The 72,089-nt window shown below is 44.0% G+C and overlaps 1 long non-coding RNA gene across 1 annotated transcript; it reads right to left on the bottom strand.

Moving 5' to 3' along the window:
• Positions 1 to 37,775: 37,775 nt before the first annotated feature.
• Positions 37,776 to 70,585, bottom strand: LOC113916240. Its single transcript, XR_003517887.1, has 3 exons — positions 70,293 to 70,585; positions 38,503 to 38,582; positions 37,776 to 37,901 (listed from the first exon to the last, which is right to left on the bottom strand). It is a non-coding gene; the product is annotated as an uncharacterized LOC113916240 (long non-coding RNA).
• Between the last annotated feature and the right edge of the window lie 1,504 nt (positions 70,586 to 72,089).

Below are 72,089 nucleotides of genomic sequence, written 5' to 3'. Positions count from 1 at the left end.
TTTTCCCCCATGGAGGCTTTCTTTCCAAAAGAGTGCAGTTATAATCCCACCTTCCGCCTCCCCACATGTCATTTCTGTGAAAACATACTAGTTTATGTGTGCATGATGGAGGGAAATCACTTTCAGAAAGACATCCGACCCGAAGCTTTGAATCATGTTATTTTTATACACCAACAAAGAACAAATGCATTTCTCAATTATGAAACCCATCTGTGAGGTGCCTTTCAAAGCATGCAGTGGGGCAGCCAGACATTTGATCAGATTCTTAAATCGTCTTGAAACAGTAGTTGGTCCCTGCCCCACTGCATGCTTGCTTGTGCAATATGATAGCATTGTATGTTTCGCTTTTTAAGTTTAACACGTTTTCCATTTATTCCAACTGGCACCAAAGTGAGTCTGAAACATGGAGGGTGGCCATAAGCAGGGATAACAGCCCTTGGGAAGAATCGTTACCAATGAGCTTTAACATTCTGGCTGCTGAGCTGGAATCGGTTTTCCCTGGCTGAAAAAATACACCCCTCCCTCCTGGGAACCATTCGCTGGATGCACCGTTAGCACTGCGTGGAGTCAGTCCTGTTCTCGAAACTCCGTAGCCAGGATGTCAAAAAGCCCAGAAGGGACTTTAGAAGCCCGTCTGTTATGGGCTGAACTGTATCCCTCCAAAAGATGTCCAAGTCCCCATCCCCAGTACCTGTGAATGTGGCCTTATTGAGAAATGGAGTCTTTCCAGAGGACCAAGTTAAGATGGGGTTAGTCCCTACAAGCCAAGGGACGCCAAAGATTGCCAGCAACCACCAGAAGCGAGGGGAGGCATGGAGCAGATTCTCCCTCACAGCCCTTGTAGGGAACCAACTCTCCAACGCTGTGATCCTGGACGTCCAGCCTCCAGGAGTGTGAGATAGTGAATTTCTGTCGGGTAAGCCCCTAGTCTGTGGCACTTTGTTACAGTAGCCCAAGGAAATTAATATACCACCCACTCCACCCAAGTCTACAGGTGAGCCTCTGAGTCCCAAGAGAACCATCTAACTAGGTAGTTAGGGGACACCTGAGTCTTCTGAGAACCTGCCTTATAGCCCAGCATCTCTGCATCACTGTACTAATCTTACTGCCAAAGGAAATCATTATAGATCTTTCTCGAGAAATCACTAGAGCATCACTCTCTAGTAGAGGTTTGTTTTTAAAGATTTATTTATTTATTTATTTATTTATTTATTTATTTGAGAAAGAGATAGAGAGCGAGCAGGGAAGAGGGAGAGTGAAACCCAAGACGATGCAGAGCCTGACAGGGGGCTCAATCCCAGGACCCTGAGATCATGACCGGAGCCGAAACTGAGTCAGCCACCTAACCAACTGCGCCATCCAGGTGCCCCTAGAGGCTTGTTTTTAAATCAAAATCTCCCTGTCAATCACCCAGGGGCTGAGAATATGAGGGTGCCCAAGATTCAGCCCCTTGCCCCAGGGCTCCCTGTGGCAAAGTTCATGTAGCTAGGACATCAGGAAGTTTTGCTGAGCCACTTTGAGCAGAAGAAAGGGAGGAACCCATGTTGGTTCATGAAGGGCTGAGAGGAAAGAGAAAAGGTTGACTTTCCAGCTTCTCCCTCCAGCCCCTGGGATACACCATCAGACAGAACACCTTGGGGTCACCTGGTGGCATCCTCCTCTCTTGAGCGCCCTCTGGTGTTCTCAAGGAATGACAACAGTAGTTCATTCCACAGCCAGAAAGGTGTCCGAAGTAACTAGCCCTTTCTTCATTTAGAAAAAGCAGGAGGAGATCTTTGGGATAAATCACTTGCTGTGTGTAGTATGTAAGAAGCATCCAAGGACAGCAGAAGTAGCAATTCTGAGCTCAGAGTTTAGATTACCTCCTCACTGCTCCCAGTGCTCCTTGCGGGAGTGGGTGAGAGGGGCTGACCTGTGTCTTGTGAGACGTTGAGCAGCATCCTTAGCCTCCAGCCACTCGATGCCGATGCCAGTGGCACTTCCTTCCCGACTGTGACAGTCAAAGATGTTTCCAGATATCATCACACATCCCTTAGGGGGTAAAGTTCCCCTAGACTGAGCTCATGCTCCTTAAGCTAAAAACAAACAAACAAGAAGTATCTTTCACTCCGTGAAAATGGAGCCACCATTCATAAAGCTCTCTGATTTCTGGATGTCATACATAACCTATTTTTATATTTTTGGTTAATCTGATGCTAACTTACTGTGATACCACTGGTCCAATGAACAGAACTTAATATTTCAATCTATGGTGGAATATAAATGTCCCAGATATATGGCAAACACATGTATACATATATTTAATATATGTATTAAATATATACATGTTAAATATATACATATATGTATATATAAATATACATATTAAATATATTTTATGTATATTTTAATTATTTAATATACATATATTTAATACTACAAAATCACTATTTATATTCAAAAATTATTTGCAGGACCTTTACTTTGTTCCAGAATACTCTTTCCTGTTTTCTTATTAAATTCTCAAAGTAGGCCTGTAGGCTGGGTTATTTTGCTCCATATTTCAAGTTTAGAGGGACTAAATCACCTGATTGAAGTCACAGATGGGAAGACCTCGTTGGTGACGGAGTCTGTTTCCACCATTCAAAGCCATGTTTGTGACCCTTCACCAGCTGCCACCCTGAGTTGACAAACAGCCCCGTGGCCCGTTGTCTTCCTCTGCAACACTGGGACTGTCTGGGATGACCATGAAGATTGTTATGATCAATAAGCAGTGGTATTGCAGCCCAAGTGTCCATTGATAGACAAATGGATAAAGAAGTGGTATGTATATCGAATGGAATATTATGCAGCCATAAAAAAGAAGGAAAGCTTGATATTTGTAGTGACATGGATGGAGCTAAAGAGTATAATGTTAAGTGAAATAAGTCTGTCAGAGAAAGACAAATACCATATGATGTCACTCATATGTGGAATTCAAGAAACAAAACAAATGAGCAAAGGGGGGAAAAAGGAGAGGGAGAGACAAACCAAGAGATAGACTCGTAAGTCTAGAGAACAAACCGATGGTCACCAGAGAGGAGGTGGGTGGAAGAGGGGTGAAATAAGTGACGGGGATTAAGGGGCGTACTTCTCTTGATGAGCACTGAGTAACGTATAGAATTCTGATGAATCACCATATTGTGCACCTGAAACTAATATGACACTAATTCCAGTATGTTAACTACACTGGAATTAAAATAAAATTTATAAAAAGAGTAATTAATGGCATTGGTAGGTAGAAGCAGCCAATCTTATTTGAGGGCTTCCTCTGTACCAGGCACGGTGTTAAGCCCCATCTCATGTCCTTTCAACAGTGTCCTGAGGCAGAAATCATTATCAATGTTCACAGCTTAGGAGACGCAGGTACAGAAGGCTACCACCCTACCCAGGCCACAGACTGGCTGGTGGGCAGGAAACCAGACCTCCCCACCCCACCCCTGGGCACGGGCCCCCCAGCTCTTCTTCCCGGGGAGGTCAGGGTGCTCTGCCTCCCTGATTTTCCACGAGCAGATGCAGACACCCAGTTCCCTCGCTAATAGAGCCATGCATCATTTGAAGAGCCCCAGTTTCCATATTTGCTTTTGTCCCTCAAAATATCATATAATTCGTCTTTATATAGATTTTTGCATGGTTTCTCTTAAGCCATTAGATGGCATCCTTAGTGTGAAAACCCAGTTTGGGGGCCAAAATAATTTTATTTCCCTGAATGATAAGGGTTGTATTGTAGCAATAATAGTCGAAATCACAGGAGCAGCAACAACAATCCCGGGAAAATTAATAGTCATGATCAGGAAACTCTTACTCATTCCACTGAAAATGCTTGGGATGGAGAGAGAAGTCATGTCACTGCAGTGGCAGGGTGTGCCTATGGCTGCCATAACAAAATGCCACCAAGGGGGGCTTCGAACAACACCCATGGATTCCCTTCGAGCACTAGAGGCCAGGAGTCTGAAATCAAGATGCTGGCAGGGCCATACTCCCTTCCGTGTCTCCACAGGAGAGCCCTTCCCACCTCTCCCAGCTCCTGGAGGCGCCCGCATCCCTTGCTTGTGGCCGCACTGCTCCAATCTCTGCCTCACTCTCCACGTGGCTTCTCCTGTGTCTGCGTGTCTTCTCAGAAGGGCACCACTTGTGGAGGACGAAGGGCCCACCCCACTCCAGAATGAGTTCATCCTAACTACATCAGCAATGACTCTGTTTCCAAATAAGGTCACATTCTGAGGTCTGGGAGGTTAGGACTTCCATGTGTCTTTTTTGGGGGGTGGGAGGACACACAATTCACCCATGGCGGGACATACCGAGGCTCACCCCTAAATCTGATAGATTATGACTGGGGTTTGTGCAGTATTTGGTGGTATTTCAGGATGATGACTAGGAGTTGGGATCCATCTGAAATTGGCATAATCATTCAAGAGGCAAACAAGGAGAAATGAATAGAAATGTTCCTTGCCCCTTGTCCCTCTGGGGAAGCAGGATGAGGAGACAGATCTGGTTGGTGAGAAAACTGGCATAAATGTTACAGGAATGCAGGTGAGGCAGATGAGTCCCACAATACACTTTCTTGTGCCCATGAGTCTGGGAGATACTTTTTAAAAGATTTATTTATTTATTTATTTATTTATTTATTTATTTATTTACTTTGAGAGAGAGAGAGAAAAGCAGGGGAAGAAGCAGAGGGAGAGGGAGAACCAGACTCCCCGCTGAGCAGGGAGCCCAACGTCGGACTCCATCCAAGGACCTTGGGATCCTGACGTGAGCTGAAGGCAGACGCTTAACCAACTGAGCCACCCAGGTGTTCCAGTCTGGGAGATTTGATCAGCTTGGGACTAAGTCCCGGCACATTTTTAATCTTTTTTTTTTTTTTTCTGGGAACTAGATACAAGATAGACATGTTGCGCCTCTCCTGCAATATCTGGTTGCTTCTGTCAGAGATGCTCTCCTGGATTCTCAAGCATCTGAAGAGATACAAAGAGGACCCAGTGACAAATGGTGATTGCAAGATGGAGGAAGGCTCCTCATGGCTGGGCAAGGACCGTTCGCCACACGGCGCCTCTGGCAGTCTCCTGCAGCTGCCCCCACCATCATCACTCCACCATTTTTTACCACTTCATGGCAAAACTTTTCGCCCACCTTATCTCAGTGGTGTGGCAGCCAGCCTCCAAGATGGCCCCCAGCAATTCTCACCTCTAGTACTCACAGTCTTTATGGTGCCCTCCCATAGAATTCCCACTGACCTGTGTAACAGCAGGCATTTCGGGAATGATGGTGTGTGATTTCTGAGGCTAGGTCATACAAGTTCTGGCCTTATTCCCTCTTGGGTCACCACCTCTGGGAGCAGCCAGCCACCATGCTGTGAGGGTGCTCAATCAGCCATGGACAGCCCAGGAGGGAGAAATTGAGGCCTCCCACGAACAACCAGGACCAACTTACCAGGCGTGCGAGGGAGCCACCTTGGAAGCAGATCCCACCCCGGTCAAGCCTTGGGATGGTGGCCGCTTCCCTTGACATCTTGACTGCAACCATGTGGAAGACCCTGAGCCAGACAGAACAACCCAGCCCAGCTGCTCCTGAATTCCTGACCCACTGGAACTGTGAGATAAAAAAAAAAAATTTTGTGTTGTTTTAAGCTGCCAAGCTTCAGGGAGTTCTGTTACACGGCAATGGGTAGGTAATAGGATGGGTCTTCCACACAACACTGTAAGGCAGGCAGGACAGAGTTGACAAGGAAGGAAATATCCCTCATGGCTGTAATTGGAACCTGATGTATCCCTTTCCACCTAAGGACTTCAACGGAGCAGAATCTCTTCATCACCAGGCTGTGAAGCTTAGTTTGCCAGTGCCTGAAGCAACAAGCCAGTTCTCTAAATTCTAGCATGTAACTGGCCAACTGCAACCTCTCAACTAAAGAAGCTTGAGCTTGAGCCCGTCTAGGAAGCTATGACCCTATAACCCATTAATGTATTTAGAGGCACATTGTGAGGTTCATGACAAATGCGTGTTAATGTCTCCACTGAAGTTCTTCAAGGAAGGACAACAGTCAACTGCAGCAGGAGACTTTTCAGGGAAGACTCATTTACTGCCTGGCAGGTGGGCAGCATGGATCCCATCACGGGGTGGGGTGGATCTGCCTCTGGGATGAGGTGGATTCAAAGCTGGCAGGGAGCTTTGGTTAAAGGCCGACGGACGCTGTCTTGAGGTCTCGATGTCCCTCCACACACTATAGATCATACCAGCCATGTGGGGGACAGAAATAAAGGCTTACCTGTGAATTTGTCTTTTAAATAAATGGTCCTTCACATGTGAAAATATATCCCCCATCAGTGAGCTCTGCTTTGAGTGCTTTATCTACTGACTTGGTTTCAAAATTGACTAGGCATTAGAATCATTCTGGGAATCTGTCAAAAATGCAGCTCTCGAAGACCACCTCAAGGAGCTCTTAGGTAGGTCCCAACAGATGGTTCTTGTTTTTCTAAACTGCTCCCATGATTTTCATTTGCAAACACATTTGGGAACCAACCTGGGCCCAAGATGGGCTACTTGAGCTATCTACCATTGGGCATCTTATCTAACCTGGCTAAGCCTTGGTTTCCCGTCTGTAAAGCAGGGGTTGTATTCATTTGCGAAGGCTGCCATAATAAAATATCACAAATGGGTGGTTCAAACAACGTAAATTTCTTTGTCCTGGAGGACAGAAGTTCAAGATCAAGGGGTTGGCAGGGTTGGTTTCTGCTGAGGCCTCGCTCCTTGGCTTGTGGACGGCCGCCTTCTCCCCGTGTCCTCGCCTGGTCTTCCCTCTGTGCATGTCTATGTCCTAATCGCCTCTTCTTGTAAGGACACTAGTCATATTGGACTGGCGCCCACCTCAATGACCGCATTGTAACTTAATTACCCCTTTAAAGACCCTGTCTCCAAATAGAGTCACATCCTGAGGTAGTGGGGGCTCGGACTTCAACATAGGAATTTTGGAAGGGACACAGTTCAGCCCTTGTAATGTGCTCATTGTGAGGATTACATAAGATAAGGCACTTGAAGCCTTGGGGTGCGAGTGTGGGTTTGTATGCAAATCAGAAGACGCAAACTCTTATTTCCCGTCCCCTCCAATTTTGGTGGCACTATGTGGGAAAATTGCCTTTTAAGACGCGAGTGACACGCAGGAAAACCGGACTTGTCTTTTAGGCGATAATCCCCTTAAAACATCTGGTTTGCCCCACCCCCACCCCGAGAGCTGGTGCAAATCCACCCGCCATGAAACGGTGGCCCTGAAATCCGAGCAGCTGCAGTGGTAGAGCCTGGTTCCTGGAATCTGAGCTTAACACTTAAGACTTTCTTTTCAAAAGAGCTGGAGGCTCAAACACTTGTTGCCCTTAATCCTTTTTTCAGAGGAAGGGGGAGGCACTTTAACGCGGCCACAAAGTCCCCACTGTAGGTTTGCAGAGGGCTCTGGTAGATTTTCACACTCGTCCTCACCTGCCTCCCTGCCTGGCCGGGGACCCGAGGCAAGGCCAGCAACCCCACACATAGGACCCCCTGATGTGGCAAAGAAGAGAGACTGGGACTCTATAGAACCTGCGGGAGCGCCCTGCCGTGGGCCCAATTCCTGCCCCTTGGGTGCCGCCCACTCTGAGAGGCCACTGCACGGTGAAGTCACCACCCTACACTGTGAGGGAACCTAGAGTTCCCATCGCCCACTGTTGCAAATGTTGGGCGAAGGGTGGGTCCATTTAGCTCCTCATTACTGATCAGAGTGTTAAGGCGGATGGAACGGGGGTTCTTGGAGCCCCCAAAGCAGGCAGATGTGAAGCACACAACCACAAAACTCAACCATCTCCAGGGTGGCCCCATCACCCGGGGTGGAAAGAAGAGCACCCTCTTGTCCACACCCTGTGCTTTGGGGCCTGAAATCTCCTTTCATAGGATGGATAGATGGGGCAGAAACTGGACATGAGTTTGGAGAGGTGGGCAAGAAACACTCCATCTCTGGGTCTCCAGTCCTTCATCTGGTTGGAGTTAATACTCACTCTTTTCCAGCTCTCATGTGTTATGGTTCCACAATTCCATCTACACCCAGACTAACGAGATTTGACCCTCTGGTTCAGCCCAGTTAGCAGTCAAGCACTGGGTCTGGAAGGTAACATTTGTTTTTGAAAGGAGAGAGACAAGAGAGAGAAATCAAATTGCTGTCCCAGGAAACCAAGCTTGAAGAACCATAACTCTGTTCAGAATTGTGAATATCCATGAGTTGTCTCAAATAATCACTCAGGGGAATAGCCCAGGACCAATCCTTGGGACCCATTCTACGCTATTTGACTCAATAGATTTCAGGTAAGGTCTGAGCATCTGTATTTTTCACACACCAAGTAATTTGAAAGCTCACCAAAGTGTGAAAGCTGTTGTTTTACACCATCTGCCGCTGTCCTGACCTCCTGGGTCTTGCCTTGTTCTAGACCTTGAGCACCCTGATCTGAAAAAGTCATCACCACCTTTACAAAGTGAACCAGACTAGCCTTTGTCTAGATCCTTCCATTAACAGAGCCTCACAAAGGTATAGATTAAGATGATGGCCTAGGGACGCACAGAATCTATATTTCCATAAATGCTCTGAATTCCAGCAGGATGAGCAGCAGGACTTGCTGTGACATGGCTCTTGGGCCTGTTTCTACTTGCGCTGACTCCAGCCTCTACCGTGGCCAAGACTCTCTGTGCCCCTCTGCCAGGCATGGAGTCCACACTCGCTGCCTCCTTTGGGGGGGGTTGATTAAATCAGAGTCTCCACATTTCCTCTTGCAATTAAATTCCTGGCAAAGTGAACCATTTACAATCATTTCTGGGTGAAATTAGTTGTTCTCTGTTTCTAAAATAAGGATTTTAGGAAAACGCCCTCTAAGAAAGGATATACACTAGAAAATATGTGATTTTTTTTTTCTTTCTATTTTCCCAAGAGCCCAGATAGATTAATTAACCATGTATCATCAGCTCTTTATAGAGCACCTAGTCTGTGCCTTACTCTATGCAGAGTGCTTGGGCACAGTGATAATCAAGGCCAGCATGCCCCTGCCCGCCTGGAGCCTACAGATGCTGCTTCAGAACCCAGACTGGAGGGACCAAGACATGGAATGAACCGACCCAGGCACATTTGGTGCAGGACAGCACAGACAGAAGTCCCTGAGCTGGGTCCTTCTGAGAATCTACCTTCCGAGCTGAGGACACTGGGAAGTAGCATTGCCAGATAAATGCAGGAAGCATGGTTAAATGTGAATTTCTAACAGTGAACAATTTTTTAGTTAGTATGCCCCCAATACTGCCCTGAGAACTGGGTATGATTATTATTATCCCTATTTTATGAATGAGGAAACCAAGGCACAGAGAGGTTAAGTGACTTGCCTAAGGTTACACAGCGGGGATGGAATTTAAACTCAGATTGTTCAGCACCAGGATTGTTCCCTTATCCCCTGCACTCTAGTAACCTCACGGAGTGGAGGTGGGTGTGATGCCCTCCAGCACCAATCTGTTGATCCAGAATCAGGGGTCTCCAGAAGAACTTGGTATGTTCCCAAGGCCACCTTTACCACAAGTCCCTAAAAGGAAGGACCAGGTTTGTTTTTTGCCATTGTATTCCAGCACCCACGATAGAGTCTGACTCATAGAAGTCACTCAGTAAATATTTGTTAAATAACGGAGTGAAGGAATAATAAAAGTATTATGTCTTCTTTGCAGAAAACTTGGGAAATAGCAAAAAGTATTTTTTTAAAGATTTATTTATTTGAGTGAGAGAGAGTGAGCTGGGGGAGGGGCAAAGGGAAAGGGAAAGGAGCTGAGCACAGAGCATGATGTGGGGTTTGATCCCAGGACCCCGAGATCGTAACCTGAGCTGAAGTCAAGAGTCGGACGTTTAACCAACTGAGCCACCCAGGCGCTCCCTGAAAAAGTATTTTTAAAAAAACCAACTTTAATCCCAACACCTAGAGAGGCCACTGATGATATCTTCCAGACTCAAACATTTTGAGTAGACAAGAGCCCTTGTTGTCAAAGTCTGGCACTTTCCCTCAGCCTCTCCTCCTCTCCCTCTGGAGTGTCTTCGCTGGTTCTCAGAAAAGGATGTCACACTCATTCACACTGAGGTATAATTGCATAATAACAGCTGAAACTATTACCTTAACTAGGCAATTTGTATTTTTAAGACTTAAAACTTTCAGATGAAAGGATAAAGCAGCCGGCATTTCTCCCTCCCCCTTGTCCTCTACCTTCCAGTCCCAGAGCCCGCTACCCTGGCAGTTATTAGATCCAAGATCTGCACCCAGCACTGTCACCAGTCAGCCATGTTGTGACCTTGGGTAAGTCCTTAACTCCTCTAGCACTTCTCTGAAAGTTTAAGAAGGCTGAGCTGGGAAACAATAAACCACCAATGTCCAACACTCCTCCATTACAATTCATATAAATCATACATATATGTAATATTTATTTACTGTAAAAATTTCAAAGAAACTAAAAGTAGAGGAAATGACACAAATTACCTCTGTTTACTCATCACCCCCAGCTACAAAAAGCATCAATTCCTGGACTTTGGTTTCATTTATACCACCACCTATTTCTCTTCAGGCACCAGGTTAATTTGAAGCAAATTCCAAACATCATACAGTTCCATATGTAAATACTTAGTGTAAACCTGTAAAAGATAAAGACTTTTTTTTAAAGTAATCTCTATGTCCCACATGGGGCTTGAACTCACGACCCGGAGACCAAGAGTCGCATGCTCCACCAATCAGCCGGTCAGGTGCCCTGAAGATAAGGACTCTTTATGTAAAGATGATTATCATGCCTGAAAAACATGAAGAACAAATTCAATTTCATCAAAATGTAACCAGTCAGTGGAACGGAATGTGTATTTGTAGAGGTGTCTTCGGGATTTCCTTTTATTTTGTGGGATTCCAGGAACCAAATCTACAAGTTCCAACTGAGCTTTTCCTCTACCGTCTGGGGCTAGATGCACAATCTGGTCTGGTCTCTTGTCTTTAGATGGCGCTTAGGAAAAAAAACAATTCGGAGCAGGAGGGTGCTCAGCCCATTGCTAGGAAGGGCTCTGGACACCTTGCAAGAAGAGGGTGAGACGAACATCGAAGATATCTTTGGAAAGCTGGTCCTTGTTCAGAAAGACTTCCTGGAGAAGGTAAGGCATAATCTGGGGCTTGAATTTAGGAGGATGCGTGAACTCCTGTAGGGAAAAGCAAAGGGAAATACTCAACTCATTTGATTTCCCAAGCCAATTTCTGTGAGACTTGGAGACCTGCATCAGCTAGAGGTAGGATTCATCTCTCAATCTTCTACTTGTCACACTTGTACTGAAATCTGCATGCTGCTCTGAGATGTCGTGTGCATTGGTTGGGGGAGAAGGCATAGAAGAAGGAGACACAAAGTTGGAGAGGCTCCTTGAGAAGCAAGCACTCAATACGTGTTGAATAAACACTGGCAGAGGGCAGGGCCATGAAGCTAGTGTTATGTGATGAATCTGAACAATTTTCATGTGGTTAACGAAGGAAAGCATGCCCTTTTGAGGACAGATCGAGGATGAAGGCAAACAGTAGCATTGAGGGTGGCCCAATCTTCGGATAGGCTCTTTGCTAAGCAGTAACCTGCTGGTCCCTGCAGGTTTTCAAGCGAGTCTCATTCTCCTTTGCCCACTCTGTAACTCTGGGCCATTTATCTCTTCCTTTTATTTCAAAATAGTTTTAGTTTAGTTTTTTAAATCAAAATTATAAATCCACAGAATTTAGAGAGTCAGATAGGTTTGCAAACCTCACAATGAACAGCAATTCCTCAACTCCCCACTCCCCTCTGCCATTTCCTAATCCCAAGGCAATCACTTGCATTTTAACAGATTCTCTTGCTATTTACATCTATGTGTCTGTAGGAACATGGTCTTATTGCTATTTCTTTTTAAAAAAGATTTTATTTATTTATTTGAGAGAGAGAGAGAGCATGAGCAGGGGGGAGCAGCAGAGGGAGAGGAAGACGCAGACTCCCCACTGAGCGCAAAGCCTGATGCAGGGCTCAATCCCAGGACCCTGAGATCATGACCTAAGCCAAAATTGGAGGCTTAATTGACTGAGCCACCCAGGTGCTGCTTATTGCTATTTCCTGATGTTTGGTTTTTGGTGTGACTATTGACTTCCTCTACAGAAGAAAGGATTTTACCCTTTCATATAACACACAACATGTACACACACGCTCACATGCACACGTGCGTACACACATAACATGCACACCCGGATGTGTTTCCTCCATTCTCCCTCTACGGTTTCATTGAAATTTTGGAGATTAAGTGGAATGGAAAGTATGGGCTTCCAGTTATGGCATGAATAAGTCACAGGAATAAAAGATACTGCATAGGGAGTATAGTCAATGATATTGTAATAGCTCAGGGCACAGCACAATGGATAGAGGTGTTGAATCGTTATGTTGTGCACCTGAAACTAATGTAACATTGTGTGTCAACTATACTAAAAAAAAAAGGAATTTTAGAGATTAATATTAAAGTTGTTACATTATTATAATTCCATAAATGCTGTGAATAGCTGACTCCTGAATGCTGTGTTTATTTTTCCACCCCTGAACAACTTACGCTCTTGCTAAAGTTAACAATTGCTTCATTTTTTTGTTCGGTTTGTTTTAATAATTTATCCCTCAACTCTGCCGTCTTATCAATGTGTTCACACAGTAATGTCATCTTTCTGAAGAAGTGTTTCCAGAACCTTCTGATTGGTTGCCCTCTATGTCTCCTATGCAGCTGTTGTATTAGAGGTAACTTCGCCTCTCTTTTGTCCTGGAACCCCTCCTTCCCAGACCTTGCATCTTCCTCTTTTGAAAAATTCTACTCCTTTTTTGATTAAAAAAAAAAAGCTCCTTACAAAATAGCTCTTTATTAAAAAAGTCTCCTTATAAGGCCCTTGCATATCTGAAAACATACGTATCAGACCCTCACATTTCATTAATAGTTTTGTTAGGTGTAGAATGCTACTTTTGGGAATGTTTTTTCTTTAGGATTTTGAAACATTTCCCAATTGTCCTCTCATATTGTTGTTAAAAAGTCCAATGCTGGGGCGCCTAGGTGGCACAGGGGGTTGGGCATCTGACTCTTGGTTTTGGCTCAGGTCATGATCTCATGGGTCTTGGAATCGAGTCCCGTGTTGGGCTCTGTGCTCAGTGGGAAATCTGCTTGGGATTCTGTCCCTCTCCCTCATCCTCTGCCCCTCCCCCCACTCTCTAGGATGAATAAATAAATCTTTTTTTTTTAAAGATTTTTTATTTATTTATTCATGAAAGACAGACAGAGAGAGAGAGAGAGAGGCAGAGGGAGAAGCAGGCTCCCAAGGAGCAGGGAGCCTGACGCGGGACTCGATCCCAGGACCCTGGGATCGTGACCTGAGCCGAAGGCAGACGCTTAACCATCTGAGCCACCCAGGCGCCTTGAATAAATAAATCTTAAAGAAAAGTCCAATGCCATTCTGATTCTTGATCCTTTGCATAAAGATTTTTTTCTTTTTTTCTCCTTGGAAACACTTAATATCTTCTCTTTACCCCCAGTGTGATGAAATTGCACAATGATGTGTCTTGGCAAATCAATTTTCATCCATGGTGCCAGATATAATTGTGAAATTCAGGAACTTAATATCTGGGAAGTTTTCATGCATTATTTATTTGGGAGATTTCCTCCCATTGTTCTGAATCTGCTTTCCATATTTGGACATCAATGTTCTGGTGTGGTCCTATCATTTCATCACTTCTCTCTTATTTTCTCTTTGTGTTTTTGCTATACATTCTCAGTGATATCCTTAACTTTTTTTATTTCTGCTCTTCCCAAGCACTTTAGTCTGTTCTCTGAAATTTTTTTAAGATTTATTTATTTATTTTAAAGATTTTATCTATCGATCGATCTATCTATCTACAGAGAGCATGAGTGGGGGGAGGGGCAGATGGAGAGGGAGAGAGATCCCCGTTGAGCCAGATTCAGGCTCAATCTCACAACCCTGAGTTCATGACCTGAGCCAAAGTCAAGAGTCAGATGCTTAACTAACTGAGCCATGCAGGCACCCCTGAGAGAGAGAGAGCGCACATGCCGGGGAAAGCTGCAGAGTGAGAGAGAGAATCCCAAGCAGACTCCCCGCTGAATGCAGAGCCTGACACAAGGCTTGATCCCAGGACCCCAAAATCATGACCTGAGCTGAAATCAAGAGTCAGACGTTCAACCGACTGAGCCACCCAGGCACTCGTGAATGTTTTTTTTTTTTTTTAAATCAGAATCCTATTCATTTTTTCCAGTTTTATTGAGATAAAATCCACATACATTACTGTATAAGTTTAAGGTGTACAACATAATAGAATCCTATTCTTATTTCATAGATGCACTATTTTCTCCTTACTCTCTGAGAATATTGATAATCATTCTTAAATATTTTCTTCTCCGTATATAACTTCTGTAGCTTCTGTTGCTTCCAGGTTACCTCCCTCTCCTCTCTGGTTCTGCCTTTTCTGTTAGAGGCTGTTGTCAAATATCAACTGGCCCTTAAAATGACTCTTCATATTCACAAGTGGGTCACTAAGAGCCGAATAGTAAGCTCCATGCACATGCGTAGGGCTTGGCAACTATGGGCTTCGGTTCAGTGATCTTCCTGGGCCATTTTCCTGGTTAACTTTGCATCTCAGTATCTTGAAGTCTTTTCTCTTGCACTGCTGGATGAGCTGCGTTGAAGCCTCTCACAGTCTCTCATGTGGAAGCTATAGTCCTTGCTGCCATTATTCTGGAAACGAGATCAGGAAAATAGCTGGCGATCTCAACATTCAGAATGTGAACATTTGTCTGACCTGACTTTACAGAACCGAAGACTGGAGATCGAGCTACTTCTTAAAAGGACTTTTAATCAGTCATTCTGCTAGTAGACCCACGTTTATTCCCACTTCCTTCGGTCCCGAATGGCATCAATGCCTGAGCAAGGGGGCTGTTTTTGCTGTCCCCACTGGGGGCTTATGATTCTGCTTTCTCAGCTCTGTCCCATCAGTTACCAAGTGTTCGTTTGCTCTGCAGCTTCCAATCTTTTTGTTACTATCGTCGCTCCTGTTTTCTTCATCTTGTAGGTTTTTGTGTCTTCTCCAAAATACCTCCTCTGCTGCTGTTTTACGAAGGTTTCAGGCGGGACTGGCCACTAACCCCTGGGTTCAACTCACCATCTTTGAATAAAGTTCCCCCCCCTCCCCCACCCCCACTCAGTGTTCTGGGCTTTAGAACTTTTCTCTCCCTGTCCTCATCACAGTAACAGTCAAATACCCAAACCAAAACAACACTGAAGCCCGTTCCAGGGTCCTCTGTCCTTTTATTAACTTTGCTTTAACATCTAGAGAAAAATTCGCTTCTGCATTTCTCCACTTGTTTTAGATCATGACACAGCAATGAGGGAAAGAAGAGACGTAGGACTACGTTGTTCTCCCCACCCCCTGGAAAGCAGCGGTAGATAGGTCCCAGGGCTCCTGAGATGTGGGAGGGATCTCGAGGCACGTACACTGCCCCCTGGTGGGCGAGCTGGTACTGCTTTTAGGGTTCTCCAAGCTTTCCAAGATGGTGATGTCTGAAGGGAAGTCCAGTTACTATTGCCAAAGGTGAGATATGAACTCGGACCGGAGGAGAAGAGGTGGATTTGAACTCAAACCACAGGAGAAGAGGTGGAAAGATGTTCTAAATATAAAGTTCTTTTTCATTTCCTACCAATCAGTACGCCCATGCCAGCACCGTGTGTGGCCTCATAACTATCACCGGGAATTCTGCATTACTGAGGGAACAACTATTTTCCCCAACTTCTAGGATGTCATCACCCTGTGCAGAGGGAAAGTACAGGTTTTAAGAAAGAAGACATGTCATTCCACATGAAAGTCACCGCCAGTCATTTCACCCAAGACCTTCTACAGCTGTGCTCTCCCAATACGGTAGCCTCGAGCCAAGTGTGACTGTTCAAATTTCAGTTGATTTAAATTAAAAATTCAGTTTTTCAGTCACTCTAGCCACATTTCAAGTGCTTAACAGACCCATGTGGCTATCATAACGGACAGCACAGATAGAGAACATTTTTATCACTGCAGAAAGTTTTATTGGTTAGCTCTGGTCTAGAGCTCCTAATAGTGTCAGGAAATTTCTTTGATTCTTACAGACAGAATTAATCACAGCCTCATCTATGTTCCTACAAGTCTTTGTTCCCTCCCCTGCCACCCTCTTTAACCCAGTCTGGCTTGAAAAGCAGTTAGTTAAATAATAGGCCTGTCTCTCCCACTTGACCATAAGCTCATGAGGGCTGGGACCAAGCTTGTGTCATTTGTCATTATTCCCAGCACCTAGGGCAGAGACTAGCAAGCAGAAGTTCCTGAATAAATGTGAGTTGAATGAATGACTGAACTGTAAACTCCCTCAGGGCAGGAATGAAGTGTTCTGATATTTGTATTCCCCATGGTCCCTTGAGCAAAGGGGAAACCTCAGTAAATGTCTGTTGGATGGTTGCATGCTGTCACACCTGCCAGCCTTAGGATGTACCTTAGCATCACTAAGACAAAAAGCCAGATTACTGTGTCCCCCAAGCCCCCAAACTCACCAAGCTCCCCTTCCCCTCTGTCCTTGCACATTATTATCTCCTGTGGCTTTGCTACATCCTACTCCATGTCTCTCTGCTTTGTAGCCCCCACTTTGCCTCCATGAGGCAGGTCTGATCATGCACTGCCCAACCCCATACACACACTCATACACGCACACATGCAAACAAGTATGCACTCTGTGCTTGCCTTCGACATCCTTTCTCCTCCCTCCTCACACCTGGAAGAGTGGTCTCCAGACTGCGGTGTATGCATCACCAGGAGCTGTCCACTATGACCCTCTGGAGTGCAGAGAAAAAAATGTTTGGACTTCTGGTTTTTTTTTTAAATCTCACTATTTAAAATTGCCTTATTCTGCCATATAGTTTAATATGTCAATAACATGTTAGTGTAGCAATATACATTTTTTTAATAAAATAAATACACATATTTGGAGTACGATCTAATTTATTTTTATTGATAGGAGTGTGTGCAAAAAAAGGCAACTGCCCTACCCTACCTTGTGCCCGTACATCTCCCGGTCGTGCACCTTAAGGGCCAGCAGGAGCCCCTCCTCCCTGCACGTTCCAGTCTACTCTGGCTCAGCAGATTTTTGGGGAACTGACATAGAGCCCTTACCAACCCCTGATGTCTTCCGTCTTTGAATTCTTATTGTACTACCCAATAGCACTCTGTACTTGTTCTTGAATTCTTTGGATTATTTTCAGTAACTAGCTTTGTCTTGCTAACCAAATGGCAAATTGCATGAGCATCTTACAATTCCTTTGTATTGGAGACGCTCTTAGATTGGAAGGGTGGAGAGAATACCCAGTCCAGCCCAATCACATGTTATATATAAGGAAACAGAGTCAGGGAGGTAAGTGTCCTGCTCAGGGATACACGGGTGCAGCCTGCCCTGATCATACATTGGGACCATGGATTTGGACAGAGGTAGCTCAACAAATGTGGGAAGAACTATGCGTCCAAGGGTCTCTGCCTCAACCCCATAAAAGTAGCCCAGAACACCATGGTTATGTGTTTCCTACCTGCCTTCAGCTTGCCAGGCTAGTGAGGAATAGCACCTCTGTGAGGCTTAAAGAAACTCTACACACAGAGGAAGAGGAGGTGTCAGCTGCTAACTTGACAAAAGATAAGAGCCAAGGTCGTGACCTTCTAATGGCAAACCAGCCTATTAGTTTAGCATTATGTGTCTCCAACGTCAGAGCCAGGCCTGGTGGAGATCTGATTTTTTATTATTCAGGAAGCCCCTTACTTGAAAATGAGAGAAACCTCTAGCAACTGCTGGAAATCACTTCTTTTAAAATAATAAGAAGAATCTTCACCTAAGAAACTTGGCTCCCTGCTCTTTCACAATTCCACTATGCCCTTAAGCTGGCTGAGCAGCAGAGCAGGCAAATGATTCGAACCTGTGGGCTTTAAAAAAAAAAAGATGCCAATCAAATGTAAATGATGATCCCATTAAATAATGATTTTCATTCAAACTCAACAAAACAAATTTCTCAGACTTTGTGATTAGCTCTGTGTCCAACTTTTGCTTTTAATTTTTTTTAACACTTAATTTGTGATATTCTGTGATCATTTTTAGGTTTGGGGGCTGGATTTTTTTTTTTTTTTTTTTTTTTTTTTGTGAAGTACTGACCAAAAAAATCTTGCTGCATTCAGTCTCCTGAGAATGTTGGGTCGAGTTTTTTGATCCCTGTGGCTCATTGATTTGCGGGCTGATGTAGTGCGAGGGGTCCTTATTAGTGGCGTCTGTCCCTGCTGTAATGTTTTTGTTATTTTTCCTCATTTGTTCACTCTGACATCATGTCATTACAGAATGGTGCTGTTCAGGCCCTGCCTGGGCTGTTCGTTAGCGTGTGTTTAATGAGCAGCTTAATTGAGCTGTCTAGTAGGCCACCTGTCGCCCTCCGGACTTATTAACATACTAATGGCCTGACATTGTATTCTCTGACAGGCAACAGGGCTTACTGATTTGATGTCTGGACATGAGGATTTTATGCAGGAATGAGAGCGGGCATTGGGAAGGAGGTTTCAAAAACGCAAATTAACTCTTTGGTATCTCTGTGTTTATGGCTCTCCTGCAGAAAAAAAAAAAGTTCAACCCATGGCCGGCCAGGAGAGCATGTGCTGGGGAGGAAGGCTTGCCCCCGTTGTGGTTCTCCAAGAGAAAATATGCTCCGCATGAGAAGAGCAGGCTTCGTTTAGGTTACAGTATTATTGTCGGGAACTACTTCAAAGGGGAGATCTGCAACCCCCGGGAAAGTTTGGCGCCTAGACGGTTCTCTGCTGGGGCCGAGCACGTGAAAAGCAGCGATGCTCCGTCTGAGGGGTATGAGTGTGGCCTGTTGCCCCTGCCTTTTAAATCCGGCTGAGGACAGGATCGGGGACACTGGCTCCAGGGGAGGGCCTTGGAGAGACGGCCGGAATTCACATAGACGCGTTGGCCGAGGACAGTTGTTCTGTTTGTGTTTTACTTCGGTGGGGTTGCCTCTTTCCTCCTGGCCTCCCTTGCAGAGGCTGGAGGAAGATCTTCTGTCCTGGGAAGTTTCTGGAGAGTGAGTCCAGAGAGCGGGACAGCACTCCCCCAGGGGCTGGATGTGGCTCTTCCGTCCCCTCATCTTTTCTCCTTAGCCTTCCTCAATGCCTGCGCACAGAACGACCATGCATAGAGGCACAGAGGCATAAAGAACCTCCTTTAAGACTTCAGGAAAGCGTCGTGATTTTCAGGAAAGGGCTGGGCAGAGTGTGCCAAGTCCCCGAAGCAGCTTGGAGGTGGGGTGGACACTCTGGTGGGAGAGCCCCGTCTAGGGGCTGGGCTTGGCCTCTGTGACCCCCCAGGCCGAGCTTCCAGCCAAGTCAACAGAGGAGCTATAGAAGGCTGGCTCTGCAGAGAGTGCCAGAAAGTGTTCTGGGTGTGGCTGTCTGGAAGCAGCATTCCAGGACTTGGCATGTTGAACCTGTGGCCTTCAGACCTTCTTTATGGGAGGTCATGAGTGGTCCCCCCGCTCCTGAGTTCTGAGCACAGGAATGCTGTCTTGCTAGTACCCAGCCCATGCCGGGGGGGGGGGGGGGGGGGGGGGGGGGGGGGGGTTGGGGGGGAAGAAGAGGGAGCAGGGGGAGGAGGAGGGAGGGGAAGAAGAGCAGAAACCCACATACTCTCTATCTGTGATGATGATGTTAGCCTTAATTTTTATTTCTTAAGCCAAGCCTTTTATAAACATGATTTCATTTAAGTTTTCTATCCCAGAGTTTCTCAACTTTAGCACAATTGATGCTTTAAGCCAGATCGTTCTTTGTTGTGGGGGACTGTCCTGTGCATTGCAGAAAGTTGGGGTGCCTCCCTAAACTCCACCCACCAGATGCCAGTAACGAACCCCAGCCTGACTGTGACCATCAAAAATGTCTCTAGACAGGGGCGCCTGGGTGGCTCAGTCGGTTAAGCGTCTGCCTTCAGCTCAGGTCATGATCCCGGGATTCTGGGATCGAGCCCCACATCAGGCTCCTTGCTCAGTGGGGAAACTGCTTCTCCCTCTGCCTGCCGCTCCCCCTGCTTGTGCTCGTGCTCTCTCTCTCTCTCTGATAAATAAATGAAATCTTTTGAAAAAAAATGTCTCTAGACAGAGGATCATAGGGGAAGGGAAGGAAAAATAAAATAAGATAGAAACAGAGAGGGAGGCAAACCATAAGAGACTCTTAATTCTAGGAAACAAACTGAGGGTTGCTTGAGGGGAGGAGGGTGGGGGAATGGGGTAAGTGGGGGATGGGCATTGAGGGCACATGATGGAATGAGCCCTGGGTGTTATGTGCCACTGATGAATCACTAAATTCTACCCCTGAAACTGAAACTAATAATACACTATACATTAACTAAATAAAATTTTAAATTAAAAAAAAATGTCTCTAGACTTTGCCAAATGTCACCAAGGAGGGAAAGTTGCCCCCAATTCAGAAACACTGCTCTAGAGGTAGGTATATTGTCTTCAGTTGGTAGACGGAAGCAAAAACTCAGAGTGTAAAGTAGGGGGTGACTCACTCATAGCTAATACACAAGAGGCAGAGCTGGGTTCAGACCCAAGTCTGTTGGATCTCATATCCCGGATCCCTTCTTGGCACAATCCTCCCTGTGCATGATGGTGGTAGATCTAGTTGTGACCAGAGATGGGTCAGCTGTCTGCATCCAGTGCTGACCATTGCATAGCTAGTACAGATGAGGTATTTTGCTAAGGATTTCATACATTATCTTTTCAAATCTTCTCCATATCCCTTTGAGGTAAGTACTATAATTCTTCTGTTTTAAAAGATGAGGAAACTGAGACTCAGAGGAATTAAAGTAACATATCCAAGGTCAAGGTCACACAGCCAGTAGGGGCGAGAGTCTCATCTAGGTCTCCCTGGCTTCAAAGAACATGTGTTTTATGCTATAGCATCTAGAATCTCAGTCATCTGCACCTAGGGGCCCCATCCTTATGATCCATTCTCCTATCTTGCCAAAAAGAAGGGGCATTTCCTCCCTTTATTTCCCTGACTGACCCGGGTGCTGTACCCGGTACATCCCCCAGAGACACGTGTGATGGTTCATTTTATGTGTTACCTTGACTGGCCCGGGGCAACTAGATATTTGATCAAAATTATTCTTGGTCCGGGGCGCCTGGGTGGTGCAGTTGGTTAGGCGTCCAACTCAATTTCAGCTCAGGTCATGATCTCAGGGTCATGAGATCCAGCCCCACATTGGGCTCATCGTGCCAAGTCAACTTGAGATTCCCTCTGCCCCTCCCCCCACTCGTACACGTACACACTCTCTCTCTCCCTCTCTTTTTCTCAAATAAATAAATCTTTAAAAAATTTTTTTAAATTATTCTTGGCATGTCTGTGAGGGTATTTCTGGATGAGCTTAACATTTGAATCAGTAGACTCAGCAAAGCAGACTGCTGTTTCTAATGTGGGTGAGCTGCATCCAATTAGTTGAGGGTCTGAATAGAACAAAATGCTGAGCCTCCTCCAAGTAAGAGAGAATTCCTCCTGCCTGATGGCCTTTGAACTGGGACATTGGCTTTTTCCAGCCTTTGGACTTGAACTGAAACATCAAATCTCCCCAGGTCTCAAGCCCGCTGGCCTTCAGACTAGAGCTACACCATCAGCTCTACTGGGCCTCCAGCTTACCAGCCCATCCTGCAGATCTTGATAGTTGTCAGCCTCCATAATCACGTGAGTTAATTCCCTATAGTAAATCTCTTCATATACATACACATACTCACATACATATATACATATACATCCTGTTGGTTCTGTGTCTCTGAAGAACTCTGACTAATACAGCATTTTGGTTAGATTTTAGACATGGTAACTTTTTATATCCCATATTTTCAACATTTGTTTCATTTTGTTTTAGGACTGACTTGTAACCAGCATCTAGCTGTTTTTTAAAAATGCAATTTGAGACTAATGATGTCAAACACCTCATAATGTTGTCTCTTCAGACAACTCATCCCTCTGTGCTGAGCTCTGGGTGAATTCCTCCATAATGAGCTTCCAGTTCATCAATTCTCTCTTTAGCCATCCAATCTAGTTTCTCTTACCCTATTAAGCTTTCTAAATTTCAGTGATAAGCTGCTTTATCTCGAGGATTTCTAAATGGTTCTTTTTCATACCCATCTGTTCATTTTCTATTTCTGCCTGGCTCAAGTCCTTAATTTTTTATCTTTTTCATCTTTGTTACCTCTTCCTTTAACTCTTGGAAGATATTCAGCATAGTCATTAAAAAAATCTTTTTCAGATTTCACTATTATTTTTATTTTCTTTAAAGTGATTTCATTTCCTGATTTGATTTTGTTGATTTGGTGTGAGCTTGTCAAGAATTAGTTTATTTTTGTTTTGTTTCATTTTGTTGTCGCTGCGGGGGCTCTATACTCACTGTTCCTTTTCCAGGGTGGGGTGGTGGGTTGTTGTTTTCACCTGCCCACTATGATCGCCTGTTCAGAACCACATCCTCTGGTGAGTTTTCAGAGTGTTCATCCTAAGGAGGTAACTGGGGATATAGTAGTTGCTGTCACTGAGCCATCTGGTAAAATGCCCAGATCCTGGCTGCAAAGCTTTGCTTTTCCTCTTTTTAATAGGTGTGCATCTGCAATCTAGGCAGCGGTGGATAGAAGCATGTTTTATCCTCTCTATAAGGGGGAGCTGCACCCCATCCCTGGCTCCATCCCCTGCTTTGCATGATTGGGAGTTTCAACCAATAAGCTCCCTGCCTCCTCTAACAGCTTCCAGCAAGCTGGTAGCTTCAATCTTGTCTTCTGTTTTGTGTTTCTGGATCCTGGAGATGTTATCTCTTTTGAGCATGGCAATTAAAAAAAAAATCTATCATGACTCTGTGTTGGTGCCAATGGAAGGCTCAAAACAGGAATCTTGATGGAGTTGAACATCCCCTGCTGTATACACATCTTATCACCATTTTACAATATCATATCAAAACTCTCCCTACAGGGAAGAGTTCCCTGCTTGTGATCTTGGCTTACAAAATGCTCAGAAGTGTGGGCTGAGGCAGCCTGCTTGGGTTCAAATCCCAGATCTGCTGCTTGCCAGTTGTGGAAACTATGGCCAAGTTGTCTAAGGCTTTATGCCTTATTTTCCTCATTGTGAGATGTATCAGTAGTATAACATCCTAAGGTTGTTATGAGGATTAAATAAAATAAGCCAAGCAAAGCACTTCCCACGAATTCTGGCACATTGTCAGCCCTCAGTAAATGTCTGCTGTTATTATGGCAGTTATTACTGCTTGATTTGAATAAAATATCCAACTTCAGAGAATTATTTTTCAAAAGGTTCCAGTGGCCTGAATGGCAGAAGAGAGAAATGCCAAGAAATGTTTTAACTGCTAAAATTTTTAAGGCTCTTTCATATCTGTTATCCATAGTCCCACAATAAATCTGTGCTTTGTTTTTCCCATTTTATAATTGAGAAAATTGAACTGCAGGATTAGGGTACAATTTTTTTTTTTTAATTACTGCATGCTTTTGACTAACAGGAAGCACATGAATGAAAAGTCACACTCAGCAGACACTCTCGGGGGCACCAGCAGTACCACCATTTTTTGGAAAGAGATTAGGAAGCAGCCTCAAGGAAACCCTTGGTTTCTCCTAGAAAGTGGTACTCCCCATTTCCCAGATCTGTCAATGTGCTATGCCATTGGTGGTCCCGGATGCCTGAGATTACACCTGGATATGTACTCCATCTTTTATGCTGGGAGACTGAGAGGATGCCTGCTTCCTCCTCCACATCCACTGCATGTCACCTCTACTCAGCTCTGGGCCCCACATCCACATTGGTTACATCCACAGGCTCCCCTGCCCTTGGGTTCCTGGCTGGTTTGGCCAATAGGCAGGGTGACCAGCCTTTGAGAAAGTCAACCTGGGACACAACCATATAAGACTAAACAATAATCACCATCCATAACAACACTACTTATACTCAGATACACGTGTGTTATTCCTTTAACATTAAAACATGAAAAATAGGGGCACCTGGGTGGCTCATCTGGTTGGGCAGCAGACTCTTGATTTCAGCTCAGGTCATGATCTCAGGGTCATAACATCGTGACCTGCATTGGGCTCCATGCTCAGCAGAGTCTGCTTGAGGATTCTCTCTCTCCCTCTCCCTCTGCCTCCTACCCTGCTCATGTTCTCTCTCTCTCAAATAAATAAACAAATCTTTAAAAAAATAAGGAAATATGAAAATAAATAAAATATGAAAAATAAAAAGATACATCACAGGGAATACAATCAACAATATAGTTGTTGTCTTATAGTATAGACTTGTTGAATCACCATGGTGTACCCCTGAAACTAATGTAACATTGTGTGTCAACTGTAGTTCAATTAAAAAAAAGAGAAAAGGGGAAAATTAGGAAAAATAAATACGTGAAATTATATATTATTCTATATTTTTCACTTTCTTGTTACATAAATGCTATTATTTAAACAAAACAGCAGTAGGACTAGGAATTAGTAGTAATTAGTAGCAGGACTAATTAAACAATTAACTTGTGTGAGAAAATATAACAATACTTTGATTCATGTTTCTTTCTGTCCTCTAACACAGCAATTTATTTTAACTCCTTATTGGATATTTAAATTTTGTAAGCTATATCAAGATACACGACTGCAGGACCTTTAGAAGGAAAATATAAACACAGTAGAGCTACTTCAGTATTTATATTTAGTAAAATGTGGCAATGATATGTTTCTTTCTGCCCAGTGATACAGTAGGCATATTTTTACTCTTTCTGTTTTCTCCTCTGCTAATATTTCTCTGAACTTCCTGCAGCTTTTAGGACATCCTTCTTTTTTTTTTGTATGTGGTGACAAAGCCAAACATAGTCAAAAGAAGATTCACTTTTAACTTACAGCTCTTCTCTTAAAAATATATATATTTTATTTATTTATTTGAGACAGAGAGAGAGAGAGAGCACATGTGTGCATGCACACGTGGTAGGGGGGCAGAGGGAGAGGGAGAAGCAGACCCTTCCCTTCCCCGCTGAGCAGAGAGCCTGACTTGGGGCTCGATCCCAGGACCCTGAGACCATGACCTGAACTGAAGGCAGATGCTTAATGGACTGAACCACCCAGGTGCCCCGTTACAGCTCTTCTCTTATGAGGCCCACATCAGTCCAAGGTGATGACATTGAGCTGACTATCTTCTCAACAAAAGCATTTGGAAAGCTTCCTTACTGGCTGTGGAGGTTAGTTTTATATCTTGGCTGGGCAGTGGGGCCCAGTTGTCTGGTCAACCAGCAGTGTAGATGTTGCTCGGAAGCTATGTTCTAGATGTAATTAACACTTATTGTCTGTAGACTTTGAGTGAAGCAGATGACCCTCTATAATGTAGGTGGGCCTCATCCAATCAGTTGAAGACCCTAAGAGCCAAGACTGAGGTTTCCGGAGGAAGAAGGAATCCTCCTCAAGACTGGAGGAGGAAACTCTGCCTGAGTTTTCAGCCTATGGGCCTGCCTCATGAATTGTGGGCTCAAGACTGCAACATCATTCTTATCTGAGTTTCCAGCCTGCCAGCCCACCCTATGAATTTCAGATTTGCCACAATCATGTGAGCCAATTCCTTAAAATCTTGTGTCTGTCTCTCTGTATATCTCTGTCTCTCCTTTGTTTCTATAGAGAGCCCTGATTAATAAACTATTAATGGTAAGTTTGTAGACTTGCAAGAATTTGTTTCCAGCTCTCCAAAACTGCTCATCCACTTAATATCCACAGGCTTGTTTGGGTAGGCCAGTTATTTCTCACTCAGGACCTTTGCAACTATAAACTCATTATGTGGGTGCCCATGTCTGAGATGCCCATTATTTTATGTACTCTGACGCACACTAGACAGCACAAGTTAAACCTCTCTTTCTCAGGGATAATGGTTTTAAAGCACAGAAATAGTTTTAACTTAGGAAATTTTAGGTTAGAGTACAAGTTACAGATATAGAGTATAAGTTACAGATTCAGTAAAAAAAAAAGAGACAAAGAAAGAAAGAAAGAAAGAAAGAAAGAAAGAAAGAAAAAGAAAATCCTGTTGCCTTTTCTAGAGATTTTTATTTTTTAAGAGATTTTTTAAAAAAGATTTTATTTATTTGAAAGAGAGAGAGAGAGAGTGAGCATGAGTAGGGGGCAGAGGAAGAGGGAGAAGCAGACTTGCCGCTGAGCAGGGAGCCCAATGTGGGACTCGATCCCAGGACCCTGGGATCATGACCTGAGCTGAAGGCAGATGCTTAACTGACTGAGCCCCCAGGCACCCCTTTTTCTAGTGATTTTTTTTTAAAGTCTTGAAAAGTCTTATTAAAAAAACCAAGTTTTTTTGGGGTGCCTGGGTGACTCAGTCATTAAGCATCTGTGTTCAGCTCAGGTCCTGATCCCAGGGTCCTGGGATCGAGACCCGCATCAGGCAACTTGCTCAGCAGGAAGCCTGCTTCTCCCTCTCCCACTCCCCCTGCTTGTGTTCCCTCTCTCCCTGTCAAAAAATAAATAAAATCTTAAAAAAAAAACAAGTTTTTTTAAAAATATGAGCTTTGGTCACAACCCCCACATAACCTTGAACAACTCAAGGGTAGTCAGTTCATCCTTTGCTGGGCTCCTCGTGGCCCCTTCAAAGACCATCGGACAGTTTGGGTTGAAGGCCTATTCATTGTTTTGCTCTCAGCCTTTTCTCCATTCTCATCCTTAGTGTCTTTCCAAATTAAAGAAGCACATTCTTCTTGTCCCAAACTTTGAATATAGGATTTTGCAACAGGCCAGCCTCCATCCCATGGTGGGCAATAGTGACAGCCGTGTTGCAGGCACGGGGCCCCTGGGCTCTCTCAAATCAAGGAGGGAAGTCTCAGAAAGTGCTTCTCCATGTTTTGAGGAAAACAGAAGTTGACCGTGAACTTTCATTACAAAAGCATCAATATCCCCAATAGGAAAATCACATCCCTGAAATGCAGGACAATTAGCAGGGAAGATCTTTTCCTTTTCTTTGGTAAGAAGGTTGCAGACCAAAAGGGACTCTTGCTGAAAGGTACATTTGCCCCATCAGCCCAATGTGCCGCTAGATCAACAAAGTCCAGTATTTATTTGGACAAGGGACTAACAATCTATATTTTCTGCAGTTTCATAAAACGCTTTATGGAATTCAAGAAGATGATCTGAACTCCGTTTTGTGAAATTTAAGTACCTAAGAGCCAGGGAGAACATTTTTTGGTTTGCTATGATTTGGCGCATCATTTGGCATACTGTAGAAAGCATGAGTGTTGGTAAGAGATGGGGGGAAAATCAGCTTTACCCTGTAAAAGACCAACATACCTCTTACCAAAATTTTTCCCTTTTGTATGCCTCTATTTTTTTGGCAGGGGGAAGTAGTGTGGCAATGGGCTAATGCCCAAATACCACATCGCTCAACGTTTCTGGCTTACTAGAAGAGTGAGATGGCCTGCTGAAGGCTCAGGGACAGAGCTAGCTGAGAGGTGACACCCTGGAGTTCACAGTACTCTCTGCACCTGTCCCACACACCTTCAAAGGGAGCCACTATATGGGGCCGACTTCCCCTTGGCCAGAAGTCACTGGGCTGGGAAGCGAGGTGGCAGAGATGAGAGTATCCCTCCCACCATTATACAATGTAACCCTCTGAAAGGGTGTTTGCCTCCCATCCCTCTCATCCTGTAATTGGAGGGTTCAGAATTTCTCAGTACCTGTCACGGTCAGTTTGATGTGTCGGCTTGGCCAGGCCCTACCCCCATTATTTAATCAAACAAAACCTAGGTGTTGCTGTGTGTTCTGTGGATGTGATGAACATCTATAGTCAGTGCACTTCAAACAGAAGATGATCCTCAGTAATCTGGGTGGGTCTGATCCAATCAATTGAAAGGTCTTAAGGGCCCAGCTGAGGTTTCCCTGCAGGAGTAGAGACTCCCCTGGAAACGGCAGCTTTAGCTTCTGTCCAAGAGTTCCAGCCTGCCCTTCCTACTGGTCTGCCCTGTGGGGCTCACACGCACCCAGTCGGCCTCCACACTCAGGCAGCTGATTCCCTGCAATAAATCTCTTCATGTTACAGCCTACTTGCTCTGTTTTTTTCTGGTGGGATTCTGACTGATACAGCATCCAAGGGGGAAATGATTCATCCCGGAAGCCAAGGCATGGCTGTTTTTAGAGATCATCATGCTGCCTAATCAATAGTGAAGGGGATCACTGTGTTGACCAGGGTGACTGATTCCAATAACCATGGGGCAGATCGCCTAGTGGGGGATGCAGTTGCATGTGTGGTCCCAGGACATTCACTAGGATACTTCTTAGTACTTCCTTGTCCAATAGTCCCGGACAAAGGAAAGAGAATCAACAAGGACTCAGATCCTTCCAGAATGAAGGCTCAGGTGATCCTTCTAAGTAAAGAACTCAACCTTGCTGAAGTTGGGAGAAGATAAGGGGAGAACACAGAAGGATGAGGGCAGAAGGCAGCTCTGGGTACCTCCTTGGATTTGTGACCTGCTACAATCAGGAACCATGTCAGTTATATAAATTAATCACTCCCTGCCTTTCTTTTCCTCATTACCTACATGAAGAGCACTGGTGGTAGCTAATGGTGGGAGTTTGGCTGAACTGATATCACCCCACAACCGTACAGTTGCTGACGGGACTTCACGTGGTCCTACACTGGGGACGCACACTTCAACTGGACCGAGGACAGGAGTGAATCTAGAGGTCAGAGGGGTGGCCTGTGCTGGATATCTTCCATCTGCACCCCCGGCTCTGCCCCCCTCCCCGATCTTCCTGCTCTGCACCCAGGATGCTGAGGATTGCATCGGGGGGACCCCACACTCTCTGACCTCCCGGGGCCCTCAGTCAATGGTGCCAGAGGTGAGAGAGAGCTAGAGGTGGCTGGTCAGACCCTGTGTTCTCCAAGGATTATCAAAGACTGGCAGACTGGGAAGGACTGAGACCACATTCCTTTCACAGATGAGACAGACTGAGGCCGTTAGGGGTGAAGTGATAAATTCCAGGTCATTTGGCCCAAACAGGCCCATCCTGACTTCCTGGCCCCTCCTTTCTTCGGCCTCTGTCTCTGAGAGTGACCCTCGAGCCAACCTGGGCGTGAGGAGCCCTTTGGAAGTTCTTCTGAGGTGAAGAACTTGACCACAAAGGTGAAACCCAACGAGATGAAAGGCTGGGGGCTGGGGGGAGGGGATGTTGGCTTTCCAAGGACCTTCCAACCACACAGGGAATAACACTATATAAGCAAAAAATCAGCAACCCATGTCAGCATGAGGCGGCTTTTGGGGCCCTGCCCAGAGTGTGAGGGGTGAAGCTTGTCTATTGCCTGTCCCCTCCTCGGTCCGTCTCTTCATCCCCTCCTTCCTCTGTCCCCACAAGCTACCACTCAACTGTCATTCTTAGGAACCCCTTGTCAGTCACCTGATAAGTGAGGAGTTACCAGATTTTCCTAGTGCCCTATCCAAGCAGTTTACAGGAGGTGAGAGAGCCCTCTTCAGTGTGGGCTTCCAGAAGTTATCATGTGGTGAGAGTGTGAAGAAGCAGCAGTTTCCCCCAACTAGAACCACCTCCTCCTCGTGGGCTGGCAGTGGGAAACTCTCTAAGGGGACACTATGATCTCTGGCCTCTCACCATTCCTTTGAATATTTAGCAGTAATAATCTTCCCCGGCCCTTGGATAAAAGTTCCTGCAGGCCCCAGGAGGGGAACAGTCACTTTAAGTGACAAATGCTGTCTCATTTCCAGTATTACAAGGTCTGTGTCCCAGACTGCTCACAATTCCAGCCATGATGGGTGACCCTTCTCCTCAACTGCAGCTCGGACCTGCTGCAGGGGGGAAGCCACACCTGGCAGATGCGCTGGCTTCATTTCTTTTCTTTTTCTCCCCCTTAGGCTTCTCTGCCTTCCATGCCTGCCTCCTTGCTTCCCTGTTTCTGTCGTGTCCAGAGTGGAAGCAGCGTTGTAGGGAGGAGACCAGGGGGATCGCCAATGTCTTAGACGCCAGAGGCTGCTTTGTATTTCAGCCGATTTTTTTGTGTGTGTGTTATTTGCTTTGAAATGATTCCAAGTTTACCGAAACGTTGCAATAGTACAAAAATTTCTGGAGTAGAAATAATTTTTAGCAAGATTGACCAATTGGTAACATTTTGCTGCATTTCCTTAAACATCTGGTTCTCTCTTCTCTCTCTCCCTCGGTCTCTCCCTCTCCCTCTCCTTCTCCCTGCTTCTATCACCTGACATTCACCTTCCCCACATTTTTTGTCCTAAACAGTTTGAGTTAGCTGCAGACATTAACACCTTCACCCACAAACACTTCACTGTGTATTTCCCAAGAACATGGAGATTCTCTGATATAAACACAGTAGCTGTCAAATTAAAAAAAAATCACATCGATATAACACTATTATCTAATATATAGTCCATATTTAAATTTTGCCAATCATCCCAAAAATGTTCTTTATGGAAATTATCCCCCAACCCAAACTCCAGTCCTAATCATGTATTGCATTTGGCTGCCATGTGTCCTTTGTATCTGTTAATCTGGTAAATTTCCTCAGTCTTTCTGTAGCTTTCACGACACTGACATTTTTAAAGAGCGCTATGCCGTAACTTGGGTCAGGCTCTGCATTTTTGGCACAAGCACGACGTAAGTGATGGGTGTCCTCCTCAGTGCATCATGTTGGGGGACACATGACATCAGTTTGCTACAAATTTTTAAATTAATAAATTAAATTAATTTTTAAATTAATAATATACCAAAATAATATACCAAAACCAAATTGCAGTATTTTTTCTTACATTTTTTAAAAATTCAAATAAATTGACATACAATGTTACATTAGTTGCAGGTGTTCAACATCTCTGTATGTTATGTTGGCTTGCAAGTGTAGCTACCATCTGTCACCATCTAATGCTATTATAACACCATGACTGTATTCCTTAGGCTGAGCCTTTTATTCCCATGATTTATTCATCCCATAACCGGAAGCCTGTACCATCCAGTGTAGTGTATACTTTAAATGGGTGTATTGTATGGCATGTGAATTATATCTCAATAAAGCTGTTTAAAAGACACGCCCACACACAGTCACAGCTCCTGTCAATTTTTCAAACACGGTGCAGCCATTATCGGCTATGTAGCCCATGCGGCTTCCCAGGAAGTCTGCCTTGAGGCAATCCCTGCTCGCGCTTTCATGTCCCTTGATGGATCCAACAGTTTGAGGTGAAACTCCCCCCATTCATCACATCATCTCATTTCACAGAAGAGTAAGAATAGGTATGTGATAAAAGTCAGGTCAGCCGCTGTCTGCTCAGCATGACCACAGAGCCTTTGCACAGCCCTGGGAAGTGTTTGCGAATAAATCGGTGATGAAAGAGAAATAGAAACAGTCCTCCCTTCAATTTTTTAAAAATTAAATTAGTGTGTTTTCCTTACTTAAAATACAGAAATAACCGCAGTGAGATACAACCTCATACTCATTAGGATAGCTATTATCAAAAAACAGAAAACAACCAGTGTTGGCGAGAATGTGGAGAGATTGGAAGCCTTGTGTATTGTTGGCAGGAATGTAAAATGGTGGAAAACAATCTGGTGGTTCTCAAAAAAATTAAACCTAGAATTGCCATATGATCCAGTAATTCTATTTCTAGATATATACCCAAAAGAATTGAAAGCACTTAAACAAATATTGATACACCAACTTTCAAAGCAGTAAGACTGCTATTTCACAATAGCAAAAAGACTGAGACAACCCAAATGCCCATTAATGGATAAAGGGATAAATAAAATGTAGTATTTACTTAGAGTGGAATATTATACAGTCTTAAAAAGGAAGGAAATTCTGACAGATACTACAACATATACGTAACTTGAAGACATTATGTTAAATAAAATGTGTTAAACACAAAAAGACAAGTACTATATTACCCCATTTATATGAGGTACCTAGAATAGTCAAATTCATCAAGACAAAGTAGAATAGAGATTACCAGAGGCTTGAGAGAGGCGGAAAGGAGAGTTATTATTTAATGGGTACAGAGTTTCAATCTAAGAAGAGGAAAATTCTTGAGATGGATGGTGGTGTTGGTTGCACAGCAATGTGAATATGCTTATTGTTACTTAATCGTACATTTTAAAATGGCGAATTTTTGTTATACACAGCTTACTGCAATAAAAATGTAGAAATACACAAAAAATTAAAGATTGCCAATATTTCTCTACCCAAAGTCAGTTGCTAATAGCAGCAATCAGAATCATTGCAAACTGGTTCTGGGAACATGGGTTAGATTAAGCCATGGTTGATAAAAATTGAGTTCCAAAGGTAAATATATCAAATTTGTATCTTAGGCATTGTTTTAATTCATCCACACACTTATCTCTTCATCTGTCGATGACACTGATTTCAGTTGTTAAAAACACAGAAAGGGGATATCGGTTGTCCAGTGTTCGAAGGTAAGTAAGATATGGTCCTTCCTCCCAGGACTTATAATCTACTGGAAAATATGAGACCTTGACAAACAACTTGACCACAGGGGAAGAGTAATGACCTTGATATATAAAAGAGGTAGAAAATTTATAGAAAGGGAGCCCCCTTATACGACGTATCATGGGAAGCATCGTGGAGGAGCCAATGTTAGAACTGGTCCTTGGAATGTGAGAAGGGGAAAGATTCTCAGGCACGAAGATGCTCATGTCTTGAGCAAAGCCTGGGAATTAGGGAATTGAATCTATTTTCAGGAGTTTGACCAGAGGATACAGTGAGTGTCACACTGTGAGTAAGAATAAAGAGGGATCAAACTAGGGAAGAGAACGTGAATTTAATAGAGTCCTAGGAGATATGACATGATCTCACTCCTGCATTAGTAAATTTAATCTGACTTCCAAGACTGTGTACATGTAGGTCTGAGGAGGGTAGGTTTTATAAAAAAGACATTGTTTATTTTCTAGAAATCGGTTTAAAATTTGTTTTATTTCTAATACCATGTGCCCTCAGTGCAGAACATTAGTCTGAGTGATACGCTACTACCACCTTTTGGCAGTGTCTCTAATTGCAGGCAAAATACTGTGTGTGTGTGTGTGTGTGTGTGTGTGTGTGTGTGTGTGTGTGTACGTGTGCACACACGTGTGGTGTTGGAGGGTATGTGAGGGGTGACGAGAAATATTCCAATAGTGAATTTACAGACCAAAACACTTAACATAACAACAGATCAGCACAGGGGATTTTTTATTTTGACAAGGGAAATTAAAATTGCAATACCATCACAACTGACCATGAGTGGAAACACAGGTGGAGCGGAATGTATTAATTCTCAACTACAAAAAGTGCTTTTTAACTTTGTGAGGAGCAAGGGAGGAAATGCACAGGTCCCCATATAATGAGACATGTAGCTCCGTCTGGGCTAACTTCACCCCAAGTCGCACCTGCAAATAATGGAAATAAAAATTGGCCAGAGAGACTGTCTATGCCCTTGCTGGATATCACTTGTTGGAAAATGGCATCCTTTCCATCCATTAAAAGAGACAGCCAGCTGTCCTAACATCCATATTTTTATTGTTCCAGTTTAGAAGAGGTACTAGGCACATATTTGCCCAGCTATACAATATTCTCCAGCTTCTCTTGCAGTTAATTGTGGCTGTTCTTTCTAACAGGACACAAACAGAAATGATGCTGCAGCTTCCAGGCCCACCCACAAAAACTTTTCACATATGTTCCTCCATTCTGTGTCCTTCTTCAAGCTGACCAAGATGATGAACACCAGGACAATCTTGGAAGCCCCATGTTGAACATGGCAAAGCCATCAACAGCCTGAGTCCCCACGTGACTGTATGGAGCAGGGTTGCCACTGACCTGCCCCCTACCCCAGACAACCAACTGAATAATAAACTTTTTGGCTTTTTTAAAGATTTTATTTATTTATTTATTTGAGAGAGAGAGAGAGAGAGAACAAAGGGGTGGAGAGGGACAAGCAGACTCCACGCCCAGCGCAGAGCCCAACACAGAGCTCAATCCCATGACCCCAAGTGGGAAGTCCATTTGTTACCAATAGTTCAGACTACCCTCCCCCCATTCTCTTTCGATGCTCCCACATATCCAGAAACTGGAAGTCTTAAACTGCATTTCCCAGACTCTTCCCCTCAAGGGAGCTAGATGCAAGTAGGTCCTGGCAATCAGATGCACTTGTGCACGATTCACAAGTCAGAGGTGAGGCACACTGTTCTTGCTATGGAGAAGGTGTCCAGTGGGTAATACCAGATGCAACCATTGAGACAGCCAGATTTCCTGTTCCGCTCTGGCATTGGCTTTGAGGACTGGTGTGTTCTGGTGATGATGGAGATTTCCTCCCCTCTGGATACAGCTGTTGTGATGTGACCTGGATGCCTAGCGAATGCCTTCTGCCTTCCACTTCTCTAGCCCTTCTACACTAATGGAAACACAGTTCCCTATGTTAAATACCTTTCTGCACTTTGGTGTCCTACACTGATACTGGTCCCCACTCCAGGGGGAGAGTAACATTTCTCATCTTCCTAAACAAGTTCACTATAATCACAATAATTCAGCCTTTTACTTTATTTGCCTTTCTCAGAGACTCATCATCTTCCTATGCATCTCCCTGGTTCAAACATTTGTCTCAGTAGTTAGTCAATATTGTCCTCTGAGCCTTAGTTACCACATCTATAAAATGGGAAAAATAATTCCTGATCTACAGCATTGTTCCAAAGATAAAATGAGACAATATTGGATGGAAAAACCATCTGACGGATTGGCTCGACATATTAGATCCCCGACAAATGGATTAAGTATTATTTCCATGAGTCGGTAGGGGAAGAAGAAACTGCAATCTTTGGCCTATTATTTGAAAGAAATTTATTTTTAGATGTATCACTATAAATGCCATATCTCTGTATATATTTTTCAAAATATATGTACAGGAACCCATATTAAGATCTAGACATCCCAAGTTAGAGGTTGCCTGCTTAAATGTGAAGTTTAAGTCATGACACGAGTGTGACCCCAATAATGTAAAACATCTTGAATCATTCAATATTTATTTTCTAAAAGTAATTCATTTTGCTGTGACCACCAATGACCAACTGAAAGACTTTTTAAAGTCAAGATAAAGTGTCTGTGTCCAAGCCCACCCTCTGATCAGCAGCTACTCTCTCATTAACTCTTGTGGCCCCGCTGGTTCTTGCTCTCATTTGTGCTGCATGAAGCGTCCCTGACAGCCTCCTCCCTCTCTGTTCAAACAAACAATAGCCTGTGGAACAAAGAAGGAAATTTGTAGCAGGTGAAAGTTTAGTTTTAATGATGCAGAGTTGTTTTTAAACTTGAAATATATAAAAGACTCTAAGCCCCTTTAATTTCTCATTTCTTACAACTATCCATTATGGTTTACCAAATCCCTTACTTTGAATCACAGAATCTTTGAAAGAAATTCAGAAACTAACGTTTTGCACATACGTAGCTTATTAACAACAGGAAAAATTGCTTTTCTCTCTGATTGTGAGTTTCCCTCCGCGCCCCCCCCCCCCCCCCCCCCGCCAAACATAAAATGTAGGATGGAGAGGCAGTGGCCGGCTAAACTTTCATATTTCCTTGGGGAAAGAAAATCTAGGCTAGAGAGGGTAAAAAAAGCATAAGCTTGGTCATTTGTATCCCCATGTAGCAAAGGAGCTATGGGGCACTGATGAGTTGCTCAGATCAATATACCCAAGGCTGTTGCAAGTTCTCTTCATGCCCTGCAATCTTTGAATCAGGACAATTTAATTGGTGTATAAAAAGTCACCTTAACAAGGTTCACCATCCCCTTTCCCGGAAATCTTCATGACAAAGGATTTGTGCAAACTTTTCTAAACAAACATGATCTCGTCAATGTTCAGCTATAGAGAAACAAGAAATGTCAACTTTCACATTCATGGTCATTCCCACCCTTTGAGATCTCTTTCCCACCAATATCCACAGGTGGCATTGAGGATGGAGGGACCAGATAGGAACAGGTGGGGGCCATAACACGTGTATTAGGCTCAGTTATGAAAGCTGCTGGGTCAAAGGGTAGATACACTTGCTAGTTTATTAACTATTGCCCAACTGCCCTCTAGGGGTTGTACCCATTTGCATTCTCACCAGCCTTAGCTAAGGACGCCTTGTTTCCTCCCAGCCTGCCAAGCGGAATGTGCTACCAAATTGAGGGACTTTTTTTCAATCTGCTAAATGAAAAACAGCTGATACCAAAGTTTCTGAAAATCTTGTGTATCACCGGGATATTTCTTCTTTTATTTAAAATTTTTTTACTGTGATAAAATACACATAAAAGTTACTGTTTTAATTATTTTTAAGTGTGAAATTCAGTGGCATTCACGGTGTTGTTCACCCCTCACTACCACCCACCTCCAGAACTATTTCATCATCCCAAACTGAAATGTTAGCCAGTAAACACTAACTCCCCACCCCCTCTCCCTCCACACCTTGGAACCTCTACTCTACTTTCTGCCTCTGTGAATTTGTGTCTTCTAGGTACTTCACGTAAGTGGAGTCATACAATATTTGTCCGTTCGTGTCTGGTCTCTTTCACTTAGTGTGTCTTCGAGGCTGGGGAATGTTGTAGCATGCATCAGAATTTCATTTCTTATTAAGGCTGAGTAATACCCCATTGTACGGAGAGACCACATTTGGTTTATCCGCTCATCCGTCAGTGGACACTTGGGTTGTCCCCAAACACCTTTTGGCTATTGTGAATAGAGCTGCTATAAACATTGTACAAATATCTGCTCAAGTTTTTGCTTTCAGTTCTTCTGAAGTGGAACTGCTGGGTCATACGGTAATTATGTTTAATTGGGGGGTTATTTTTAATTTTTTAATTTTATTTTTTATCATGTTCAGTTAGCTACTATATAGTACATAATTAGTTTTTGATGTAGTGTTCAATGATTCATTAGTTAAGTATAACACCCAGTGCTCATCACAACACGTGTGCTCTTCAATACCCACCACCCTGTTACCTATGTTTAATTTTTTGAGGAACTGCTAGACTGTTTTCCACAGTGGCCACATCATATTGCTTCCATTAACTTAAACCCAAATAACTGATGTTTATACAGTCACTTAGAGTCTGCAAAGTGATCTTTCCTTAAAGAATCTCATAAAATCCTTTTGAAAATACCATGAGGTGAGTGTTACTTCAAACCCCATTTTGCACATGAGGAAGTTAATATAGGCAGGGAGTAGGATCCCAGAGATATAAGTGAGGTTCTTTTTATTTTTCAGGTAAAGTAAGCTCCACACCCAGCGTGGAGCCCAATGCGGGGCTTGAGCTCACAACCCTGAGATCAAGACCTGAGCCGAGATCAAGACCTGAACCGAGATCAGGAGTCGGACGCTTAACCAACTGAGCCACCTGGGCGCCCGTAAGTGGGGTTCTCAACAACAAACAGCAGAACCTACTCCAGCTAGCTTATGGAGAAAAACTTCTCATCAAAGGGTTCCATAGGGAGTTCCCAGGCTTTAGGAGGGCCAGAAGATTGAGAGCCAAGAAACCCAGTCGCACTGCGGAACAAAGATCCCATGACTGCCCCACCGGGCATACACAGACATACCACTCACCATGGTGGACACTGGACTCGGGATTTCTGTCACTGCTGTCACCCCAAAGCCAGATGCCTCCACCATCGCCCACACCAAAGACAGGATTCGCTGGGATGCCTGTTTCCTCGTGCTGCCTTACTCCGAGATCCATGTATGTGCACCTGCCACGTGCAAATCAAAGCTCAGCGTTGGTGCTTTTCTTTCCAAGTGGTAGGCTTGAGGGGCTTTGTGTATGTTTACTTCAACGGGATGGCATCTAATTGACTGAAAGCAGTGTGAGGCTCCTATTTCTAAATTCTCTGCAGAGCCAAAGGCACACTCTTTTGATTATAATCAGTAGTAGTAAATCTGTGCTTCAGATTCCTCATCCATAAAATGGAGAGAACAATCACTTGTTCATCCTAGTGTTCCTGAGAGCATTAAATGACGCAGAGTGCTCAGCACAGAGTCTGGCACATGAGAGAGATTAATAAAAGTCAGCTATTAACAAGCGTTGTGGCTGAACCTTGTCTGGAGAATAAGGTAGGGACCAATCTGAGTTATGTTATTTGGGGGTCCTAAATGAGACATGACTATAATAAGACACATTTTCTTTTATGGCTCATAAATGGGCTCTGAAGGTAGTTTGAGGAGTGCCAAAAATGTCTGCACTGTGGCAGAGCAGTGAAGTGTGTGCCAAGCTTCCCCGGGGTGACTGTGGACCAGAAAGTTTGCTGAGCAGGGCAAGCGTGCTGTTTGTTGTGTGTGTTAACCACCTCCTACCTGAAGCATGCGAGTTGGCACCTCCTTCCTTACTGCTCAGTCCTCCTGTCTTCTCTCCAGTTACTGCAGAGATGGAGTTTCTGCAACAGAGAGGGGTCTGTTACACACTTTCCCTGCATTGTTGAAAGCATCTTCCTACCCCTGACCTGCCAGATGATGGTGCCCCGCGCAGTGACCTGACCCTCAGAACAGGTGAAAAGATCATCTTAGAAAATCCATATAGACATCTCCCACTGCTGCTCATCCCCAAAAATCTTTAAGGGTCTCCGTGTGTTAACATATGTACTCTTAACTCGGCCCTTGTTCTGAAAAAGGCACTATGTTTGGCCAGGTAACTCGATGAGCTCTTCACACAAGGGTCAAGGCTCAGACCTGGCCAGCTCTGTGAACTCTGTCTGAGGTCATGCCCTTACTGTGCAGGAAGGCTTCCGTGAATGGGCATTATCTGGACCCCTGGGAGGAAACTTGCCCCTGAGATGCTGCCCTCAGCATCTCACAGGAGCCTGGTCCCATCTTCAGAGTGACCATTCCCCAGAACAGATGTAGGAACCAGAAGGCCAGATGGCCTGACATTACTCCTCTTCCCAATGGTCATCACATCGCAGAAGGACTCAAGAGCTGAGAAGCCCGAAGTTCCCTTTTACTAGCTCTTAATCTTCACTGTTTCATAGTAGATGATCGATCCAGGATCACTGTGATGGTAGATGTTAGATAGATAGATGGATATACGTAGAACAATGTAATGATAGCTGAATTTGTGTCATTCTTTACATTCTTTATTCCTCTCAATACCTCATAATCTGTGAAACAATGGGTAGGCCATCAGTAAATAGCCATGACTGTTACTGTCATTATCATTTTTCCTATTATGTGTGTGCAGTTCTTCTTTGAATATTAATTGAGCAACTAATACATGCCAAGGACGCCATACAGCCTGACTCCCATCCAACCATCCAGACTTTCCTTGGGTCACCACTTGCTGGGTGCCCTGAGGTCTCATCACTGAATTACTTGCCAATTCTCTACCCCCAAGAACTGCCACTCTTTCTCACCTCCTGCCACTCCCTCTGCCTAAAATAGCCTTTCTTTTTCTGCACCTGGCAAAGCTCAGTGATACCTCAGGACCTCTATCAAACATCACCTCCTCTCTAAAGCCTACCCTGATTGGCTTCCCTTCTTTTAATACTTATCAAATTATATCCTAATTATTGGCCCACATGTATGATTCTTTCCCCAGACTGTAAGCTCCCCTTGGTCACTTTATTCTTTCTACCCAGCCCAGGCCCTCCAAGAGGGTCTTTGACATATATGTGGTCTTCAATTAATGTTTGGTGAATGAATGAGGATGTCAACAGTAAGAGGAGATACAAAGAGGAGAAGGAAGGGAGCCCAGAAGACAAATGTTGCCCATCTCCCACATGCGTGTGGCACGTGCCTCTTTACCACGTTGGCACAAAGGCAATTTGCTCCCTCTTCACACGGGGCTTGAACCCCTTTCTTCAGCACCTACTAGCTTTGGAATGGGTTGGTTTGGGTAATATTTTAGTTTTTCCCCACTGTGCCTACCCCCACTGGCTGCGGATGATTTTTGTAGAGACGGACCACACTGTGACGGGTCCGTGAGCACCTTGCATTCCTGTTTCTGGCCTGTGGGTCAACTGAGGAATCCAGGCAGCATTCCATTCACTGTTAAGGAGGAAGAGGAAGGGACGCCTGGGTGGCTCAGTTGGTTAAGCGACTGCCTTCGGCTCAGGTCATGATCCTGGAGTCCCGCATCGGGCTCCCTGCTCAGCGAGGAGCCTGCTTCTCCCTCTAACCCTCCCCCCATGTACTCTCTCTCTCTCTCTCATTCTCGCTCTCTCAAATAAACAAATAAATCTTAAAAAAAAAAGGAGGAAGAGGAAATATGCAGGCTTAGAAAGGCTGATGAGCACAGACTCCCACCATCAGCCTTTCTGTTGCAGAGCGTTTGGTCCATGCGGGTTTGTTCCTCTGCTTAGACTGCAAGATCCCATGCTTTTCCAGAGACTAACAAGCAAACAGGCTAAAAACAGGGACATGGCCGGCTGGCCGCCTGCCCTGGCCCATCCTCCCCTGTATTATCATCCCTTTGGCTCCATCTGAGAGTGAGACCTTTGGGTGTTTGTGATGACCTGTCTTCTCTGATCTTGCTGAGAAGCCATTAACTAAACTTCTGTAAAAAGAGCAGCAAATTTCCCGTGAGAAGAACAGGAGTCATTAAAACTTTCTCTCTGAAATGAGAGCAAATATTGGGTACGGAGATAGAAAAAGTTCTGTGAAAGATGCTTATCAAATCCTGAGGCATGTTAAAATTTGCAAATGAAAAATACTTAATGTTAACATCTCTTCCTCAATGGCTTGCCTCAAACAGTTGGTTTGTTGTTGTTTTTTTTTTTTTTTTTCTGGTAGTGTTGTTAATCACTCCTAGGGGTCCTTAAAAGGTGATGTGTGCAATTATCGAGCCAGCACATGTTCTAAAGATCCTATGGGGATTTGTAATAATGTCTGGATGTCTTCTCTTACCCACCACACACACACACACACACATACACACACACACACACACACACACACACACACCTACCTGTTTTATAAACCCCTGAGGGAGACAGCTATTGCTTGATCCACCCCAAACTCCTACTTGTCTGGGATTGACCTTCATACCTTTAGGAGTCCCAAGAGATCCGCCATGTTTCTGCCTCCCCCATCTGCCAGCCTCAGATGTCTGTTCCTGTGTCAGTTCTTGACCCAAGTGGACCAGTGCTTCCCGGCCCCAGAATGTTAGAACTGGGACTTAGAGTGAGCTCTGCAAGTCTTCATGGCCATGGCAATGGGACATGAGGCTCCAGTGCCATCAGGGGTCATGTTTCCTCCATGAAGAAAACTACAGCTTGCAGCTAGAGAGAAGGAAGATATGGAGACAAGAGGCAGAGAGCTTCTTGGGACTTGTGGGATCCTTGGAGGCAGTTCTTCCTGAAGCCAACCTCTGTCCTTCCTTCCTGCCTCTTGGTTGGGCAAGGGTTCCTTAGACTATGTATGCCCTCCCAGGGACCATTGCCTATTTTTGTATGGGCTGAAAGCTAAGAATTTACATTTCTTAAATGGCGGCGTATAAAATATTTTGTGAAAATTATATGAAATCCAGATCAGGTTTTATTGGATTATAGCCCCATTCACTTGCTGTGGCCGCCTTTGTGCTACAGTGGCAGAATTGAGTACTTGTGACAGAGCCCCAAACCCTGAAATAGATTCTATTTGGTTCTTTACAGAAAAATAAAAAAGGACCTATGCTAAAGTCAGAAACAATGGAGCATCTTTTAAGAAGCCATGAAATTAGATCAACTTTTAAAAACGTTACTCATGGTGCAGCCACTAGGGAAAACAGTACGGAGCTTCCTCATAAAATTAAAAATAGAACTACGATGTAATCCAGTCATTCCACTTCTGGGTATGTATCTGAAGAATGAAATGACTGTCTCAAAGAAGTATCGGCACACACACCCCGTGTTCATTGCAGCATTAGTGATAGTAGCTAATGGAAACAACCTCAATGCCCATTGACAGATGAATGGATAAAGAAAATGTCACACGCGCGCGCGCACACACACACACACACACAATCACCTAATAGAATTTTTTCAGGTATAAAAAAAATAGCAGGAAATACTGCCATTTGCGACAACATAGAGGGAGCTAGAGACATTATGTGAAGTGAAATAAGTCAGACAGAGAAAGAGAAATAGTGTATGATCTCACTCATTTATGTGTGGAATCTAAAAACACCAAACTCAGGGGGTGCCTGGGTGGCACAGTTGGTTAAGCTTCTGACTTGATTTCAGCTCAGGTGATGATCTCAGGGTCATGAGATTGAGTCCTGAGTCAGGTTCCTCACTGGGCATGGAGCCTGGCTTAAGATTCTCTCTCCCTCTCCCTCTGCTCATCCCCCCAACCTATCTCTCTCTCTCTAAAAAATAAAAAAATAATAAAACACTGAATTCAAAGATACAGAGAACTGGTGGTTGCCAGAGGCAGGGAGGGGGTAAGGTGAAGGAAGTGGGTAAAGGTGGTGAAAAGGTACAAACTTCTGGGGTGCCTGGGTGGCTCAGTCAGTTAGATGTCTACCTGGGTCCTGGGCTCGAGCCCCTCATCTGTCTCCCCGCTCAGTGGGGAGTCTCCTTCTCCCTCTGCCCCTCCCCCCATGCTCTCTCTCTCTCTCTCTCTCTCTCTCAAATAAATAAAATCTTTAAAAAGAAACAAAAGGCACAAACTTCTAATTATGAAATAAATGTTTTGGGGATGTGATTTATACCATGATGACTCTAGTTAATATTATTGGATTGTATTTTTGAAAGTTGTTAAGAGAGTAGTCTTAAAAGTTCTCATCTCCCTCCTGCTATCTTCTTCTTCTTCTTCTTCTTTTTAACATATATTGTATTACTTGTTTCAGAGGTACAGGTCTGTGATTCAACAGTCTTGCACACTTCACAGCGCTCACCATAGCACATACCATCCCCAATGTCTATCACCCAGCCACCCCATCCCTCCCACCCCCCACCACTCCACCAACCCTCAGTTTGTTTCCTGAGATGGACCATGAGAGACGATGGACGCTGAAAAACAAACTGAAGGTTCTAGAGGGGAGGGGTGTGGGAGGATGGGTTAGCCTGGTGATGGGTATTAAAGAGGGCACGTTCTGCATGGAGCACTGGGTGTTATACACAAACAATGAATCATGGAACACTATATCAAAAACTAATGATGTAATGTATGGTGATTAACATAACAATAAAACATTTTAAAAAGCTCTCATCATAAGAAAAAAATTTAACTATGTGATATGATGAATGTTAACTAGATATACTGTGGTGATCGTTTGGTACATATATGAAATCATTACGTGGTCTACCTGAAATGAATACAATGTTCTATGTCAGATCTCAATAAAACTGGAGGAAGATATGTTTTCAATGGTAGTCCTTGCTGCAGAAACCCTAGCTGCTATATACTTGGAGTTTTAGATGCAACTATTGTCCTTTAGAATAAAGAAGAGAAAGACGACCCAAAGAAACCGCTTTCAGCTTCTGTACACATAGGAAGTCCTCAGTTATTTGTACGTATAAAATGAATGAATCAATGCCTTTCCTCTGAGTGGGGACTCCCACTGATGAAGAAAAATAGCAACATTGCTGTCAGCAGGTCCTGGGTCCCACCATTTGGAAGAAGCTGGCCCCGCCAGGTCCTGCCTATGACATGCTCAAGGGAGATGCTTAGGCATTACACCAATCTGGCCTGTCACGAAGGGCTCCATCTGATCCTCTTACGGTTCCATCTCTTCCTAAGATGAGCTCAAGAAAGACCTACATCTGCAGGCTTCCAATGTCTCCAGGGATTGGATTCAAATTCAAAAAGAATCTTTAAAGTAGAGGAAAGCAATGGCAGCAGCATCATGTATCAGGTAGTTCTGACCAAAGGGAAAGGGAAATAATACAAAATGGAGGGTGGGGTAAGGTTGAGTAGTGTCCTCCCAAAATTCATGTCCACTCAGAACCTCAGAATGTGACCTTATTTGGAATTAGAGTCTTTGTGTGTATAATCAATTGAGGATCTTGATATCTGTTGTCCTTCTAAGAAGAGAAGGAATCGGGGCATCTGGGTAGCTCAGTTGGTTGAACACCCAACTCTTGATTTCAGCTCAGGTCATGATCTCATGGGTGGTGAGACTGAGCCCCGAGTAAGGCTCCATGGTCAGCAGGCAATCAGCTTGAAGATTCTCTCCCTCTGATCCTTTCCCCCTTTCTCCCCCCTCCCCCTCTCAAATAAGTAAATAAATATTAAAAAAAAAAGACGACACAAAGAAGTCTTGTGGAGAGGGTTAAGGAGGATGGAGTTTTGCTGCCACAAACTAAGGAATGTTGAGGCCCCCAGAAGCTGAGAAAGCAAGAAAGGATTTTCCCTAAGGCCTTTGGAGGGAGTATGGCCCTACCAACAACTTATTTGAGACTCTGGCCTCTGGAACAAAAGACAGTAAGTTTCTGTTGTTTTAAGGCACCAAGATGGTGGTACTTTGTAATGGCAGCCCTAGAAAACTCACGCAGAGGCGCTTGAGTTTCCATACAGAGGGGGAGGTATGCTGGTGGGTTTGGTAAGAGCAGGGACAGAGGCAATTATTCACACAGGACCACTGCTACTACCCCCTCTACAGCCAAGTCCCACCCTCTCATTTCTACCCTTCCTTTTGACCCCAATATTCAGCCTTCTTACTGGGATTCAAGAAAGACAACCCAACAAATGAAGTCCTGGCCTCTGAGTTGTCTTTGCAAACTCTTCCTGTGCGTAAAACTTTCTGTTTATAATCCTATATCCTAATTTATGTTTTCTGTATCACTCTCTTTTTCCATTTGTAAGATTCCAACTTTTTAATCACCACCATCTCTTTGTCCCTGGAGAAATTCCCTGCGGGTATCATCAGCTCAATGCACAGGTGAACACCAACCTTCTCCTAGAAACTCCATAGAGCCCATTGGGCCATGACAGCACCCCCAACCCTTAGTGGCTCAGAGGAGCAAGAAAGGTAGGGGATTCATCTAAATCCTGAATACTTTTAACTGTGGCCAATGCATCATGAATAATAGAACAAAACTCTTAAAACATTCTTATTTCTCTTAATTCCAAAAGCATAAATATACCCTGCCTCTTACTGATGGTATACTTTAAAAATACAGTTGACCCTTAAACAACATGGGTTTAAATTGTATGGGTCCACTTACATGCATATTTTTAAATAAATACAGTACAGTATTATAAATGTATTTTCTCTTCCTTATGATTTTCTTTTCTCTAGCTTACTTTATTGTAAGAGTATGGTATATAATGCATATAACACACAAAATATGTTAATTGACTGTGTTATCAGTAAGGCTTCAGGTCAGTGGTAGGCTATTAGTAGTTAAGTTTTCAGGGAGTCAAAATTTATATGTGGATTTTCAACTGTGTGGGGGTCAGTGCTCCTCACCCCTGCATTGTTCCTTTTCTACTTCTCTGTTCAAATGCTTGAAGTTCACTCTAAAAAAATTTGTCATATAAGCTCTTGGAATTTACACTCTTGAAATGTCCTCAGATCATTTTTTTTGTTGAAGAAGAAAAATAATATTGATATTAAGCCCCAAAGTATGTATTCAGCAAGATTGCTGCTCTTCAGAGAATAAGGATGGCCACGGTGGATATCTGAAATTTCCATCCTGTAACTTTGCACATGTTCTCAAAGCAGGTGAAAACCAAATATCTACCCTTGGTTGCAAATGGGTCACTAGGCTACAGTCAGTGGAACATTAGATTAAGACTAGATCTCTTCCTGGGTCCTTGTATGTCCTTCAGAAAATCACACGTCTCTGGTGTTTTGTTCTGTTCTGTTCTGTTTTTTTTAAGGCAGTCTGGATTAAATCCTCTTCAAGGTCATTCTTGGCTCGAAAACTCTACTCCTATGATTATTTCCCTGTTATTCTGTGTTATTGTGGGGGGCTTGCACTTGCAACAGGCAGCATACATGCGTGGAACATAAGCATAATCATGGAGAGACATAAAGCTGGTGAAGCCAGATTCCATTCCAACCAACTTCAGCAAAGCTGGTGCCCAGTAGTTGCCCCCTAGTCTGTGGTGTTTGTCTACATGGTGAAAATCTAGCTTTCAGAAACTATGCTGAATCCCACAGATGCTTGTTTCTGGGACTCATCAGGGGGACAAAGACAGAACCACCCAGCGCTCATTAATCCACGTGGAAATAAAAAAGATTAAACAACACAGATACTGTGACCACTGAGAAAATGACAGAAATAAAAGATCATTACACGCATCTGGTTTTCCAGGGGGGAAGGAATGGAGATAAAGCGTTAAGTCTTTAATAAGGCTAGAAATTAAAACCAGGATTAACAACAACAAGAAGCATTTGTAAGAAGCTATACATGACACTCCGGTTTAAGTTTTGCTGGCGTGATTTCCAGAACATTTTCTGTTGTTAATACTTATCATCAGCTTCTCTGGTTGAAAAAAATAGTCCCTGACCATTGGTTTCAGATCCATAGCCTTTCCGAAGACACACTCGACCTGCTTCAGTGCTATATTTCTTTAAATGTCATTACTTGGCACTGTTCCCACAAGGTTTCTGCAGAGACTGAAATCTCAATAAAGCTTTGACGTCTGGCCTCACTCTGTGATACACAGAGAACACAGCCCCCATGAGAGGTGACTGAGAGTTAGGTAACCTGGGCCAGGGGGAGGGTAGGGGAGGACAGGCTCCCTCCCACATTCAGATTCTCCTGCTGGAGTCACAGTGGATATCCAGATACCCAGAAGGCTGTGTTAAAGTGAAATTGTGCGGGGCGCCTGAGTGGCTCAGTCGTTGAGTGTCTGCCTTCGGCTAAGGTCATGATCCCAGGGTCCTGGGATCGAGCCCTGCATTGAGCTCCCTGTTCTGCGGGAGGCCTGCTTCTCCCGCTCCCACTCCCCCTGTTTGTGTTCCCTCTTTCACTGTGTCTTTCTCTGTCAAATGAATAAATAAAAAATCTTTAAAAAAATAAATAAAAAGTAAAATGAAACTGTGCCACTTGGCTGACCAACTGTTAATGGGTTGAAATGGGTCCCACCAAGATATATGCTGAAGGCCTGGGGGTTTGGGGGAGTCAAAAGTTATATGTGGATTTTCAACTGTGTGTGGGGGGGGGGTCAGTGCTCTTCGCCCCTGCATTGTTCAAGGGTCAACTGTAGTTCTTTTGCTACTTCTATGTTCAAATGCTTGAAGTCCATTTGGGGTTCAGACGGGATTGCTGCATACCACATACCTCAGAATGTGACCTTATTTAGAAACATGGTCTTTACAGGGGTAATGAAGTGAAAATTGGGTCATGAGGGTGGGCCCTAATCCAAAGTGAATAGTGTCCTGATGAAAAAAGAGAACATGGACACAGAGACCCATGCTCAGAGGGAAGACCATGTGAAGAGATATGGCGGGACACCACGTGAAGGCGGAGACTGCAGTGATGGATCTGCAAGCCAAGGAACACCAAAGATTGATGGCAAACCACCAAGTCTAAGAGAGCAGCTTTTCCCTCACAGCTGCCAGAAGCAACCAACGCTGCCCACACCTGGATCTCAGACTACCAGCCTCCAGAACTGAGAAAATAAATTGCTGCTATTTATGTCACCCAATGTGTGGTACTTTGTTACGTCAGCCCTAGGAAACTAATACACCAACACTTCAACCGGGTAGAAATTATTAGCACCTTAGCTATTGCCACCTAGCAAAGAACAGCATCTTAAAGGGATGGAGGGGCCCCTGGGGGCTCAGTCTGTTGAGTGTCTGACTCTTGGTTTCAGCTCAGGTCATGATCTCAGGGTCATGAGATCGAGCCCCATGAGGGTGCAGGGTCTGCTTGAAATTCTCTCTCCCTCTCCCTCTGCCCCTCCTCCCCATTACACTCTCTCTCTCTCTCTCTCACTTTCTCTCTCAAATAAATAAATCTTAAAAAAAAATAAAGGAATGGAAAACTTGTCTGAGAGGGAAGGCCTGAAAGATCCAGAGGAGGGGTTGGCATGAGCAAAGGGCACATCAGAGGGTGTGTTGCCACAAGGACCATGGGATCCCCAAGAGCTAAACTAAGGGCACTGCGGGCCTCAGGAAGTTGGGGATGGAGCCTGAACTGAAGGTCAGGAAGGTGTGATAGGTGGGCTTTCCTCCATAGACTTTGCTGAGGCTTTGAACACTGAGTTTTATCTATAACCTGAAATAACCAAATGGCAATGTAACTAGTGTATTAGTGCAGACTGCTATAACGAACAAGCACAGACTGGGTAGCTTAAACTGAAGGCTGGAAGTCCAAGATCAGGGTGCCAGTAAAGTAGGTTTCATCCTGAGGCCCCTGCTCTTGGCTTGCAGGCCTCCATCTCTCTGTATGCTCATATGACCTCTTATACACATGGGAGAGAGAAAAATACTCTCTGGTGTCCCTTCTTAGAAGGACATCATCAGTCAATCAGAGAAGGGTCTCACCCTTATGACCTCATTTAACCTTAATATTTCCTTATTCCAAATACAGCCATACTGGGGATTAGGGCTTTGATATATGAGTTTGGGGGAATACAAGCATTCAGTCCAAAACAGGAAGCAAATTTAAGGGTTTTCTTCTACCAAGTTAGATTAAGGGCTTACGATCGAGTTTATTTCCATTATAGAGAAATAAACTAAATTTCTCTATTCACATCTGAGTGTGTGACCTGTAAAACTTGGGCCTGGCAATAACATGTAACTATCATAAGTGTTGGTGTCTTATGCCTAAGTATGAATATATAAACTACTAGAGGATTTATGTAAAATGTTAGCATTGGAGAGCATTTGGAAATGGCCCGAGAGATGATTTATATTTTATTCTATTCACATACCTACAGTTCCATATTTTACTTGCGTTTCCTTTCTAATAAAAAAAACAGTAAAAGAGAAAGAGTTACTGTCATCCAACTCTCAAGACTTGACACAAAATAATAAGCGTGATAAATATCTAATCCTGGAAAGATTTGGGAGAATGAGTACTTTCATCCCTTGCTGGTAGAAATGTGAATTGCTCCAACCTTTGCAAAAGGCCATTTGGTAATGTGTACAAAAAGTCTTAACGTGTGCATATGCTCTAGCTTAGCAATACCACTTCTAGGAATTCCTTCTTTAAAAATTTGTTCTAGGGGGGCACCTGGGTGGCTCAGTGGGTCAAGGGTCTGCCTTCAGCTCAGGTCATGATCCCAGGGTCCTGGGATCGAGCCCCTCATCCGCTTCGCAGGGAAACTGCTTCTCTTTCTCCCTCTGCCTCTCCTCTCTGTCCTCTTTCTCAAATAAATAAATAAAAATCTTGAAAAAAAATAAAGATAATAAAGATTTGTCCTAGGGAGCATAAGAACATCCACAGAGACTCATACAAGGATGTTCGTGGCAGCTTTAGTTCTATCGGCAAAACACTAGAAACACCTGACTGTCCTATTATAGGGAATTGATTAAAAGAATTAGGATCTGCTATACTATGGCATACTATGCAGCCTTTAAAACTCAAATTGTAGAAGCATATTTATGTTTATGATATATAGCTAACTAAAAGATTAGGCTATAAAACGGTAAGGTTCATATTAGCCTGATCAGCCATAATGTTAACTGCAAAATAGAACATCCCCATACTCTGTGGCTTACCAAAAACAGCTACTGTTATGTTCATGGTGTGTAGGTTGTCTGAAATCTGGCTGATCTAGGCTGGGCTTTGCCGGGGGGCTGTCCTTCAGGCTGGGTGCAGCTAGGTGAGCTCTAAGCCGCAGGTGGGGTCCCTTTGTCTTTGACCACTCCAGGAACAGCAGCTCTCAGGGACACGTTCTGGAGCAAAACAAGACTCACCCCACAACCACACTTAAAGCCTCTGCTCATTTCCATCCACCAGCATACCATGGGCCAGAGCAAGATCACAGGCAAACCTTGTATCAATGAGTCGGGAATATACTTGGAGCTGCACGAGTGAATGGCCAAGCAGCATGGCAAAGGGTGAGGATGCATGGAGCAGGGAGAAGAATTACAAATAAAATTGCCATCTTCTATCTCTGAAGTTTTTTTATTTTTTTAAATTTTTAAAAAGATTTTATTTATTTATTTGACAGATGCAGAAAGAGCACACAAGCAGGGGGAGCAGCAGAGAGAGAGAGAGAGAGAGAGAAACAGGCTTTCTGCTGAGCAGGGAGCCCAATGCAGGGCTCAATCCCAGGATCCTGGGATCATGAGCTGAGCTGAAAGCAGACACCTAGCTGACTGAGCCACCCAGGTGACCCACGGAAGCTTTTTTTTTTTTAATAAATAATATGTAATATCTACCTCCTGATTTATCTATTTATGAAAGAATCTTTTTCAATAAGGAATGGGTTTGGCAATGGGTGCCAGAAATCTTGACTCTGGCTTCAACGAGTAAAATGTTAATTTTTCTCATGAACAAGAAGACCAGGGGATGGGCAGATTGACAACGATCATGAAGGAGATCAGCTCTTCTGTCGTCCTGACCAAACATCCTTCCCGTGGCCTTCATCCTCGAGTCGCAAGATGCCTGATGCCCTGCGGGAATGTGTGTGCCTGCTCCCTGACCCACGAATTTTTCACAATCATTGGATTTGTTTACGTGGATTAATAGAGACTTTGCCTCTACCGTGTGGGGGCACAGAGAACAGCTGAGAATTGCAGTTTACCTTTCTCCCCCACTCCTTCTTTTTAAAGAAACACCAGGCTTCCAGGATTAATAATAAGAACTGCTGATTGACAGACCACCTAGAGTCACCCAACATTTTTTACAGGAATCTGATGTCAATTTCTCTGAAGAGATCACCCCTCCCTCTGCCTTCCCTTGTGGCCACAGCAGCAGCTACTACAATTTAATAATCGTGGTTATCGCAGGGTTCAGCCGTAAGCAGTCCTTCCTTAAAAACGAAACCAAACAGAAGGATATACCAATATGTTTGCAATTTTGTTCTTTGCTGGGAATGGCCTGGTAAAATGTCTCTGGGGGCACAGCTGGAACAGAAGAGAAACCCGTCAAAGGTGGGAGGCTGATGGGGTACAGACACAATTATCTTCCAGCCATTTGGCCTTTCAAGTTAAGGAAGCTGATGGTAGGAAGGGACTCCGTTGCAGAACCACCAACTTGTTAGAGCTGCCCCAGGGACCTGGAGCTTGGGGAGGCGGTCCCAAACGCCACCAACTCTGGCAGAGACTTGAATTTAGAATCAAGTTGGGTGAGTTTTTACCCCAATGAGAATCCTTATTCCCTAGTTTACTTTCGAAAAGAGAGTTTAAGTCCTCTAGGAACACAAAGGCATGGGATAGAGACTTAGCAGTGTATTGCTTATGCTTATAATCTGAGGAGGGAAAGAGCTGTTTTCATTTTCTGTTACTTGATGAATGCAAGAGCCAGTCTTCTGGAATACAGTTCTCTCTCTCTCCCTTTGTCTCTGTCTCTCTTCTGTGCTGACGATACTTCTTTGCAATGTAAAATGCCCACATCTTAAGTCCACTGCTCTTTGAATTTTGACAAACGTGAACCTCATTTAACTATCATCCAGTGCAAAATATAGAACATTTCCATCATCCCAGAAATATTCCCCTGTGCCTTTTTTCTGTCAACCAGCCCTATTCTCATCTCTATTTCCCACAGATTAGTTTTGCCTGTTCTTGCACTTTGTATTAATAGAATTGTAAAATATGCATTCTTTTGTGTTGGCTTCTTGTGCTCAGCATAACGTTTTTCAGATTCATCCATGATTGCCTGTATCGCTGGTTTGCTCCTTTTGATTGATGAGTAGAATTCCATTGTAAAAACATATCACAATTTGTTTATCCATTTTCCTGTTTGTGATTCCAGTTATTATAAATACAGCCACCATGAATATTCTTGGACATATCTTTTGGGGGAATATGTGTTCATTTCTCTTTATTTTTAGAAGAGGGGGAGGGGCAGAGGGAGGGAGAGAGAGAGAGAGAGAGAAAGAGAGAATCTTAAGCAGGCTCGACGCCCAGCATGGAGGCTGACATGGGGCTTGATATCACGACCCTGAGATCATGACCTGAGCAAAAATCAAGAGTTGGACACTTAACTGACTGAACCACCCAGGTGCCCCTATGTGTTCATTTCTGTTGGGTATACAGCCAGAAATGGATTTTCTGAATCATAAGGTAGATACATGTTTAACTAAGATTATATTGTTTTATATCTGCCACCAACAACATATGGTTGCCAGCACTTGATATTGTCAGTCTTACAATTTTGGACATTCTGATGAGTGTGCTATAGTGTCTCATTGTGGTTTTAATTTGCATTCCCTGTTGCCTGATGATGTTGAACAACTCTTCATCTACTTCTTGGCTGTTCAGATATCTTCCTTTGTCAAGCGCTTATTAAAGATTTTTGTCCAGGGTGCCTGGGTGGCTCAGTTGGTTAGGCGACTGCCTTCGGCTCAGGTCATGATCCTGGAGTTCCAGGATCGAGTCCCGCATCGGGCTCCCTGCTCGGTGGAGAGCCTGCTTCTCCCTCTCCCTCTGCCTGCCTCTCTGCCTACTTGTGCTCTCGCTCTCTCTCTATCTCTGTCAAATAAATAAATAAAATCTTTAAAAAAAAGATTTTTGTCCAGTTTTTATGGGTTTTTGAAAAATTATTGATTTATAAGAATTCCTTATATATTCCAGAGAAAGTCCTTTTCAGATGTACATTCCTTAAATCTTTCCTCCCAATCTGTAGCTGGACTTTTCTCTCATTTTTATTGTTTTGGGTGAAAATTATAAAAGTAAAACTGAGTGGAATTTACCAGGGTGCAAATAAAGACGTAGAGATTGTGAACATTTCCTGTGAAATAGGAATCATGTAAAAGCTACAACAAAACCAATTCTATTTCTGCGAACCTAAAGCTTCTCTTAAAAATAAAGTCTATGAACTTTTAAGAGAAGAGGAAGGTCAAAAGCAAACAGACAGAAAAACAATTCTACTTGAAATAGAAAAGTGAGACCCAAAACAAATCCTTAATTGCTGTAACTGGGTGAACGTGGAGGAACCTGGCTTTCTATTCCCCGCAGCAATGCTAGTCTTCAACAACTTACTATCAATACAAAAATCCTAAAATGCACATTTTTATCCTGGGGTTAAGAATCGTCCTTTTATAACCCATAAACCAAAATTATCTATGAAATGTGTAACCTGAGTTTGAGGAACAGAGGGAGGTTCCCTAGAAACCCTGTCTCATGTCACCTGCATCTCACCACCCCTGGGTTCCTATCCCAATTGCAGCGCCCCCCCAAGTCCTCTGGCCTCTGAGTTACCCCAGGGATCTGCTATGTGTGAGGGTGGACTCAGCCCAGGCCATCTTCCTGAGCTAAAGTGGGGTCCCATGTCCTATGTTGGGGAACCCCAGCTGCACCAGGCCCTAACAACTGTCTCCCTAGAGCCTCTTTTCCCAGCATGCCCTTCCCCTAGGTTTGCCCCAGAAGGAAACTCCGTAAAGATCCCTTCTTGCAGAGCCCCAAAGTAACCCACATCAGGACACTAACTCTCCCTAAACCGACTGTCAGAGTAAACCACTCATCCCACCAGGAATCAGGAAATCTGGGTTCCACAGCCAAAACTCTCCTCCAGCCTGCCCTGGGGTGGCACCTGCTCTCAGGTAACCCAGATCCAGAGCCTAACGCCCCACATCCATCTTGCCAAGCCCTCTGGCATGCCCACCTGCAGGCTCTGTGCAGCGGAGAAGGTAGCCTCTGTGCATGACCGAGCTCCCACTGCTGGCTCTTACAGCCTTTCTTGATCGTTGGTTCTGCGAGCTACTCCTGATTCCTCCCAATCAAGGACCCCACCACACACAGCAATTTGGTCTTCCTTATGGCCTCTTGAGTTCATTTGGGACAGTTGAAACCAGAATAATCTTGGTCAAAGGATACCAAGAGGTATAATAGGTGGGGGGGACAGAGGCCCCGTGGGAGGACCTAACAAGGTAAACATGGGATGGCGAGCCAAGACCTCTCAACAAGCTGACCCAACCAGCTGTGCAGGAGCAGGGAAATATTTCCAGGGTGCAGTCCTGGCGAAGGGCGCCCTTGAAAACACAATTCCAAACCGTGCAGTGGGGCTGGGAAGCACGGGGCCCCAGGCCCCCCTGCAGGACAGCTCGAAGAGAAGCGGGTTTCCAGATGTGTTGGGGGGCAACGGGAACCAAAGAGCAAAACCCTAGGCACCGGCTTTCCACATGCAGAGTAAAGAGGTTTACTGGTTAGTCTAGGCTTGTCCCAGCCCATGGACCCACCAACTGCTCCCCTTTTCAGCTCTGGCTGTGGCGAGAGCTCCCTGCGTTCATTCTCCCTCCAGGCAGAGAAGGCTCAGAGACTCATCAGTGAAAGGACCAGCGTCCCTGCCCTCAGGGGGTTCACAACGTTTTACGGTTTTACGGAGCATCTCTGGGCTGCTGAGCACTCTTGGAAGCTCTTCACTGCATTCAGTCATTTAATGCTCAGAACGGTCCTACAAGGCAGGCATTGCCTTGAGTTGCACTTTGCTGTTGTTGAAACAAGCTCAGAGAGATGAGGAAAGTGGTCCCAGGGTGCACAGATGGCAAGTGGCAGGGGAGGACGGAGCAGGCAACCTTGTTCCAGACCCAAGACCTTGACTTCCATCTACGTGGAATTGGCAATGGAGGCTTATTTCCCCTCCTCCTCACGTGCACAAATTACTCAGCTGGAACCCTTCTACGCACTGGGATACGATGAGAAAGGAACCCTCAGTCCAGTGAGAGGTGCGGCCATGTTTGGTCTTGACCAGTAGGAGCTCTGAAGAAGGAGCCATGCATGCCACAGGATGTGGGTTCACAAGGACAAGCCTTCCAGAGAGGACACCTCAAAGACAGAGGCTGAGAGAGGGAAAAGAGCGGGGGAACTTGGAGGGGAAAGAGATAGGTGGTCTGGCGCAGCTCTGAGATCAGTCCCTTGTGGCGGGGGTAGGGGAGGGGCAGTGAGGGGGTGCTGAGGGGGGTCAGTGGGAAGTGGGTGAGGAGAGTGGCAGGATGTCCTGGGCCTAGTACCGTGCCTGTCACCTCAGAGGAAGGAAGGGAGGGGGGAGGAAAGGGTAAAAAAAACCAAGGTGGGACTGGTTATGAGAGACAGTGTTCTAGGAAAAAGTTTGGGCTCTCTGTTGTCAACTGGGAGTCATTAATGGTTTAATCAGGGAGGTGGTAAGTGGTATTTGACCAAATCTGTGTTTCTATGTTACTTAAATAGAGGTGATAGAGATAGATAGATACATAGATGGATGGTGGGGTGGAGGTGCAGAGAGTGGAAAAGGAGATGGGGATGACATGGATGTGGCGTGGGGACAGGGACAGGGATCAGGGGCATATATCCTTTCCCCTGGGGGGTGGAGGTGTAGAAGGGGAAGGGTGGGCAGAAGCAGGATTGCTTGTTACATTTCTCCTCCTGCAACAGCCTCAGGGCAAGCTCCCCCCATCAAACGCCCACCATCGGGCTTCAGATCAGAAGAACACCCCCCCCCCCACAGCAGACCTGCTGAGAATATAGCTGCTAATCACTGCTGACAAGGGCCCTCCCTGGAAATGAGGGGGTTTGTTTTTGTGTTTTGCCTTCGGCAGCCTCATCGGCCTCAGGGTCCAGCCCTCCCTGCGACTGCCTTTTGGGTCCAAATGTTCAGAAGAGGGGACAGATCCCACAGGTAGCTGCCACGTCGCCCACAATGGCAGCCTAGGGGAGCCGGGCTCCCGCTGCGAGGGGCCGAGCCACCCGGGGAGGGAAATGACCAAGGTCAATGTTGGGGACGCAGCATCTGCAGCAAAGCCTCTGCCCCATTCTCCTCCTGTGGTCATTGTTACTTTCCACTGACCAGCTGCCTGCAGGCTCCGGGCAAAGACAAAATGGGTAACACAGCCGCCATTCAGTGGAGATTAATGCCTGAAATGAGCCACACCTCTGAACAATTGCTTCCTACAAGAGGGACAGCGCTGAATGGCCAGGGAGCCCCATTGATGGCTGTTATAAAAGAGGTGAAGGGGAAGGAAAGTTTCACACCGCCCCTCAAACCTAGCTCCGATTCTTCCTTCTCACCCTCCTTTTCGCTTCTGACTGCCCATTTTGCCTACGTCGCCCTAATCCAGAACCGTTCCTTTATGCACAGGGACTTGGGCAGTGCACTTAAAATTCACAGATTTGCTACTGTAAGTCACATCGCCGCGGCTGCGCTGATCGCATTAGTACCATTATCTCTGCAACTTTCCGACTTGACAATTAGTTACTATCATTCACACTGTGCAATCAGCTGTTAAATCCTCATTTATGCTAATTTGAATACGAATGTGCTGTTCAATAACATGTTAGATTGCCATGTTTACAAATATACTCCAGGTATTTGGAAATTTAGATGATGCAGAACATACTGTTTAAGTTGCGCTCGGTGCCAGTTTAAATAACTTAAGCCTTTTACCAGCCACTTAGCGATTCTTTTCACATACTTCTGTTTCCCCTGTCCTACCCTTCTCAACCCTAACTAAAATATGCTCTTTTTTGTTTGTTTGCGTTGTCGCTGTATTAAACTAATAATCTTCAAGATGGGACTTAATTAGCAGTCACCTCTATGTGGGCCTTCTTTTCTGATTCCTGCTGATCTAATTTCTCCCTCGTTTAGAGGCAGATGAAACTGTCAATGGGAAGAATGCAGCTGCCAACATTAAATATCAAATCCTCGAAAGCAAATGATCTGTCTGTAGTGCCTAAAGGGAAAGAAGAGCAAATTTTTGAATGTAGGTAAAACCTCAGAGAGCAAGATACATCTGATCATAAACTTCTGGAAGAAAAACAAGGGGTCCTGGAGAGCAGGGCTTCTCCAACTTTAGTGTGCATTTGAATCACCTGGGGATTCCCTACGACTCACAGATGATGGTTCGCTAAGCGAGGCTAGGGCTGAGATTCGGGGCATCTAACCACTTCCCAGGTGCTGCTAAAGCTGCTGTCAGACCAGGTACCACACTGGGCGGCCAGACTCAAAGGACATCCATCTTCAACTATTAGCTTTACGCGAAGAACACAATTTTCCATTGGAGATTTCAAAATCAAACTTGACAATTTCACCTCTGGGTATCTATGCAAAAGAACTGAAAGCAGGGACTCAAATAGCTAGTTATGCACCAATGTTTATAGCAGTGCTATTCTCAATAGCCAAGAAGTGGAAGCAGCCCAAGTGTCCATCCATGGATGAATGGATAAACAAAATGTGGTTCCTACATACAATGGAATGTTATTCAGCCTTAAAAAGAAAGGAAGTTCTGACACATGCTACGACATGGATGAACCTTGAGGACATTACGTTAAGTGAAATAAGCCAGACATGAAGGAATAAATTCTGTATGATTCTACTTGTAGGAAGTATCTAGAGTAGTCGAATTCACAGAAACAGAAGTAAAGTGTTGGAGGGAGGAAGAAATGGGAAATTGCTGAATGCACATAGAATTTCATTTTTGCAAAATGAGAAAGTTCTGGAGGTTGGTTGTGCAACAATGTGAACATACTTAATATGAAAGAACTATGCACTTAACAATGGTTAAGATGGTAAATTGTATGTTATGTGTATTTTAACACCATTTACATTTTTTTAATACGTTGGAAAAAATCATTCTTGGTTTTAGGGACATTGTGAAGAAGGTTTACATCTACCAAGAAACCTATATTTCTGCGGATTCATATTCAATTCTTCAGTGAGCTGGTCAGATTTCACCAGCCCGGATACCAGCCAGGAAGGGATCAATCAACTTTTCTCCCACATTCCCATGTCCTTTGATCAAAACTCTGTGTTCAAATTCTGTGTGTCTCCATCTCCCTCCGCAGGGTGTGAGGTTTTGAAGGGTGGTGGTTTGCCTTACAGGGATATAGCAGGTGCTGTCGGTGGCTTAACCTTCAGACACTTCTCTCCCGCATCCTGACACAATCCTGATTTTGTTCAGGTGTCTCTCCTTCTCAACTTTGTCTATATGCTTTAGAGGAAGCCACAGCCCCAGGACATGGACCATGAGGAGTCGAGATCAGTCGTGATGATCTTGCCAATGACTGATGCCAGCCTACTTGTGGGTCAACTTTGTGGCCGGCGAGGTATGAGGGAGTTCTGAGGAAAGGCTTCAGGGAAAGGTTTCTTTGCTTTTAAAAAGAGATACAGGAAGAGGTTGTTCCTCTGTTTACTAGGGATGTTGTCTGTCTGGATGAGACACGTGGAATGAAGTTGGTTGGCCATCTTGACAGCAGCCTGATTGAGCCAGCACCAGAAGGTGGCAGAGACAAAGGAATCCAGAGTGCTTCCTGGTTTGAGCAGTTGGGGGGTTTTCGTCTCTTGCAGCCAAAACAAATTTAACCGATACCAGGACCTTGCAGGTAGGAGATATTCTGATATTTGATGGATTAAATTAAAGTGGGAAGACTGGGCTGGTTCACTGCCCTTGGGGGAATCCTTAGGCAGTGTGACAACTGTCCCCATGCTAGGCAACCTCATGTGTGAGATCGTTTTTCCAACTAGAAAGATAACAGGGTGTTGTCTGTTTGCTCGCTTACTTGTCTTATTCACAGATTCTCCATGGGCTACTTTTCCTTGAAAACATTTAAAATGTCATTCCATTTACAAAGTTTCATTGAATTTTACCTTTTGACAGGACTGTGTCTTACAAGAGCGAACTTCAGGAATGGGTCATCGTGACGGCTGATGTGTCATTGAGCATTTATGTGCCTGACGTTATGCTCAGTTAATCCTCAGATTGATTCTGTTCTCACCCCACTTTCACAAATAAAGAAACAGAGGCACAGAAAGCTCCATTCACTTGCCTAAGACCACACAGCTAATAATGTGAGGGGCTAGTATTCGAACCTGAAGAGTTGGCTCCTATCATTATGCTCTACGGTGATGCTTTGCTTAGGTGTGTTGTGGCTTTCCTCAGTTCAGATCACTGCAATCCATTCCGTATGGGATGGTCAGGAAAACCTTAACACTATTAAAATTTCCTTAAAATTCAGATCATGTTGGGGCGCCTGAGTAGCTCAGTCAGTTATGCCTCTGCCTTCGGCTCAGGTCATGATCCTGGGGTCCTGGGATTGAGCCCTGCGTCAGCTCCCTGCTCGGCGGGGAGCATGCTTCTCCCCCTCCTCTGGGCTCATGCTTTCTCTTGCTATCTCTGTCTCTGTCTCTCCCAAATAAACAAGTAAAATCTTAAGAAAAACATAGAACCTCAGATCATGTTAACCTCCAACTCAGTGCCCTTCGGTTGATTCCCACGGATGTTCAAGATAGCATCCAAAGTGCTGACATAGCTCGTAAGGCTTGCCGTGTGGCAGCTCTGGCCACCGGTCAGCCGCTTTAACACAGTCAGCCTTCTTTCGCACCTGTTACTCATTCTGCCTGAGCTCAAAACCTTTAATCCGACACACACACTCAGACACACACACTCACGCACACCTGCCTCCTGGAGAACTTCCACTCATCCTTCAAGTCTTGGTTGAAATATGTTACTTCCTCGGAGAGTTCTCTGTTTTACCCATCGGTCTAATTTGTCCCACAGTTATTCCCTCCCTGTCACCTTTGTCGCAGCGCTTTTCGGCATTTGTAATTGCATTAGTCCGTGTGATTTCCAGCTTTGTCTTTGTCCTCTCCGAGGAGAGGGTCAGCTCCCCGTGTGCCCCTGTTGTCTCCACTGGATCCCGAGGGACAGGCACATCACAGCAAGAGGGGGGAAATACTTAGGGCGGGAGGAAGGAAGGAAGTTGAGAGGGTAAGAAAAAACTGGTAGGGAGGGAGGTGAAATTGAGAGACTACTGGCAGGAAGGAAGGGACAGTGAGGCTCCATGGGTTGCCAAGCATTTGAAAGCTTGTACCACAGTAACATTCTCCCCCCAGATAAGCAAGGGGCATGGCTGCAGCAATAGCTAGCTTGCTTCTTTTCCTTTCTTTCTTTCTTTCTTTCTTTCTTTCTTTCTTTCTTTCTTTCTTTCTTTCTTTCTTTCTTTCTTTCTTTCTTTCTTTCTTTCTTTCTTTCTTTCTCTTTCTTTCTTTCTTTCTTTCCTTCTTTCTTCTTTCTTTCTTTCCTTCTTTCCTCCCTCCCTCCCTCCCTCTCTTCCACCCTTCCTCCCTTCCTTCCTTTCTCTTTTTATACCTGTTTTCCCTTTTTATTCTGTTTTTTATTTTTTTTATTTTTTTATTTTTTTAAAGATTTTATTTATTTATGAGAGACAGAGTGAGAGAGAGAGAGGCAGAGGGAGAGGCAGAGGGAGAAGCAGGCTCCCAAGGAGCAGGGACCCCGATGTGGGACTCGATCCCAGGACCCTGAGATCATGACCTGACCCGAATGCAGACGCTTAATCATCTGAGCCACCCGGGCACCCTATTCTTTTTTTAAAGATTTATTTATTTTAGACAGAGACAGAGAGTGAGCATGAGCGGGGGAGGGGCAGAGGCAAAGGGAGAGAGAGAATCTCAAGCAGACTCCAGTGCAGAGAAAGCCTGACGCGGGCTCCATCCCAGGACCCTGAGATCATGACCTGAGCCTAAATCAAGAGCCGGCCACTTAACCAACTGAGCCACACAGGCGTCCCCTCTTTCCCTTTTTAAAAAATCTCCCCAAAACAAAAGTAAATGACCAGCATTTAAAATGGAATCATCATTGAATTTTAAAGTGAAGCCTCTGTGCTTCGTCCACAGGATATTTTTACCATTGTTTTACAGAGAGTCGTGGGGCTTTTCCTTCTTTCATTCTCTTTCTCAAAGATGTATCAAGTTATATTAAGTGGATGAATCTTTACAATCTCCTCTGTATTTCAGGGCAATAATACGACCAAACTAATATATTGGAACTAGGCATATAACGTTAAGAAAAGCAACTGGACAAACGGATGGATTTTTTACTTATGGGATTAAATGGCTATAAAATTATAAGTTTATATCAAATTATACTGCTTAGACATTTTCCTTTAATGAATTAAGAAATAACTAGTGAGAAAAAATATAATGACATGAAAACATTTAAAGACAAGAGCCACTAAAACATGGAATAATCTGTGAACAGCAGTAGAAATTTTAGCACTTTAATTCATTTTAAAATAGACAAAATAGATTCATTCCAGAACAAATCCAGCTACCTCTGAAATATGATTATACTTAATATGTTGTTTCAAACTTTATTTTTCAGAATATGCATTGTTATAACTAAGATGGTATTGACCAAGAAAATTCTAGCTATGTCACTTAAGCCCTATATTGTTTCCCCAGGTTTGAAAGTACAAAGTATTGTACTTTAAGTATGGAAAAACTGGAAAATGCCATATTTCTTTTTGTTTGTTTGTTTGAGTCATTTTTAAATTCATTTTATTTAGAGTGGTGATTCACCAACCAATCACCTGGGGTGGCAATGAGACCGAAGACAGGTAGGGAGAAAGAAGAAGGGAGGGAAGGAAGGGAACCTGTACATCCAAGTTGATATTATCCTTCAACTGTATTACCCTGAGATTACATATTCATTCTTCAGTACCTCCATTCCCAAATATTTGGAGGAAATTTCTATTTGGGACTTTTTTTTCTGTAGCAGGCCTGCCTGGCAGCAGGTGCCCAGGCTAGACCATCACTGATGCATGTGTCTCACACATCATGATAAAGGTTTAAGCCTGGAAGGGACTTTGGAAGTTATCAAGTGTTTATCTTATAGACGAGGAAACTAGGAGTCAGAGAGTTCAAGACACTTGACAAAGTCACAGAGATTTTATTCACTTAAAAATCGATGAGAGGGTGAGAAAGGGGATTTGAACCATTGCTACACTGAATTATTCAAAATATATCATTCTTTTTCATTGGATTTTCTCCTTCATTCATACCATAAATATTTACCACGTGCCCTGCATGTTCTGAGCACTGCCGGGGATATTGCAGTGAACAAACAGACAAAGCACTCCACACGCTCATGGAGTTCACGTTCCAGGGATTCAATATGACTTAAAGTCTTGATTCTATTTTCCATTCAGAGTTTGCTATTTTAACAATTTTCAGGAACCACCTAATCAGAATCAAAGATGCTGCACAAATTTCTCTATTGACACAACTTGTTGAGTGTAGGAATCACAAATATGAGTTAACTCTTGGTTACATAGAGGAAGCCGAGGACATACAAGTTTCTTAGAGAGAAATAATTAAACCTCATGAAAACAGAGTCCTCCAACATGACATCCAGATTCAGCAGCCACATCTAAAACACAGGGCAAGACTGTTGGAAAGAAGAGAAAACTAAGCATTTTTAAAGGCTTTACATCCAAGAGAAGAGGACATTAAACTTTTGGCAAGCATCCTGGCAGCTAGCAGAATGGAACCATGCACTGCCTGCAAGTGTTTAGCCCACAGCTGTTGGAAATGAAGAATGTCAAAATAGCCAAAAGCAAGAATCCATGCACACACATCAAAGAAGCAAAGCTCCGGGGGACACCCAGCGTCGAAGTGGATGATTGCCGGCACACCAGAGGAGAGGCAGGAAGGGGAGGTGCCAGACAGCACAGAAGACGGACCAATCTTGAGATCACATCTACAACTTCAGCTGTGTTCAACCCTCCTGCACCACCATGGAAAGTTGTCCCAGGCATTCGGAAATTCATTTACTAGGACCCAAGGCCTGTTGCTGTTACTTCATTCTGAAAAAAAGTGTGTCATTTACTCCCTGATGAAATCATGAAAACTCAGGCCGGGTCGCTTTCCTCCTTTCCTTCCCTTCCCTTCCCTTCCCTTCCCTTTCCTTTCCTTTCTTTCCTTCCTTCCTTCCTTCTTTTCTTTCTTTCTTTCTTTTGAGAGAGGTGGGGAGGGGCAGAGGGAGAGAGAGAATCTTAAGCAGGCTCCATGCCCAGTGTGGAGCCCCATGCAGGGCTGGTTCTCACAACCCTGAGATCATGACCCAAGCAGAAATCAAGAGTTAGATACTCAACCAATTGAGCCACCCAGGTACCCTCTTTTTTAACCGAATCTCATACTTACGGCACCAGTAGAGATGGTTATTTTTTTAACCCTCAAATTAACCTTATTTTATAAAGAGAAAACATTGCTTATTTTGAGAAGCCAATGTTCTGAAAGTTCATAAATCCCTGTAACTGTAGCTCTTTGGTTTAAGATGAAATAGCACATTCCAGCCACAAGAGAGCAGAGGCTTCACGAAGGGGGCAAACATTTGTGCAACCTTCTGGAGGACAGTTTGAAGATTATGTCACTCGAAGCAGTATGGTACTGGAACAAAACTATAGACATATAGATCAATGAAGATTAGGTCACAACTTGGAGAAAGGGTGGGATTTTTTTTTCTATTCTTCTATCCTTCTGGAATTGGACAATGTTGGTTTTATAATTTCAATAAATGTTTACTAAAAATAAAATAGAGTGAATCTCTACCTCAGCTAGAGTGTGTAGCATGTGCCAAGGTACACCCTTTCACATAAAATGACAAAGGAAGATGACAAAGCTGGAGAAAGCAGTGGAGAGGTTATCCGTGGGCCAGGTAAATCATAGGACGTACGAAATTATAAGGATTCAAGTTTCTGTCTTAAGTATCCAAGGTATTCAAATAATTCAAGAGACTTTTGTAAGCATGAGAAAGTCGGTCCCCAAAATGTCGTATGCTGTTTAGGTAAGAAAAAGAAAGAGGGAGAAGGCGGCAGAGTTATTTTGTAAATTGTTAGGAGAACCTAGGGAGAACACAAGACAACCACAGTCCAAAGGCGTACAAGCTGCAGGTTGCAAGAGGCTGAATTAATACAGGTTGTTATAGCCTCCCAGCCACTGTGCATCCTGCCCACAAAAAGTGAGCTGGCAGGATTTGCGTTAGGTAATCAATTCCCAGAGGACAGCTTGACTACATGTATAAAAACCTATATAGATCCTTTGACCCAATCATTCCTCTTTACCCAGAGAAGTACACAAAAATGTTTGCATGAAGATGCTCCTTTCAGTGTTCTTTATAATATGAACAAAATGGACACAGCCTAACTGGCCCACAAAAAAGAGCTTAGCTGGATAAATAAGGAGTACCTGGATAATGGACTCTGATGCTCTCTTTAAAAAGGAATGCGCAGACCTAGAGTCACGGATATGGAAAAAAAATCTCCATAATATATTGTTGCGCAAACCACAGTTTATAAAATGGCGTGTGTGGTATGGCATCATTGTCATGTAATAAGACGTAATTTAAAAAAATGCTAGGGAGACATCTGGAAGAATGGTCTCCAGGCTGATGGAGGAGGATGTCTCTAAGTGGAGAATTTAGGAAAATATCTACTCTGTTCCTCATTCTGCCCCGTGTAGCCTGAACATTCTGGAAGAGTAGGTGTGGTCCTGGAAGGAGGCCTCTGGGCCAGAGCTGCTGGGAAGTTCTGGGAAACCTGAGAATGAGGATCAGGGGAGGCCCCATGGATGGATTTGAGGGTGGCAGAAAGGCTCCAATGATGTGGAAGCAAAGAGGGAGCCAAACCAGTTTATGGAAAGAGAAAGAACTGTGACCAAGCAGAATTTCCGGGTGATTAGACTGAATTCTCTTGGAGGCTGCACGGGATGGCATGTCCCATTATTATTCATAGAATTCCTGCCATCATAGAACTCAGTGCGCCATTGGAACAGCCGGGCTAACAGGGATTTTTTTCAGCTAGCTTGGGGCCTGTGCAGGGAAAGGAAATACCAAAGCTAACTCTCTCAAGAAACACCACCGTCTTTGGAGGTGGGACAGAAATTGGTCCACGCAACATACTAACTCATCAAGGTCCACCGTAGGCTGAAAACTATCTTGGATGCGGTGTGTTCAGCACTATGAGATATAGTAAGTTTTTCTTTCCTAAAAAAGAGGTTGAATATCCCTGTAACTTTTACACTCAGCTTTGAAGTCCCCATCAACCAAAGATGTGAGTAGTTATCTGTTAGAAAGTAGGCTAGCTTAATAGTATAAAATTTTCCGGGTGGGGAGAAACTTCTGGGGGACTAATTACTAATGTGCCTGATTGAATGAATGTTCTTTACAGATTAGCTGGAGCTAGTGAATAAATAAAAAACATTCCCTTTTTAAAGAATTTGCAATACTTCAATAACACAGTTTTCCGCTAGCTAAGTTAAAAAAAAACAGTATTCTAAAAATATAACCAAAATATGTATTAAAAGGAAAATATCCACAAAATTATTACCCTCAAAGAGTTCCAATTTAAATGTCTATGGAAGCGACATCCTAATTTCCAGAGGGCTCTCCTATTTGATCCTTTAAAAATTTAACTGCCAAAAGAAATAAGAAGTAAAACCATAAAGCAAAGCCAAGCTGCAACAAAGGATCCTCAAACATTGATCCCATTTAAACATTTTAGAACATCTCGAAGTCAAAAACAAGCATCTCTGCTCAAACCTAGCTAGAAAATGTTTGATGTTACAACACAGATTTTCTATCATGCACTTTGCGTTAACAGAGAGATACAACTTAATACAATAAGCATGACTTCTCCCATTTGGGATTCTTAGAACATAAGAAATGTAGCATGCGGGCTATTTACTTGGCTTGAATTAATAGCGACGTCCATATGGGATATTATTAAGATCAAGTTATTCTATGACCATTTGCTGCTTGAAATTTTCCCATTCAGCAGAATCTATACGTTGCTAATGTTAAAAATGAGAGGGTTTTTTGTGACCCCCCCCAAAAAAAGTATTTGTGTAATCTTCAAAGTGTTTAATTTGTATTAAAGCTAAATCCAGAGGCTCTGAAACCTTAGGGGCTCTCGATGTGGATTTTTGTTCTGGTTCACACACCTTGAGACAAAGGCTCATAGTCAAGATGTGGAGGAAAAAGACGTTTTTTTGTGTGCGAGATGCGGGGCAAATTTATTCCCCAGGCAGCCTGGAATGGGCTTCAGAAAATGGATAGAGTGTCTTCTTGAAGAAAGGGTCTCTAAGTAAACTCGCCTGCCATTCAAAAGATTTGCTCTGACACTTCACAAGTGGTGCAGGAAGAAAGGAAAATCTGTTGTCAGGTTTGGGGTGTTTATCAGCCCCCCTCGAGACACTTGACCTAATGCTGCCGCCCCCCCTAATCCGCTGATCTGCATGCCGCGGCCTCGCGAGCCTCAGCCCGCAACTGCCAGCAAAATTGCCTGGAACACTTGTCCCAACACATTGATCCCTCAGTATATTGTGTGCGGCTCACCTACTCCCCCGCCTCCCCCTCCCACCCTCCTCCTGCGGCTCCCCCTAAATTTAATTCTGCTCACAAATTGTGAAATAAGTTGTTTGGGCTGGATTTGTCGAGTGAATTGTCCCACTAATGAAACAGTCTGTTCATTATACAGTTGTAGGACGGAAGATTTAGCGCTCCCATACCCCGGGACCCGGGCAGGTTAAGGTTTTTAGACTGACAGTTGACAAAAGAATGAATAGCTCTCTCCTGTCAAATCAGGCTTACAAACAGCTTGGCATACAAACAGTTACTGCTTGTGTGCATGTGGATTTAGGGTCCCCGCCTGCTAATGCCCCAGATTTGTAAGTACAAATTGGTTAGTCTTCAAACTGTTTGCGAAAGGAATAAAATGACCAAAAATTAGTTTGTTTTAGCCTTTTCCCCTCCCCTCCCCGCTCCTGCAAGTGAAACATTAAAAAAGAAAAGGAAAGGATAAAATAGGGTGTAGTGGTCTCATGGAATATCGTTGGGTTTTTGCTTAAGGCACCAAATTAAGCAGGACCATTGTTTGGCAGGAAACATTTTGTTCTGCTCGGGCACCCTGCTTCTCGGAAAGCAGCTGAAAATCTAATGGAATTAATTTAAGACGTGTGATTTTAAAAGATACAGCAGAGAGAGTGGAAGAGGAGATCAAAAACTTTCGTCTCTATTCATTTTAGTACCTGTTGTTTAAAACTGGTTATAATACCTCCCCTCCTTCTAACAGCATTGATCTTTCAAAATGGGTCATTTAGATTTCTGAATCTTTTCATGGGCAATTATGTGTAAATTAGCTAAAGCCCATTTTATTTTTCTATGGCAGTTGGAATTGTTCGATGAGTAAGTTAAATTCCTGCAAAATCTTTGAGCAACAACGCTGTATGGGAAGTCAGGTGAATATTTCTATCTCGTGATTTATCATCAGTTAGGTGATCATTTTCAGTCTGGGTTGTGTTAGAAAAACTCGTTGGTTCATTATAACTATAGCAGAATAGTAGATGAGAGTAATATACATTTCCAATCTCTTTATAGGAGAAACGAACAAAGAAAGGTAACGGACTAAGAATTTTTTCAGATTTAAGCTTAATCTAACGTCTTTGAATTGAAAACTCTCCCCTTGATCAGATATAGCCCCAGGATGGCCAACCTTGCAACACTAATTGGGTTCTTTCATATTTCAGTAAGTTCATTATCACATGTTTCCATGTACTGTAAGGGCCATTTTTAAAAATCAGACTTTTTGGCAACTTTGCAAGCAGCGGTTGTGAGTTAATTCAAACATTCCTTTAAACCTTTTCCCTTATCGGTCCTAAATCTTGTACTGATATTTTGAAGCACTAAGAGTTTCCAAATATAATCATACCTCATAAATGTGCAAAATCAGTGACAGTTGGCTATTGGGAACCTGAATAAAGCAAAAGCATTAGAGAGAACAGTGGGTCAGCCTCCATCCTAGACATGGTGCCGTCCTTTTGAATGAATTCATCCAAGCCAGCAGATTATCCTGCACATGTGAGCCCGTAAGCCAAAACTGGTCATTTAAATCTGGGGACACGAGTGGCAGAGAAAGTTACGAACAGCTCAGCGACCACAAACTCTACCCGATGGCTGCACACAGAACAGACCTCTTCCCAGTTTCCAACTCTCCCTACCACTCCCAGAGCTTTGCGAACATTTTCCAGTAACATCCATCCCTTTTCCGTCAAACCTAAGATTTTTCTTTTCCTACTTCGTCATGACATTTTAAGACATTTCAAAGACAGAGGCTATGACTCGTGAAGAACTTTGGGCTAAGGAATGCATGTGTTAAATGAAATATTTTTGGAGAGACAGGGCATTTCCCTGTGAATTTTGTAATGCAGCAACTACCTTACAATGGAAAGCAAATGCAGGAGTTTCCGTCATCAGTCACCTGCCTGGGGCAGGCTTCTCCTTACACTAAGATTGAAAAGAACCCACGGAGGAGTGAGACCAAAGTTGACCCAATTCCATGCAAGGATTGAAGAAAAAGGAGTAAGTACTTAGGGCTGCTTATGGTCTTAGAAACAAAAGCTGCTAGCAGAAATATTTTTAAATAGCTAATGACAGACTAAAACACAAAGCCTTCCTTCTCTAAAAAGGAAACCCAATGCTAACAGCAGAAAGCTGCGTAGTTAGCCAGGAGGGATGGATGTCGGGCGTGGGCCTCTGCTGAAGGAAATGCCGTTGACCTATACATACAGGCTTCTGTGGTAGCAAAGTGACTGTTCCAAGAGCTTCCTTGCCCCATTGTAAAACGGGAAGAATACCATCTCATGCTGTTGTCGAGTTGCATAATTTATTTGTGGCGCAGTCTTGGTCACCTGGTCCAGCAATCAAACAATATAAATAAAATATATATTACCTATCTATATATACTTGTTGAGGTTTCTGAGAAATCTCATTTGGCTGAAGCAGAGAAGTACTAGTGTCTTACGAGGCACCCAAGAGACCCAATGGAAAGCAGAGAGCCATGGCTGTAGCTTCATAAGCTAACCTGATTGGTAAATCTCACTCCCCTGCTGCCTCACCAGGGGACACTTACGTCACCAAATGTCACTTCTGGACGTCTACCTCCTTCATTTCACAGATGAGGAAATTCACAAAAGTCAGGCAGGCCTCCTGACCCCAATCTAATAATGTTCCTCATGCACATTCATTTAAAAGGAAATGCTATAGGGGCGCCCGGGTGGCTCAGTCGGTTAAGCATCTGCCTTCGGCTCAGGTCTTGATCCCGGGCTCCCTGCTCAGGGGAGAGCCTGCTTCTCCCTCTCCCTCTGTCTGCCGCTCTGCCTACTTGTGCTCGCCGTCTCTCTCTCTAATAAATAAATAAAAATCTTTAAAAATAAATAAATAAATAAATAAATAAATAAATAAATAAATAAAAGGATGCTATAAATGCTATAACCTGATTCATCTTTCTGATGCATGATTCTTACTTCGTTTGTATAAAATGGGACATTTGGGTGAGTTCCGTGAGTTTTCTGAAGTGATGTTGTTTGGCTTCTTTTTGCCTTTTAGGTGCGTTTATGGATCTGTAACAGCTTTTTTAAGAAATTAATTACAGTGTCTCTCTCTTTCCCCCACTTAAGTGCCGAGGTGATGGTTATTGTTTTGTTACTTGGGAAGCCACGTAAATAAGACAAATCTATTTGCCATTTAAAATCTTTTGAAAATGTAACATCAAAAATACATTTCTCACACGCGCAGAATGTATTGACTTGAGAGAACTGTCCCTAATCATGGCCCCAGGGTAGAATGAATGGTGAACAAAAATGCCAATTAAAACAGGTTGTCTGAGAAATGTACTTGCTTTCCCTTACACAGGTTTCCCAAGATCCTAAGTCCCCCCAGAAACCTATAAAGGATTTTGTTTTCTTCTTTGGCATTCCCCTTCTGGGAAGGCTTCCAGACCAGCTTCCCTGCAAGCACCAATTCAACGTGAAGGCACAGAGGCTAAAACAGCTACTGCTCAGCAGGGCTCAGGTTAGGACGCCGGCAGCTCCTTGCTTGGGCTACATTTCCCTTGATTCGACAGATTTCTTCTAAAATGCAAGTATGACAAGCATCGCACATTGGCAGAGATTATCTTTTAGGGAAAGGGATACAGAAAGAGAAAGCTAAAGCCTCAAAGACAAATTTCATAAAGGACCTCGTAACCAGCCCCTGCAAGATCTATGTCACAGACACCACTCTCACTGATGATGGGGCCAGGGAATTAAATCCTAAGTCAAAAGGAATATAATGTAGGGGTTGAAAAGGAAAACAAAAACAAAAATCAAATAGCCAGTGCCGAGGACACGGCTTTGAATTTTAGTGCAGCTACACAGAAGCTGAGTGATTTCACTAGGTTAAGTTATTTGGCTAGCTTGTGCCTTGGTTTCTTCATGGATCGGGTGGGGCTGATAATATCCACCAGGATGCTGAAAGTAAGGATCAAAGGAACATACATAACATACAAATAAGGTACTTACAAGACAGACACTATGGTTGATAAATGTTAACTGCGGGGCGCCTGGGTGGCTCAGTTGGTTAAGCGTCTGCCTTCGGCTCAGGTCATGATCTCAGGGTCCTGGGATCGAGTCCCGCATCAGGGCTCTCTGTTCAGCGGGGAGTCTGCCTCTCCCTCTGTGCTCTCTCTCTCTCTCAAAATGACTAAATAAAAAAAAAACTTAAAAAAATAAATAAATGTTAACTGCTATTATTGCATATTCTCAAGATCCTCCAGCGTCTCGCTCTTCAAAGCGCAATCCATGGACCAACAGTATCGACATCACCCTGCCAGCAATTCAGAATCCCAAGCCCCACCCCAGACCTGCCGAATCAGAATCAATATCAGTAAAAAATCATACACTAAATTTTGAGGAATGCCAACTACTGAGTGCACACTTCTTTCTACACTCTAAACTCACCCCTTGAGGTTTGAGGGGTGGGGGTTGGTGTAGGAATGAATGGTAGAGTCTTTGGCTACAATCCCCCCATTTGCCAGAACACTACCCAGCAGTGGGGGTCACCAGGCTGGTTATTTAATGAGTTTTATGATACATTAAATCTTCTAGACCTCACGGCAATTTGACCATTAAAGAAATAACTTTTTTGAAGGTAGCCCAAAACAAGCCAACTCAAGCGAATAATGGGATTAGCGTGGTGATCTTGAAATCAGAGTTGTACCACGTGAGTCCCTCTCCATCAATCACGACCGCTGTCCTCACGGCTGATTATGGCACATTGTTTCATCAAATTAAACACCAAAGGGATGTTGTAAAGGCAACATATGGTCCTCTTTCAAAAGTAGTTAGTCTGGCATTGCACAAGCAGCCTCATCCTGCCCCCACCCCCTGAAACCTCCTCCATCAACATATTGAGGGCATTTGCTCTGGCAAAACAGTGTCTCATAAAAGTGGTCGCTTTTAATTGCAGGCTTGCTGTTGTCGGAAGCACGGCCAAGACGCGTGAGACATAAAGCAGTAGCAGAATCAGGTTAGGAGGGGGAGATCAACTGTCCTTGTTCTGGGAGAAAAGGTGGGCAGATACCTTTTCTCACTTCTGCAACTCAGATGGGTACCAAGCTCCACAAAATCTATTGCACAAAGCAGACTGGGGATTCGTTTTAGAGTCAAGACAGAAATAACCACATGTAGTTAAAAGACTGGCTGAAAGGGAGAAGGTTTTCCTCTAAGGGTCGGGAGACACAGAGGATTGCGTTGTGTGGAGGAAAGGACCAGCCTGAGGGCAGCTTGGGCAGAACCCCTTGTGGTTCGTGGGAGGTAGTTTATATGCCACTGAAAGGTGAGACCAGCCCAGGACTGAATTTCAAGAGAAAAGTCATTAGGCAATATTAGCAGCAATGTTTGGTTGTTATTTTGCATTTATGCAGCCGGCTTTTTCTCCAAGGAGCTCTCATAATTAGAGAACAGCAATCCTCACAGCACCCCTGCAGCTCAGCGTGGGATGGTGTCAAAAGCACTCCCCACTGCAACTCTTTCTGCTACCCTCCCCTCAAAGTACCCCCAAAGTAAGAGGGCTGGGCCAACCTGGGCGCAGGGGTTCCATCAAGATTGCCATAGGGTATGTCAAGCCATTCCGCCATATACCTTAAACTTCACAGAGCTGTATGTCAGTTATAGCCCAGCAAAACCAGGGAAAATAAAAGATGACCATGAGGCATCTCCTACCTCCTGGTTTGTTGGTAGCCCTTGGTGGTGTCTCACCACACAGCTGAACCCATAGCGCTTCTGTGTCTGCTCAGAGGGAAACACAATCAAGCACCG

This window comes from Zalophus californianus, chromosome 1 (genome assembly GCF_009762305.2).
Source record: "Zalophus californianus isolate mZalCal1 chromosome 1, mZalCal1.pri.v2, whole genome shotgun sequence".
In the NCBI taxonomy this organism is placed as follows: domain Eukaryota; kingdom Metazoa; phylum Chordata; class Mammalia; order Carnivora; family Otariidae; genus Zalophus; species Zalophus californianus.
This window is presented reverse-complemented; position numbering and strand designations above follow the sequence as displayed.